Source organism: Malus sylvestris, chromosome 15 (assembly GCF_916048215.2).
Source record: "Malus sylvestris chromosome 15, drMalSylv7.2, whole genome shotgun sequence".
Classification (NCBI taxonomy): domain Eukaryota; kingdom Viridiplantae; phylum Streptophyta; class Magnoliopsida; order Rosales; family Rosaceae; genus Malus; species Malus sylvestris.
The window spans coordinates 16,442,431-16,513,814 of NC_062274.1; the positions used below are offsets into that span (position 1 = coordinate 16,442,431).

Consider the following 71,384-nt stretch of genomic DNA (forward strand, 5'->3'; position numbering starts at 1 on the left):
ACGACCTGCGACGATGCTACTTGTCTCACTCTCAATCAGTGTCGCCATCTCACTCTCAATCTCTCACCCCTGTGACTCGTGACGGCGTGACCTGTGACCTCCTCTGGCTTTGAGTCCTCTCGTCGTTTCCAGTCTCGAGTCTATCGACCCACGACTGCCTTTGCAAGGTTAGTCAGTCAGTCTTTCATGTTCTACAGATTTCCTTTGATAGTAATGCTCACTATTGTTGTCAATTAGAATGCTTACTATTGTTGTCAATTAGAAGAATCTAATGGGTGAGGAAGGGGTTGTCAATTAGAAAAAATGGGAGGTTTTGATTTAAGGGTTTGTAACTATTGGCTGTGCATCTAAAGTCTGAACATGCATACCCTTGTGGTGAAAACTAGGTTCGACTTCGATAATTCGTGTTCCTATACGAATATGAACCATCTTCTTCTTCAGCCATCAGTTTGATAGCCGATTCAATAAATTTCTTTTTCACTGATATGTTACATCATTGTTGTTTAATGGAAGCCGAATTATCAAAGCAATGGTGATAAAATCGATTGATGAAAATTCACAAATTGTGATGTAGGCCCTGCAGATTATGGTGTCTCTGTCAATTCATAACTCGATTTCAAAAATTGTGTGTATTTGGAATGAAATTATTAAATACATGTATTTCAAGTGATTAATTGTAACTAGTCATTTCTGAGAGTGTTTTATAGAATAGTGATTTTGTATATGCTAGTTTTGGAAAGGATGGAAGGTACCAAAAATGGTGATGTTTGCACAAAACCATACCGACCGAGTTTCGGAAAGCTTAGTCGGCCTATATCTCCATTGGAGTTAGCTGACAAAAACCATACCCTTATCTGCATTAATAAGATATGCATTTACACTAGTAAATATATAGTTTCTTATTCCTTATTATAATTTTGTTTCATACTAAAATAAAGGCTAGCTTTTGTATATATATATATATATATATATATAGATAACCCAAGTTGCAACAAAGATCAGTTGTTTTGTAGACAATCTAATTCTCACGTTCTGACATGTTATCCATTCATTGACCCATTGGATGTTATGTTTAGTTCTTTACAGCTATATGTTATGTAATTGGTGTATGGGAAAGCTTTATGAATCATGATTTAGGGTTGTTCCCTAATTGAATCTTATTATATGTTTTGTATTTTAATTAGATGAGCTTGAGCTTGAAGATAAGGTGTGTGCTTGAGGACATGAAGAGAAGAAGTGTGTGCTTGAGGACTATAAAGTTTGGATGTTAGGTTTATTTTAGGTTTGGAATACTTGAAGTATGATTGTGTTGGAGATGTTAAAATTTCAGATTTCAATTTTTTTTTTTTCATTTTATTGAAAAAAAAACCAAAAAAAAACCGAAACCGAACCAAAAAAGCAAAACCAAAAAAAAATGGGCCGAACCGAAATTTCGGTTTGGTTTCAGTTTTGGCAAAAAAACCGAACCGATTTGAATCGAACCCAGCCCTACCACCAACAACATCCAACCCACTGAAACAAACAACACAAAATTATTCAAGTTTTTCAATCACCTTTCGGCCGGGTAACTACTAACTACTAACAAATTTTAGCAAGTTTAAATTCGCACCCACAGTTCCCCATATGAGAGACACATAGAGAGAGAGAAAGAGAGAGAGAGAGAGAGAGAGAGAGAGAGAGAGCGAGAGCGAGAGTGTTGCCTTCTTCTTGTCCGACAACGGTAAGAATTGGAGTCATCGGAGCGCTACGCCATATTCGAGATAGCTAAAGCTAGGGTTTCTGAACTTTGGTTCCAAGTGTTGAACTGGAAGTAAATGAGGAGAGAAGAGAAGGAGAAGGAAATGAGGAGAGGAGAAAAGGGCAAAGGGAGAAGGCACCGGCGCAAGGAAGAGATGGAGGGGTTTTATTCTGGAAAATTTCATTACCGTCGGTTTAAACAGACAGAAACATTTTTTAATATATAAAATTGATAGAAACATTTTCATTACTGTCGGTTATAACCGACAGCATAAAAAGGCCGCAAAAATCCCCCAAACATTCCTTCCCAAAATTTTAATTCCCCCCCCCCCAAATTTTTGTTACGATTTAAAAAAAATAAAATAATAATTGTTTGGTTTAATAAATAAATAAATAATATGTATTTAAATAGAATACATTTTTAAAAATTAAATAAATAATTGTTTGGTTTAATAGATAATAACCCATGTAAAATATGCAATAAAGAAACAAAAAGATAATTGTACAATGAAAATGTCATCACACAAACTAAATATTATCTATTCAATACGTGAAAAACATAAATAAAAATTTAGCACAAATTACTTTTCCCACTTAAAAATTTAGGCAAATTTAACGGAGATATGCATTCTATGAAACTAGTTTTAATGATCAAACCGTCAAACTTGTTTGTAGAGTCAAACTTGTTTGTAGATACTACAAGATCGCATACGTAAAAAATCGTAAAAAACAAACATTCAGAGATTACGTAACGGAACAAAAGTTTTTTACGGTTATAAACGAAAAATCACAATTTAACAGTTATTTTAGCTCCAATTTTAATGATTTTTTACAGCTACACACCTCAACCCTATAAGAATGCAATGAATAAATTTGATCTTCAATTTAAAATATTTACACTAGTGGATACCACAAAATCTTATTTTATACTTAATGGAAGTATAACATTAACTCTTAAGTGTTTATTTAATCTACTGTTTTGACGTGATACACATTCTACGAAACTTTTTTTCAATGATCTAACCGCCAAACTTGTTTGTACACACTCCGAGATCGCATACGTAAAAAATCACAAGAAACAAACATTCAGATATTACGTAATGGAACAAAAGTTTTCGACTGTTATAAACAAAAAATCACAATTTAACGGTTATTTTTTAATGATTTTTTTTACTGTTACACTCCTCGACCCTATAAGAATGCAATGAATAAATTTGATCTTCAATTTAAAATATTTACACTAGTGGACACCACAAATCTTACTTTTCACTTGATGGAAGTATAATATTAACTTAAAAACCGTTACACTCCTTGACCCTGTCGATTATAACCGCCATTATTAACTTAAAAACCGCCAGAATCTTCAAAAATATTTAAAAAAAGATTAAAAAATACTATCGGTTATAACCGACATGATTTTTTTGATATCCGCCATTAAATATCCTCCAAGACTTTATGTCGGATATAACCGACATGATTTTTCTAATATCCGCCACCATCATCTGCCACCTAAAGCTAATATTGTAGTAATGTATGACTATGTATTTAAAGTTAAATTTCTATTTTTTCTAACAAAGATGGTGGAAGTGATGAAGATGCGTTATGTAAAACTTGATTTATTTATGCTATTTGTTCTTCAACTTGATCTAATTTTCAGCTAAATTTAAAACTAATTGAATAATTAAATTATTTTGCCTAATAGGAATATTACTACTAGCTACTTGTGTTGAAAAATCTGTTAAACCTACAGGTTCTTTATCTAACTTACTAATTTATTTCAAAGCTTGGATATATTTTCTACTTATTATAGAATCGGTCATTAAACTAATAATCTATCTATTTTATTATGCAACTTATCTACTTGTTCACTCAACTTTTTTTGCACTAATTGAATTTTTTGAACTTCTAATTTTAACTGCTCAACTATTTCTAATTATCTGAGTTCTACTTGCTTAGACTTACAATTTATGAGCTCAACAAACTCTTTTATCTCTCTTTTGCAAGAAATCATTAGAATATTTTTATTATTATCTCCTAACTGAAATGTAATATAATCTAAATTTTGTCTAATTTTTTGTATGGATTTTTTCTGAAAATGCTCTAACAACTGGTTTAACAAATGATTATGCTTATTATTTTCTAATTTTATATTTCTGCTTGACTAATAATAAGATCTACAATACTATTGGCTTGTGGATTTTCTTTACCATGCAAAATAATTATGCTTTCTCAATGGAAAATAACAAACTAAACTATTTTGGTCTAAGGTTATTTTTCTTTTTTGAGGTTCATTAATTTCTAAATTAAGGTAATCTATCATAAATTGCAGTCTACATTTTTCTAAAGTTACGGCTAACTAGTTTCTTATAAACTCTCTTTCTTCTCTCAGGGTATCTAAAGTTTGATCTGTTGCTCTTTTTGCTTCTAAAACTTTATGTTGCACTTCTATGTTATTATATTTACTAATAAATGAAGGATGTACAAGATAACCAAGATAAAACTTCTGTTTCTTCCAAGTCTTGCTAATTCTTTTGGATATATATGCTAATCTTCTCTTTATGCTAGTTATATTTGGTTGTCGAGGACAATAAGTACCTGGTGGTTGTGGTTAACAAGGTTTACAAGAACAATAATATCTATTATTCATACAAAATTAAACAAGTGTGATATCAATTGTGTTATTGAATTCTGTCCTCAAGGTACTTTACTATTATAAGTATATTATTAAAATGTTAAACTTGGCTCTGATACTAAATTCGCATAGCAAGCCCGGTTAAATAGTCGGATGACCATTATAACAACTAGATATAAAACTTTGCACATGGAACACAACATGTTCCATGACAACCACTCACAATGCAGGTATAAGGCCTCAACTGCTGAACTCAGAGGTACCCTGGTTAATGTCCAGTTATTTGTATGGCAAGCATTCAACTATAACAGAGTGCTCGAACAAAGTATAATCGTCAGTTTAGCAGATTAGTAATATAACTACAATAGTGTTTTCCTGTTTTGGACTAGAAGTCTATTTAAACAAATACACTAAAGAAAGAAAAGAAAAGAAAACTTAGTTAAGACTTGGAGATTGCTTGAATATGTACACTTAAACTTTTATTGATATATAGAATGTTTACAAATAGAAGTGTTTACAAAGAAGTGTTTATGAATGATGCTAGGAAAGTTTCAGATGCTTGAGTGTATGAAGATTGAAATACGGTGTGTATCTGGTGTGTTTACAATGAGTGGAACTCCTCTTATATACACTGAGTGAGAATACTATGATATATAAAAAAATTAAAATTCTTTACAAATGAATGGTGTAGACGGATCCTTGGTACTAGTCATTAGTCACTTTACTTCTACTATTGCTGAAATTGTCAGCACTGTTTCTGAAACGTGGTCTGACTTATTTGTCTTCTTTTGCCTTGTTTTGATGAATGCATGTGAACTTGCTTGTTTCCTTTTGCTTTGTCTTGATAAATGCATGTCAACTTGTTGCATGGCTTGTCTCATGAAACCCATTTTTTGCTTTTGTTTTGAACATGCATGTGATCTTTCTGAAATGGTTTGTCTCCCTTGTCTTCTTTCCCATGTCCAATTTGGGTATTATCAAATTGTTTTGTCCTGATGATTAAAAGGAAACTTTTTTGGGTGTTTTCATTAGTTTTCCACCAGAAGTTTGGATAGAATGGGATCAGCCCAACCCAAACTCATTTGCCGACCCGTTTAGCACTCGGCGCCGAGTAAAAAGTCAAAAATACCACACTGAAAGTACCCACTTTATTGACACTATCGACCCGGCTTCGGATTTGATGTCCCGAAAGTGGTGTCTCCTTCATATCTCCTTCTTTATTTGTTTGACAAGTGTACCACCACTTAACTATAACATAACACTATTAACTTTTAATGAGTTAAAAAAATAAATAATAAAAAGTAAATTAAAACCAGGGGTAGAGTCCCCTCGGTTCTTGCAAAACACAAAACAATTGACCCCAAATCATAATGAAAGATCAAATTCCAAATTTCCATCCCAATTTTCCCTAGAAACAAACTGAAAATTCTCTTTCCAGGAAGTCGAAGAAGCCGAAAAGAAAAGCATCGCCGCTTTGTCGGAGGTGGGTGAGGTGGTGTCTCTGCTTGATTTCAACGCCAGTCTGGGTCTTTCTTCATAGAGCTTCGAGCCACCATTTCCATGGCCAGTGACAAAATCCATCGCATATGGATTTTTTCTTGTCCATCAATGGCGAACCCGCCTGTAAGCAGATGACGTCTTCAATTTTTTTTCTTCGAACCCAGGTGCGCCCAGATCCCACCCCAGATCCGTCAATGTCCATCTCAAAAACCAACATATTAAGGGAGGGGGTGGGAGTGGGCATCGGCGGTGACTGGAAACTGGGGAATTGTTTTGTGTTTTGCAAGAACCGAGTGGACTCTAGCCTTGGTTTTAATTTACTTTTTATTATTTATTTTTTTAACTTATTAAAAGTTAACAGAGTTATGTTATAATTAAGTGGTAGGACACGTGTCAAACAAATAAAGAAGAAGACGAGGGAGTACACTTTCGGGACAGCAGATCCGGAGCCCTATCGACCCCCCGCTATCTACAAACAGAGTTTCAACTTTCAGCTTCACTCATTTCTCACTGGCAGACACTTCTCCTCTCCCGCCCTGAGCCTGAGGTACTCCTCTCTTATCTCCTCCTTCTCTCTCCATCCTCTCTTCCAAACTTATTTAATCTGCTTTATCACAATTTAATTTAATTTAATGCAGTTTTTTTTTTTCTGTGTTAGATTTGATCATTTTCTTACATTTTTTTTTTCTTTCTTTAATTCAGTTTTGCTTGTAGTGGCAAATTTGTATGCCAATTGGATTTCCCAATTGATTACGTTTTATTGGGTCGAATTAGATAGAGAAATTATATGGGTTTTTACTGCTTGATTCAGTAGTTACAATTTTTATTTTATTCATGTGCAAATTATATAGTAACAGAAGTTCAAGTGTTTTATGTCTACTTTCTGTTTGTGGAATTGCCTTAGAGAAGGAAACATATCTCAGTAGAATATAGGATGGCAGTGATGGGTTTGCTTCCAAATAGCTATCTTTGTTGCTTTTGGATTCGGGTTTATTTACATTCCGGTTTTTCTTTGTCTGTTTTGTAATTCTTTGCCTTTGCTGTTTACAACCTTCCTATTGTCAGTAGCAGCAGTTAAGAAGGAAAATGCATCGTGTTTGGCTTTAGGCGATTGCTGCAATTTGGTTTGTCACCTAGCTTAGCTATCCTGGGGTTATCTTATCAAGTTATACAGACTAGTTGCATTGTCAGGAAACTATCATGTTATGCCTTCCATAATATGTAGCTAGAACACTAAAGATATTGGGACATCCAGTACCATGGCGCTGCTGCTGGTCTCAGTGAATCCGTCTACTACTAGTTCCTGTGCTTGCAGTTTCCATGCATCTCAATCTAGCTACTTTCTTCTTCAACCGTATCAAACAATTCAAACCCATTATTCCAAAAGTTGCAGAACTCTCAGGTTCAGAGTTTCGTGTAAGACTGGCCAAATTGACACCCAGGAGCAACCCCAAAGAATCAAAGTAGCTTTTGAGCCCACAAAGAAGAACAGGAAGCCCAAGCCAAGCTTCTTTGAGCAAATACAGGACAAATGGTCTATGAAAGTCAATTCCCCAAGAGAAAATTTTCCATGGCAAAAACAAAATGTAGAACTGGAAGAAGAAGAAGAGGAGGAGGAGGAGGAGGAAGAGGAAGAGGAAGGTCAGAAATCTTCTGGAGTTTCTGCGTCTGAACCAGTGAAACAGACAGTGAGTGTTTCTTTGCCAAACCGTGTAGTTTATGCTCCTTGGTCTCATGGAAGCAAACCCATTAAGCCCCAGGTTGATTACGAGCCTGCAACCTCACAACACAGTGTTGCACAAGGGAAAAATCTAGGTGGGTTTGTTAGGCACTCTGAGATTGATACTACAAGTGGTAGTGTTGAAAAAGAGAAGAGACTTGAGCAACAGTTTGATAGTAATAGGAAACTGGGGAGAGAAAGTGTTGGGGCAAATGGTGGAATTTCAAATGGGATTTCAAAAAAAGAGGAGAAAATGATTTCAAAAGGCTCAAATGGAATTTCTTTCAATGAAACTCTATCTGTGGATGGTGGAAACGATGAAAAGATTGAAAAAGAGAAGAGCTTTGAGCAACGATTTGATAGTAAAAGGAAGCTGGAGAGTAAAAGTGTTGGGGAAAATGGTGGAACTTCAATTGGGTTTTCGAAAAAAGAGGATAAAATGATTTCAAAAGGCTTAAATGGCATTTATTTCGATGAAACTATATCTGGAGATGGTGCTAATAATGAAAGGGTTGAAAATTTTGTGCATACTCTTAGTGGTTCTTGTGATTCTATCCGGTTGCCTTGGGAGAGAGAAAGTGAGTTGGGTTCTGAGGAAGGTGATAAGGCAAGGAAAAGGAGGAGCAACACAGATTTGGCGGAGCAAATGCTTCCGGATCACGAGTTGAAGAGGCTGAGAAATGTTTCTTTGAGGATGTTGGAGAGGATAAAAGTCGGAGTTTCTGGCATCACACAGGCATTGGTGGATACTATACATGAGAAGTGGAAGGTCGATGAAGTGGTCAAGTTGAAGTTTGAAGAGCCATTTTCCCTTAACATGAAAAGGACCCATGAGATATTAGAGGTTGGTGTTGGTACATCCTCTACTTTCTTTGTTATCCCTTTCCTATATATCTAGGGAATTATTGAATCATTCTTTAGCTGTTTGATGATTAATTTCTGCTCAGCTATTTTAAATTGGAGATTGATTCATGTATCATGTCGATCATAGCAGGCATCTGCTCTCTTTTTATATTGTTAAGTTTTTGCAAGAATTGGTTGCCGCTAGCACCTTATTTAGTTGATCATTTGTTCTCTGCCAGAGTAAAACCGGAGGTTTGATTATATGGAGATCAGGCAGTTCGGTAGTGCTTTTCAGGGGAATGACGTATAACATTCCTTGTGTACAATCATATGCTAAACAGAGTCAGAGTAATTCACTTATGCTCCACCAAACAGAAGATGCTACAAGGGATGGGATGCACAAAGTAGGAATGAAGGATGTGTCTAGGACTACAGATTTTCCAAGTCTTGAGTCTGCAGAGTATTTGAAGGATTTATCTCAACGTGAACTCATGGACTTGAATGTCCTAAACCATTTATTAGATGAGTTGGGTCCACGATTTAAGGATTGGATAGGCCGTGAGCCTTTGCCTGTTGATGCTGACTTGCTTCCTCCCATGATTCCCGGATATAAAACTCCTTTCAGACTTCTCCCTTATGGGGTAAGACCTGGTCTAAGAAACAAGGACATGACAAAATTCCGTAGGCTTGCTAGAACTGTACCTCCGCACTTTGCTTTAGGTATGTAACACTTATTGCTTATGATTGTATTAGATAACCAAATCTTTTTTCTCCATATTTTTCGTGTATGATTATTTGTTATAGGAAGGAATAGAGAATTACAAGGTCTGGCTAATGCAATGGTGAAGCTTTGGGAGAAGAGTGCTATTGCAAAGATAGCCATCAAACGTGGAGTACAGAATACTTGTAATGAGAGGATGGCGGAAGAACTAAAGGTGAGACATAGTGACCATTGCATGCCACATCTTTTTATCCTTTCTATTTCTAACGAGTGTTGCATGTTATATATGTAGAGGTTGACAGGGGGTACACTTCTCTCTAGAAACAAAGATTTCATCGTCTTTTACAGGGGTAATGACTACTTGCCGCCTGTTGTCACTGGGGTTTTAAAAGAGAGGAGAAAATTAAGAGATCTCCAACAAGATGAGGAAGAACAAGCACGACAGATGGCCTCAGACTTTGTTGAGTCAAAACCTGAAGCTTCTAAAGGCCAATTGGTTGCTGGAACCCTTGCTGAAACCTTGGCAGCAACCACTCGCTGGAGAAACCAACTGACCATTGATAAAGTTGAAAAAATGACAAGAGATTCAACTTTGGCTAGACATGCATCTTTAGTCAGACACCTCGAGAAGAAGTTGGCTCTTGTACGTCCAAAATGCATTATGTCAAGTATTTTATGTACCCCACAAGTCTAGGATGCCAGAACAAGTGTCATTTAGGAATTTCAATATTGCGACTTATTTCTAACCCTGGATGATTCTAGGCAAAAGGAAAGCTCAGAAAGGCTGAGAAGGCTTTAGCAAGAGTGCAGGAAAGTTTGGAACCATCAGATCTCCCAGATGATTTGGAAACCTTAACCGATGAGGATAGGTTCTTGTTTCGTAAGATTGGTCTCTGTATGAAACCCTTTCTGCTTCTAGGTAAGAACTACTACCTCTTTGGATTAAATCAACTTTTTGGGGAGAATCAAATGCTTGAGTGATTTATATTTCAGGGAGGCGAGAGGTTTACTCTGGTACCATAGAGAATATGCACTTGCACTGGAAGCATAGAGAGTTGGTGAAGATAATCGTTAGGGGAAAAAGTTTTGAGCAAGTCAAGCATATTGCAATTTCTTTGGAAGCGGAGAGTGGAGGGGTGCTAGTGTCTCTAGATAAAACTACCAAAGGTTATGCAGTCATTGTTTATCGCGGGAAGAACTATCAATGCCCTCTTCCATTGAGGCCTAGGAATTTATTGACAAGAAGACAGGCATTGGCTCGGTCAATTGAACTACAGAGACGCGAGGTAACTTATAAACCAATCGTGTTTGTTATTCTTCAAAAATGATGGCTATTATATCAGTTCTAATATATTTCCCATCTTTCCCAGGCATTGAAGCATCATATCTCAGACTTACTGGAGAGAGTTAAGCTCTTGAAGTCCGAACTAGTATGATATCCTTTGCATTGTAGTAGCTTTGACGAAGGTGATGTAGTTTGCGTTTCCATAATATATATATTCTTCTGGTGTTAATTTCAGAAGGAAACGGGAAAGGGGGAAATGGTCGATGGTGGAAGAACCTTGCCTTCAACAGTAGATGATTATTCTATCCCCAGTGATGATAGTGACGAGGTAACTGACCCATTTATCTCACTCTCAGTTAGTACAACGTGCCGCTTTTGTCAAAGTGGCACTTTTGGTTTCCGATAACTGAGATGCTTCCCTATTTTCTTGAACCAGGAGGAAGGGGAGGAGGCATATCTTGAAGTATATGATTGTGGCAATGTGGATGACGATAACGAAAATGAGACTGTTGATCAGTTTAGTAGTTAGTCCGCAAGCTGATTGTTACTTCAGAGTTGAAGATAGGTTATGTCGGAAAAGGAGATGTATAGTTTCTTATTGCTGAGTGAATGAATGAGTCGGCACAAAGGAATGGTTTTTGATACTCAGAAGTCAGAACTCCAAAAACCTAACTGCATGAATCTAAGCATTTATCTTCTGGCAATGAGGTAGACCGGCTGCTATGTTGGGAGAACTTTGGAGGGTACGACAGGATCTGAATGTCGCCCAGGTTAAACCGCAAACCTCCTATATACCGGTAAGGGGTGGTTTCGGAGTGAGGTGCTTAAAAAAAAAGCACCCATGAAAAAAAGCTGTGAGGGTTTTAGGTGTTTGGTAAACTAAAAAAAAAGGCTTATTTTGGAAGCTGCTGTGAGAATAAGCTGAAATCAAAGGAAAAAGCTGAAGCTGCTATTTGCAGCTTTGGAAAACTGGTTTTTTTTCAAAGCACATAGAACTACAGTGCTCCTTTAATGAAAAGATCCATTATCAGACTGCTTTTTTTCCAAAAGCACTTTTACAAAAAAGTTTATCAAACGTTCTGCTGATTTATTTCATAGCCGCTTATTCTCACAGCATAGCCGTTTATTCTCACAGTAGTTTTTTTCAAAGCACAGCAATACCAAACCAACCCTAAGTGCAAGGTAATGAAGCTGTTCGAACCAGTTCAGCAAATTCAGTGAGCTGATTGATACTTCAGAGGTGAAGATTGCAGATGTCCAGAAAGATGTAAATAGCTCCCATCAGCATCATTAAAGTTATAGTTGTAGTTTTAACAGCGTATGAATGTGTAAATTGTAATGAAGCCATCCGTGTGGCAACATCCGGTTACATTCAATCAAGTTCTTGCATACATCGTCGTCATTAAATGCTTCACAATTCAAGTTTTAAAACCCATTCGAGACCAACTAGCTATTCATCTAGCAATATTTTTCTTTCGTTCACAATGTCACGAGAGGCCTTTAGTTCAGACTCCCACCCAATAGCAAACAAAAAGCACACTCTGAGCTTGCTTTATGGATGATTTTTTATGTGGGTCAGGATCATTGTCACGTGGCATTCAGTTTTCTGCTTTGTAATATGGCTAAACGACAAAATTGATATATTGAGCTTGTCACTGACGTTAAATGGGCTAACGTTTTCCATTTTCTTCTCGAAAAAAAGGGAAAGAAAAAAAAAGTAGAAATAAACTTCGATGGCTTTTTAGTCAAAATGGTCCTAATATTTGCTTAATTCTTCACTTTGGTCCCTAAGATTTGAAATCAATAGAAGTGGTTGTCCACCATCAATCATTTTGGTCATTCAATAAAAAAATTATGTTAAATAAGGATCAAAATGACAAAATTACCCTAAATATAATAAACAATAAGCCAAAATAATTTGACAAAAGTTTAGGGTATTTTTGTCATTTTATCCTTACTTTATGAAGATTTTTCATAAAATGATTGACTGTGGACAAAAAAGTTAGGGTCAAGACCAAGGAACAAAATGCAGATAATATCGGCGATATTATCGGTTTTTCACAGTACCGATATTTTAATAGGTATCCAACGAGTTTTCGTCAAAATATCGCGATATTATCGATAATATCGCAATATTTCCAAAACTATTGCGATATTTTGGAAAGTTCCTCGATAACTGAAAAGTCTCATTGAAATGGAGCTTGAGGTGGTCGCCGGAGAGCACGACGGCGGAGGCCAGTGCCTACAGAGCGCCCTGGGAGACTCTGAAGTTGTTGTCCTTGAGAAGATCCAAGCAGTAGTCGACGAGCGACCTCACCTCCGACAAACTCAGGCTCTTTCTGGACGCTTCCAGAAGCTGATGCAGGCGCTCCACTCCTGCCTTGTGCTCCTTGGTGTCCTTGGCACGTGCGAGCTCCAACGCTTCCTCCATCGGAGCAACTTTAGGGTTCTCTAGGGGCATGATCTGGTGCGGTCGGGCACAGATCTGGTGAATTAGGTACCCAATAAGGGCATAAGATAGAGAGAGAGAGGGGAGTGGCGTTTGGAGTTGGTAGAGTGAGAGAGTGAGTGACTGAAAGCGAAATGTAGAGAGAGAAAGTGCGGAGAGAGATGCGAAGGAGGATGATTGTGGCTGAGTTTACAGGGTCTTCCCTCTCTTTTTCGAGTCTAAAGGTTGAAGACGATGTTTGGTTCGGATTGGTGCGTTGGCACCATCTGAAAAGAAGAAGAAAAAGAAGTGGTGCGTTGGCGCACCATCTGAAAAGAAGAAGAAAAAGAAGTGGTGCCAAGTGGTGCGTTGGCACCATCTGAAAAGAAGAAGAAGAAAAAAAAGAAGTGGTGCGTTGGCGCACCATCTGAAAAGAAGAAGAAAAAGAAGTGGTGCCAAGTGGTGCGTTGGCACCATCTGAAAACAAGAAGAAAAAATGTTTGCCAAAAAGAACAAAAGAAGAAGAAGAAGAAGAAATAATAATAAAAAACATAAAGGTTTTGGAATGGTGTGCTGCACCATGTGAAAAGAAAAAATAAAAATAATTTTTTAATAGAAAATTGTACAACTAGATTGAATAAAAATTATATGTAAATGATTATGGTGTGTTTAAATATCTTTCATTGATTACTACATATTTTCTACACTCACAATGTTTGCCAGCTCGCTATATAATCAACTTAAATCAGTTAAATCCATCATGCAATGCATTTCCTTCCAATTTTTTGTGATAAACTAATAGATAATTGACTAAATAAACATCCTGCAAAGTTTCAATAAAAATTTCCAAGTTTTTCTTACAATTTCCGTGGTTTCCATATTATTTTTATCGATATCGATAATATCCCGATATTTTCATCGATATTTCCGTATTTTTGAACTACCGATATTTCCGATATCATCGATATTTAATACCTTGGTCAAGACAATGAAGACTTGTACCAACCGCTTGAAGTCGGAGAATGTGCTCAGATCAATCTTGGTTACTCAACAAAGTCTGACGCCCTTTGCAAAGGCCTGTATCAGTGAGATATCCGGAAAGTTCCACTTGGAGGTTTTTCTGGTGAGGTTCATTACTTAAATCTATTGTTAGTATGAAGCTTAGACCAATGGCGAATTTGAACCACATTAGTATGATTCGTTCATTGTCAGGCTTAGCCCACTCCCCACCCTCTTAGTGTAGATAATATCGCTTGTTAAAAGAAAATATCTTTTGTTAGTATGAAGCTGTGTTTCTTGAAATTTCATGAATATCAGGACAATCTATTAAGCCTTACATAAGAAATGTAAGGTACCACCGTACCAGAAATATCAGATTTTTGAAGGCTATACATACAGATCACCGATGCAATAACTTGATTCATTTGTTTATATTCTAAGCTCTAATGCCTTCTAAAGAGTGAATATTAATCTGATGATCTGATCAAGGCTCTTACTAGTATTGTTCGTCTGATGAATGGGTATGGCCCTACACTTTAGAGGGTTGGGTTGGGAGGAGAAATTTTGTTTACCCCACATACAAAATATTGGCTCCACCTATAGTTGCATCAGGTGCTTCAAACTTAAAGAGCACGTTCTAGTTCCTGAACATGGGGTGCTTACGAATGAGGAAAAGAAGACTTTGCTGGAGAGATACACTGTTAAGGAAACGCAGGTCAGTTCTGCACTTTATTGTTAATCTTGCGTTACGAAATTTATATGCTATGTGAGACATGCCATGACTTTAAATCTAGATTTATAACACTAACATGACTACAAATCTACCACTTCATTCATTGAACTGTTTGGGTTGAACATTTCAACTCAACTACAGAGTCATGCTTAATGCGTCTTAACACCATCCAAACTATTGTGACAAAGTGACAACGCTTGCTTTTTCTCCCCTTTGTGGATGTTTTATGTTATTGGTTGAATCGGGTCATGCCCAACGCATCGTAATACCATCCAAACTACTATGACAAAGTAACAAAGCTTTGTTTCTCTCATCCTAATGGCTTTTTAACGTTTGTTGTCCAAACACATCTTAGCCTGCATATCCGTGGCAAATTCGGGAAATTTGCTTGCTAATTGTTTCGCTTGTATTTGTAATTTTTTTTGTCCAGCTCCCTCGGATTCAGGCGACTGATCCAATTGCAAAATACTATGGGCTTAAGCGTGCACAAGTTGTGAAGATAATTCGACCAAGTGAGACTGCAGGGCGATATGTCACCTACCGTTGCTTCATATAAAGCGAGCAGTCGCTGCAATCGGGATTTTAGGGAAATGTAATGATTTTTTTTAACTCATTTTGTGGATTCCTCAGTAGTTCATGCGATTTGTGTATGCTCGTATTGAGCTGAAATCCAATTCTAGGTAATATAATTAGTCATTGCGACTTGCTAACATTGTTTGAGGTATAAATTCAATGGTTATACCAAATTCTGAGGTAACAACTCAAATCGTGACGCAATGGGTTGCATCGTGTTCATCTAGTTCTGTATTTAATGTAACAGAACGTAGCGAAAACACAAACTTGCGGCAAAGCATGAGAATGTATGCGTCAAACTACATCGAGATAAGGAAACCACCCAGCCCCGACTAGTTGAAAAATTTATATGCCTATTGGCATAGAGTGTCTAGTTGGAAGTAGCCTTGTCCTGCTGCAGAGCTGCCTTAATGAAGTCCAAGACAACCGATGCTAACTCGGCTTGATGCGAGGTGTACGAATGATTAGCGCCTTCTATAAGATGTAATTTGTGGTTAGGTATTATCTTGGCAAACTCTAATGCATCTTCAACGGGGATGATCTCGTCGGCAGTTCCATGGATTGTCAACACCCTGTATATACAGAATCGCCGATAAACTAGGTCAGGTGGAAAATGAAGGGAAACATAAAAGAATGAGAACCAAGTTAAATAAAGTTTGCTTACCGGCATTCTTTGTCAATCTGAAGGCATGATTCGTGCATATCAGTGCTTAGACGATCCATTAAACTGTCCTCGGTCACACAATAACTAACAGCTCCTACAAACGTTGGCATACCATAACCGTGTTAAACGCCGGCATGCACCTTACTCAGTTTCGTGTATATATCAATATATGTAAGGGTGTGTGTGTGTTACTGAAAGTAAATGGATACAAGCTGAAAACACTCAGATTATCAGTTTATTTATGCATGCCATCTTCTGGTCTCACAAACAAATTTCGCAAATTCACTACGCGATACGAATTAGCAAATTACCTGACTTATTCTTTACATCAATGAATCCTTCCTTCTTGATTACTTCCATATAGTCTTTCCCCAAGCGTTCTTCAATGCCTTTCTTCAGATCATAACGTCCAGAAACATTGACAACTGTACAAATGTCATGATACGTAGAAGCATACAGGAGCACATCATCACCTCCTGTAGTAGCAATTTTCAGCAATACCTTTGGTACACAATACGAAATTACTCTTTCGAAACATTCATCAATAGCATTTTGTCGTCTATTTAAAATCTCACACAACGATCGTGCAAAACAATCCAACGTACCTTTACTGTGTCCAAGAATTGCACTGGGTGCACGTTTTTCTCTAGACAAGTATTCGACCACAGAGTGCAAGTCATCAGCCTCTCGCCGATAGTTACCATACTGAAAGGTGCCTTCACTTTCCCTGAAAACCAAAAATACCACAACTAATCAGCATCAACGTAATCTTAGATCTCAAATTGAAAAAAAAATGCAAACTTTGCAAGTACGAACAGTATGATAAGGAAAGAGCCAGCCTTACAACTATGAAACTAACGAGGTGCACACAACGAAACTCTACACAGAACCTGTTATATTTCAGGAATTCAAAACCCTGTAATTCGACAGCCTTACCCATTTCCGGCAAAGTCAAAACGGAAGGAACCAATCCCTTCATTTTCCAGTGCAACAGCAAGGTTCACCATAACAGAGCTTTCCTGGAAATCAAGACACACAAGCTGTGAAACTTTGCCCACAATGCTGCCAACTAAACATTACAATTTTCCACGGACAAAGTACTACTCTACTCATTAGTTATTAAAACACAGTTGTATTCAAGTTACAAACCAAATCATTAACAAACAAAGTTCGACGATAGATTGTCAATGAAATATTAGAAAATATAACTTAAATTAGAAGCATCCTAATCAGGGTGGAACCAAACGAGAACTCATTTCCTCTTTGAGCTAAAGCTAGAATGCAAAGACATTGTTGCGAATATATCAAAAATCGAACCTTGGTGGATCGAAAACCATGGCATAAGATTACAAGGTCCGGGGAACTGGTTTCGTGTAACAATCCCACAAGTTTTTCACCGTGTTTGTTGGGCACAATGATTTTCTGCTGCTGACCCACTGAAACATTGCAATTCAAAAAAACAAAATCCACTAAAATTCTGATAAAGTCGGCAACTTGATGGCAATAAGCACATGAATATTTCAAATCAAACATATACAGCGTGAGACGATGAGATTTCTGACCTGGGTTTTTTGCAGCTTCTGCCATTTTCAAGATTCGTTTTGGGCTGCGATTGCGGGGAAGATTAAAGTTTGGTGAAGGGAAGCTTATGGAAGTGAAAGAACTTGAGAGCAGCATTTTAATTGAGATTACAAATTAATTAACGATTAATTAATCCTCAAGGCAGTGGAAGTTTACCTAGAAACTTTTGCTTGCTGCGCTGCAATCTACACAGCTCCGGTGAGTTTGGAACTGGGAGAGTATCGGACCAATCCAGTCAGTTCCCAACCAAATAATGTTTTGGGTTTTTTAGGTTTTGGTCCACAACAGTCTCCTTTTTAACTGTTGGACCCTGATTATTTACGGGCCTAATCGGATAAATAGTCCTCGTGGTCATAACGTATTCGGAAGGTAGCCCATGTGGTAAAAAAATTCGGATTTAATCTAAATCTGTTAGAATTTATACCTAAAATTGAAACTTCCGTCATTCCTCATCATGCACGTGAGTGTCACATGTGAGGAAAAGATGGTCATTTTCCCTCAAACTCTCCCTTCTCTCCCAACGCTCACCATCTATTCTTCTCTGTGTTCACAAAGACGCCAAGCCCCAAAGAACTGCCATCACCAAACCACCACAACAACCGTGTCACTCTCTCTTCTTTTCTCCCTCAACGCTCAACTCCCCAGTTTCTCTAACCTCTCATCTTCTCTGTACAACAACATAGATGGACTAAACCCTAAACCACCTCGCAGTTTTTAGATGAAAATCCGTCAATTCTTGGTCAGATTGGACAAGACTTGGACCACGGATCACTTCCCCTTCATCTTGAGGTTCAGATTCGAGCATGGGAGACTTGAATCTGCCTTGATTTCACGAGAAACCAAAAGCCCAGTTTCGGGCTGACAACCTCAGACCGTTCTCAGACCATTATCCGGCCACGACTTGGTGTAAAAAGGGTATATTTCTACTCTTTGATCTGTGATCTTCGTTTTGAGATAGATTTCGTGTGTTTTGGTAGAGATTTTAGGGTGAATAGAGCAGAAAATTTTTCGGCTGGCCGGTGCCCGTTTTCTGGAGCGCATTGGGAGAGAAGGGAGAGTTTGAAGGAGAGAGATTAGGATGAGGGGCCCAAAAATTATTTGTTTATAATGAAACGAGATGAAACGAGGGATGAAATGACCATCTTATCCTCACATGTGACACTCATGTGCATAATACTAACAGGGGAATGACTGAAGTTTCAATTTTGGGTATAAATCCTAATAGACTTAGACCACAAGGGTTTAAATCCGAATTTTTTTTACCACATGGGCTACATTCCGAATACCTTATGACCACGGGGACTATTTATTCGATTAGGCCTTATTTATGGGATTCTTAAAACTGCCATGTTTCTATCTTTTCTTTTGAAAATGATAAATACTTATCATTTTTAGTTTCTCACACACCCATGTTTCATCATGTCCGTTTTTTTCTAACTTACTATTTTTGGTTATTCAAGAAATATACTAATATAATCTAAGAGAGGCCACAAGAACTACAAGTTAGTGATATTCCATTTTTTTTTTTTTGGTTAATGGTTCATCTTCATCAATATAATCATCAGATCAATAGTAGAGCAACATCAGCACCAACCCTTGAACCCAAGACCAATATTTTCATGCAAGTGCACTCAACCATGAGGTTGGGAGGAGGGTAGATAATATTCATTTTTACTCGTAATTGGGAGGTCTCATACTATCGGTTCACATGGATAACGAGTAAAATACCCAATTATAGTTGACCCACTTTGCGATTTAGACAATCATCATTAAATTAAAAAATTATTGGATAAATAAAAAGACTATAAAGAGGCAGCCGGGATTAGAACTTGAGTGCATAGGAAAAACACATCACACATAACTAGCTAGGTTCATATCAACTATGGCTTAATTGTTGTTATGCTACAATGAATTCTCATTGTGCCCCTAATGTCTCACTTAACCTCCCGTACTTTCCCCCATGTCTCACATTATCCATTTCGTCAACTCTCATCAAAACCCTGATGCTTCAAATTTGAGTTGAATAGAACCTTGGTTCCATGAGGCAATGGTTTACATCATGAACTTCTTCACTATTTCATGCAACAGATCATATCAAAGTGCAAAACGACTGTCTCTAACTCAGATGATGTGAGGTGTAACAATGGTTAGCTCCTTCTATAACATGTAATTTGTGGTTTGCTATTATCTTTGAAAACTCGAATGCATCTTCGACAGGGACGGCCTCATCAGCAGATCCATGGACTGTCACAGAATGGCCAATAAGCTTGGTCATGCGTACAATGCAAGAAAAAGGAAAAGGAAACATAAAACAGTGAAAACAAAATTAAGTAGAGTTTGCTCAGTTACCACATGATTCAGGTATATCAGTACTCAGGCGATCCATTAGACCTTCCTCTGTCACACGGTAAATCACACTTCCTGCAAGCACGGCATCCCTTAACTGTGTGAAAGGCCAGAATATGTACATATTGCTTGTTTTTGTGTGTTTATTTATGTGCCCTACCTCAATGTGGATTGGCGAATGGCCACCACACATGATGAGAATACACACAACTTGTATGCATGATTTTTTTCATCAAAATTTGGTGATTCATACTGCGGAAATGGCGATGAAATTTTTTGTAAATGTTTTAGGCTAAGCATGATCCAACACTGACTATCTCAACTTAACCACCTATTGCAAAGTGTTTGGATTTATCATAAAAGGCATCTCGGTGATATTAAGGGTCGAACTTTCACTTATAACATTGTGTATTATTTTTGAACTTGTAACAAGCATGAACTATAAAGCCACAATCCCAATTCACACAGATAAGACATGATCATGTATTTGGTAACTTCATATACACATCGAAGAAAGCAAAATTGAAATTGAGGCCTAATTTGCTAGTAGTAAGACAGCATGAAATATAATTAAGGTTTGCATGAAGGTTAAAACTAGGATCATAAAGCTTCGTCTGTTACATTTCAGCCCAGGGCGAGCATTGCTTCACCAATCATAACCCCGATAAGATGGGCTTCTGCATATATATCTAATTTATTACGAAAGAGTTCAATAATAAAGCAACCATCCACTACTAACATTTCCACAGATTTTTCTCTACCCGTATCAAATTTTCACCATAGCAACTGCGACAATGTTGTTCCATGCTTCTAAAGGCTTCGACAAAGCACTCCAGTAGGCAATGTAGATACCACAATTTAATTTCTTGCATGAGTTGCATGTTCTCTTTTCCATGGTGAAATGGCCCTATTGAAACTAAAGTTGGAACAAAAGCGTTTTTATTATGTCTCCGTAATACGCTAGGGACTCTCAATATGCAACTACAAGCCGGGAACAGAGGCTGCTGGTAAAGCTTTCCTCGAATCGGGGATGCTATCAACTCAACTTCGCTTCTGTTTTCACTCAAGGAACGCACATTCACATTATTTTCTGCCACCTTGAACTCCTTTCTGACTCCTATTTAGTAAAATCTGCTTTTGATACAGGAAACTAAAAATGGAAACTGTTACATAGCTAGTCAGCAGGATTTTTTTTCTCTCCAAAGTATTCGGTTTGCTATATTTTTTATAAAAAGTGTAATGTTAGCAAGGGCTTGTACGTGAAAAAGACCATAATAAATGTATAGTTGACAACATCTTAGGATTAAATACCTCTGAATACTCTACGCACTATGTTTAGGAGAACAAATAAATGAAAGTTATATACATTAATGCATCTTAACATGTCGCTGTGTTACGTTAGAATCGAAACATCTCATATCGACACATCTATTCCACAACCAAACTAGCCCACATATAATCAGTGGCGGAGCCAGAATTCTGAATGAGGAGGGGCCTTTCACAAATATGTATATATATATACGAGTGTGTGTAAAAAGTTGAATTCATAACATGTTGACATATGCAATTTGTGTAATCCTCACAAAACTGAAAAAATTCTCTTAAATTCAATACTAAGAAGAAAAAAATGTAAAAACCCAGACAACCAAGTAAGAGGTAGGTTGTGGAAGGCTAAAGAAAATACAAAGAAGTAGAAAAAGAAGGACAAGGGGGAGAGGTCTGCAAATAAAGAAGGTGGGTTGCTTTAGAAAATTATAGGATGTATATTACTGTTCGGTGAGAGAATTGAACCAGAAGTGGTGTTGTTTTTTCCATTTAAAATTGCACATCTCTTTTAAAACTTCCCTGCCAAACTTATTGTTTCATTAGACAGCTGAAAAGATTTAAAATCAAAACAGCTTAACAATGTCGTTTGCTTCATCTTCTTCCATGAGGTTCACACCTCATATGAAGTCAGGATGGACTGAGGACTACCCTAATTCCTTGGTGGCTCCGCCCCTGCATATAATCGACAAAGGTAAAGACTAAAGCAAAACTTGTTATTTAATTTCCTACATTAATTTGAGGATTTGTAGAAGAAACTTACGAGGATGATCGAGTTTGATGCAGTTCTCCATTGCAGGCTCTCTCTCTAGCTTGGAGGGAACTTTGAGAAGGAGAAATTGCTCGCCCTTATTATATAGTTATAGCTAGCTACTGTTGGAACCTTGTCACGGATCATAGATATGCCAATAAATCACCAATACTACCAACAAACAATGTGAACAACAGAACCATAAACCTCAGTATAAAACCAGTCAAAACATACCTGCAGAACTTGAACTCGAAGAAGCCATAGCAGCTTCACCACTAGACAATCTTCTCCTCTTTAGCAAAACTAGAGAGCTCTTTGAACAATAGGTATTCAATACAAGATGAGCCGTATCTTTGCAAGAGCAGTGATTGTGGTTATATACAGCATTAATCCAACACATTCTCCTATTAGAATTAGTGTTAGACACTAAAACAAAAACCATTTTACACAATGAGTGTACAAGATCAATCCGAGAAGGATCCAAAACCTTTTCCCAAAGTAACACTAAAAACACTCATAATCCTACAAGAAATAGGATTTACACAAATACTTTATCAAGACTTTTCCATTCAAAATTCATCCAATATAACAGCTAATCCACAATCATGTTTTTATACTCATATTCTAACAGCTACTTCTTGTCTCCTTGATACTTTACGTCAAATTTTAGCTTTGTGTTGGGTCCACAATTGATAGAGAGCGATGGGACCTAAATCATACGAGTATATACGTTGTTAATTAGAAGTAAGCTTGGCTTAATTAGCCAAAAATAAGAATTTTAACCGTCTAAAGTACACAGATATACGTTATACAAGTATATACATTACTATTATTACACTAAATTTATCTAAACTACAGTCTAACTTGGGTGCGATGGGTGGAGCACACTGCTGCAAATCAAGAACGTTATTGAACCGTTAAATCTTTCCAGAATTTCAGTTAGCAAACAAATCAGTTTTTTCTCTGAAATCACATACTTCTGTTCAAAACACGGCTCATTTGTCCACCGGGCTTCAGCTAATTCTGCAGGATCGTAAGCCTTCCGCATCAAATGAGTTTGGCATGAGGTTACAAGTAGACGAAGAGATTTTCACAACTTTTGGTGATATTAGTGATGGATTTCATGCTTTACTACAAACACTAGCCGTGCGTGGATATAAGTGCAAGTAACTAGAGGTTTTGGACGATTAACCACGCGGATGGAGAATACTTGCCCGAAGAGTAAAGCTCACTCTGATAGATTTTCTCGAAATCCTTGGTGACGAAACAAATTAAACTTTCGCAGAATATTACGGCAAAGCATGAATGTATCTGACTACTAAGGGAAAGGACCCAAAACTATATGCCGATTGGCATGACGGTAGCTAATTAGATGTGGCCTTATAGTCCTCCTGCCAATAAAAGCTGGTGCTAACTGGGAAAATGAATACATTAGCACCAAAACAACTGTCAGATATATGTCAATACATTTTATCCCTGCCATCTAAAACCTCACGTATGAATTTTGGATTTTATAAGAAATAGAAAATTACCTGTCTTATTTGGTAGCGCAATTGAATCTTTCGTCCTTGATTATTTGCATGAAGTTAAGAAGGATCTCAAACAATATAAGTAAGTGTTCCTGGAAATTTCCGTAACCAAACAAATCAAATTTTCTCAGAAGTGACCGTGGCAAGATGAGGGCTCAACAAATATGCACATGTTATGAGAAACAACAACAACAAAGCCTTTTCCCACTAAGTGGGGTCGGCTATGAATTTATTCAACTAGGGGAATAAGGGCCTACGCACCTGGCGCTACTGTATTTCGAAACATGTACAGCTTCAGAAATTCGCATGTTGATCGGTGACTTACTATGTGAAGCACACTAATCATGTGTAGGTATTGATGCAATAAGAAAAAAAAATGGATTTCGTGATTTGCAGTAAAGTTGTAGCCACAAATGAATTTAGTGAAAATAGTTAGAAGTTTATGAATCAAGTATGAATAGTACATTTGCCAGAAAAGGGTCATGCAAGCTATTTCTAGCTACAAAATTCGTATATAGATACATACACATGTAAGCAATTACAGCCTTGGCTTTATTTTGAACATACAACAGATTACAGCCTTGGATTTTACAGCATGAGCTAAATCCACAATTCCAATTCACGATCATGTATATTTAGCAACGTTACAAAGATATTGACAAAGGCACAATTGCACAGTGCATACCGGAACCCTAGTAGTAAGCCAGAACAGTATATATGGTTTGAATGAAGGTCATGCCTAGGATCATAAGAGCAGCAGCAAATGACAAGATTGACCACGGATTGTTAAAATAATCACGCCTGAGAATTGTTTGCCATCTGTTCCACCGGTCCTGATAGAATGCATTCACATTCTTGGTGAGTTCTGCGTAAGAGAAATAGCCGGGAATAGTGTCATTGTAAAGCCTAGTGAAGAAACAGGCAATGTCCTCCTTGCTCAGTACTGTAGTTATAATTCCTTTCTGAATGAGAAAGTCTACATCTTTGCTAGAATTGATAAGGTTATCCAACACCACAGCGTAAGAGGTAATATTAGAAATCGAGATGCTTGGATTACACTGCTCGTAAGCGATGAGGTTTCTGAAGAGAGACTCTCCATTTTCTCGGATGTTTACTGGTGGAATTTCCATCACTCCGTTCTCGAAGGTTATATCAAGCATGTTGTCACCGGTGTTTCTGATTTTGAATTGGACTCCAGCTTGTAGAAGTTCTGTTACAGAAGGAATTGGTTCCCAATAACTTTTAAACGTTAATTGTAATTGCGTATATGAGCCAAGTAAAGAGTGTCGTATGATGTGAAGTAAATGTTTACTTCCTGATTTTCCGTAAAGCTGTGTAGACTGTAAGAATGTGGAATTCCTGAAGAAGTTGAGAGCAAGATGAGACAGAGAATAGGCCGGTGGTTTGTCATTATTTTCCCTTGTGTGGTGGAATAAACAGTCAAGAACCTTCCAAGGAAGCTGGTTTTCGAGTAGAAACAAGTCATTTATAAGTGCCGAGTGCATCCATAACGTATAGAACACAGGATCATCTTTGTCACTAGGCACCACTCTCGCATACTTGCGAAAGAGTTCTATAATAAAGCAACCATCAACCACCATCATTTCTACAAACTTTTCACTACTCATATCAATTTTTTCACCATAGCAATCACGACAATGTTGTTCTATACTTCTAATTAGTTCCACAAGGTACTCCAACCTGGTCTCTGAAGTTGGTTTTCGATCAAGGAGGCAATAAAGATACCATAGTTTAATTTCTTCCATGACTTGCAGGTTCTTTTGTCCATGGTGAAATGGCCCTATTGAAACTAAATTTGGAAGAAAAGCTTTTTCATTATGCCTGCGTAGTACACTGGGGATTCTAAATATGCAAGTACAAGCTGGTAAAGGAGGTTGCTTATGAAGCTTTCCTCGAATCGAGGATGCTATTAACTCCACTTCATGTCCATTTCCACTCGAGGTTTGCGCATTCGCATTATTTTCTGCAACCACATTTCCACCACGATGACTAATTAGCATCGTGTAGAGATCATTAACGTTCTCTACCACCATGAACTCCCTTCTAACTCCTAGTTAGATGGATTCTGCGTTTAATATAGGAAATATGGAAATTGTTACCACCGAATGTCAGGAGAAGTACAAAAATTGGAACAATATAAGATCAAACAGCTTTAAATATATATAATCTTTGTAGCAGGAAAAAAAAAACTAATCTGATTAATGTCTGCATGTAACACTAGTTTGTTTCATACTACTCGCTAACAAATCATGCGTATAACTATTAAGATAAATCAGGTTTCTAATATATAATTAACTCATCAAGAGTATCCCACTATGAAAAAACAAATATTTATCTTTCTCTTGTAATTTTTACTTATGATATCTAATGAACAATCTTTATTCTTGCAAACCCTACATGGAAAACCAAAATCTAATTATCACATTAATCCCCGAAAATTTTAGCATGAGATGATTGAATCACTACATGAGATTGATACATATGAAGAACAGTGGAGGATATTAATTTGGATTGAAATTCGTTTAACAATCTAATAATTTACAGTGATTTTCAATACACATGGTAAAGAGAAAACACTTGTTTGCACGTTTATATATATATATAAAGGTCAAGATAATAATGTTTTCTTACCTGGTTGTATAATTTGTTGGAGAACCTTATGAGATGATCAAATTTGATGCAACTCTCCAATTGCAGGCTCGCTCTTTTGCCTTGAAAAAAAATCACAGAAACAAGGAAATGTTGATCCCTTTTTTTAGGCCTATGAAAGACAATTAATTGAACAAAAACCAAAAAATCCGAAAGAAAACGAAAGTGAAAGAAGCCCTGTGGGAAAGGCTTGGATAAAAATAGGCCAACGAGTACAAGCTAAACCACAATTATTGGGTCTACAAAACACAACACAAAAAATAACAGATTGGGCCAACAACAAAGAAACAGATCAGTAGACATTGGAGATTCGGATCTTCTACAATGCGAATTTGTATTTCATGGGGACGCGCTTGTAGCCGTTAGGTCAACGGACATTCTTCTCAGAAAATTGATTAAATGAGAATTCACACCGAAAATGCACATGTCGATTCATAAGTATAACAAGAAAGCATAAACAATCACAAGTTAAATGGATTCAACATTCTGCATGCAAGGCTCAAACTGTAATAAATCTTCTCAGAGTTCTTGTGGTAACTAAACAAATCAATTTTCTCAAAACTGACCATGTTAATTAAGAGGAGAACTCAAAATAAACACAATGGTATATATTAAAAATTAGCATGATGTATCAACAGGTACAATATTAACTTAAGAAATTTATAACTTAAAAGCTAAAGAGTGCTTAATTAGAAATTAGAAGTAGACGGGGATAATTTTATGGGCATTCTTTATCAATCTGAACACTAGCGGAGCCAAGGTGGGGGCAATGGGATTCCTTGACCCCAATAACCTTGTGGCCAAATTGTAGGCTCTTTTCGGCTAACAATAAAAGGCGAAGGAAAATTGAAAGGCCTAGGGCCTTTTCGGTGCCGACAGCCCCAAACAAGAAGAAGAAGGAGCTGCTGCTCTATTTGTTAGCCATCACTCCATCAAAGTTGTCGTTGTTGTCAGAGCTTTAGAGTACATTGACTGTGGAGAATATACCGCCGTGAATCTATTGCCTGGCAACTTCCAGATCATTAGACTCGCGTTTTCAGCCTGCCTTGTCTAGGGCGTCGAATTGGCGGACACTCCATCGTCATCGCTCAAAGTACCTAGCGCCGATTAGTTTGTGGTTACAATTGAAGGAGTTGAAGTTGGTTCCAGATTCGCACATGCCATTCTAAGAGGTGGGCACGGGTCCGAATCCGGTGTCATCGAAGCTCTTGCTCTCGGGCCAGACATCGGTGTCCAGTACTCCGATGATGACATCATCAGTCGAGTCTGATTAGGGCATTGTCTCGATGGTTTGGCCGAGTTTGAGGAACTCTGAGGTCCAAGTTGTATGGAGCTCGTACTTGAGTTCAGGAAGCATGGAGAGTACTCCAGGTTGTGAGCGACGCCGCTTGCTTTGGCGTTAGCCTGGTGGAGAAGTCATGGATGGCACTTACTGGACACGAATTCTAGAGCGCAAGCCATGACAGTATACTCCTGACCCTATCGTTGTAAATTTCTGACTCCGCCAATGCTGAAGGCATGCTTCATGCATATTCGTATTTAGGCGATCCATTAAACTTTCCTCGGTTACACGAAACACGTCCTACAAGGACAACATCCATTAGATGTGCTTATAATACTACCCCTCATGCAATCATCTATAACGTTTTGCAGGGTAGGGCAGTGCTTGTGGCAGCGAGGTTTACTGTAGTTTGTTTGACTACTCAAATCTACTCCATATTAGTTTCTTGATCATTGGAGCTATGTACCTGATTGGCAAACCTCTGTAATTGTTTGTGAAGTTCAATGAAATACCACTCTATTGCTTCTGTAAAAAAGAATAAATAAATAACAAACTGTACAATGTTAATAATGTATAACATTTGCATTCAAGGTCTAGTCAGTTGACCAAGATAATGTGTCCGGCCCATCCCCATTGTAGCTAAGTTTGAATCTCCTTGTAAATTAGGGCATTTTAGAATATTTTGCCAAAAAAAAAAAAGCATGGAAACATTTATTTTGGTGTTAAAAGTCTTCTACCACTACAACCAAGATAGGATCCAATTTACTCTGCAAATGTTTATGTTGTTACTGAATAGAATAATCGAGTTGATAGAACAATTCTTGCAAAGTCACATGATTGTATTCCGACAAACAAGGAGGACAATCAGAGCCATGTTGAATTTCAGGATTTCTGCGGCACATTTGAAGTGAATAGGCAATACCCTATTACTTGAAGAGTCTTTTTATGGTGGTACTGGATGAATTTGGAAGTAAATAGCGCATTGTGTATGATCAAACAAAGCGAAATAAAATTTCGGTTTTAGATCTTGGCTCTTGAAGTGGATCAAAACTGTGACGCAGGAGACTATGTCTGATTCAAAATGATTAGTTGAAAATGGGCTTTTTGATAAGTTAACTTTATGGGTGTGTTTGTTGCATTGGACTGTCTCGGACTGGACCAGCTTCAGGGACTAAGTTGGACTGTCTTAGACTAGACTAAGCTGGACTAACTTAATGAAGCACTTGATGCAGTGTCAGATTAAGAAGCTGGATTAACAATAAATTATTATTATTATTATTATGTTTTAATTTATTCTCTATTAAAAATATCAAATGAATAGGCATAGCCCTCTTCTTCTTCTTCTTCTTCTTCACGAATTGCAGGTGCTTTTGCAACTTGGAGAATTATCAAACTTTCAACGACTCAAATTGATAGGCAACCAAATGCCTAGTTAGAGAACCCGAATGTAGAAAACCAGAAAAAAAAAAAAAAAGCCAGTGCACAAGCAAATCAACCACAAACAACACAACCAAGAACAACCCAGAAGTTGAAAATTAGAGAAAAATTACCAGAAAAGCAGTACTCGATTCAACTTCCCAACTGAAAACAGACACAAATTTTCAGCTGAAAATAGTTCTAATGCATAAAAATCTTTCTTCACAAATTTTCCCACAAGATACCAATTAACCCATCCATTAATTTCAGTCAATAAAACATCATAAATGACCACAATAACACCAAGATAATACGCCAGAATAAACTGCAAAAGCCAATGCCATTTGGCCTTCCCGATTGACAAATTGAAAATCAAGGATTCCTATACCTCATGGCGACTTTCTGTGGTCTTCGTATTTGTTTCCTTGTCTGCCAGTTGAGAGAGACCTGCAAATTTAGTGGCTCTTGCAGTTCTGAGATGAACACCCAAACCCTGCACACTTGCTGCAATGGGCATGGCTTTCTCAAGATCTCGTAGTGGAACTGTAAGAAAATGGGGAGGTTTTGGATAAAGATTAAACCAAAATATGATATCAAATTTCTAGCAAAACGAAAGCAGGGAATGAAGAAAAAAATCACTTCAACTTACAAAAACTTATCAATCAATTCATAAAAGGAAAAATAGCAGATAAATGGAAAACAAATGGGTAGTAATCAAAACCCAAAAATAAAAACCCAGAAACCAATCAAATATGAGAAATCAATCAAACCCACAAATCAATCAAAAACAACAATCTATCAAAACCCAGTAATAATTTCACGAATCTTCAAAACAAAATTGAAAAAAAAAACTAAGAAGAGAAAGTGGCAGAGGAAACCGTGATTTACGAGGAAGTGGCAGTGGTCCTGGGATGGTCCGGCGAGGTTGTCAAGCAGGATGAGGAGTCGAGCAGAGCGATGAGTCGAGTGGAACAACGTGAGAGAAAAGAATGGTCTTAGCAATCCGGTGGTATTTGGGGGGTCTCGCTATAACTATCTAGCGAGCCCCGTAGTCGAGGCGAGTGAGGTTTAATCCCACTAAAGCTAGTCCCTTCCTCTAACAAACATGGGACTACACTAACACCTAATCTAGTTTAGTACAGTCCCATTTAATGAGGGCAAACAAACGCCCTCTATAGAGACTCACAAACCCACTGCAAGTCCGTGGAAAACATTAGGAAGGCAACAAAATTTTCTTGATATATTCGAGGATAATGAATTTCCATGATTGAATGTTCCTCAATGTAACACCACTTTTCGACGTGAAGCAGTTTCCAATGCAAAAGTTTAAAACAAAATTCCAATCCGCTATCTTGATGTAGGACTCAGGAGTATACAACAACAACAACAACAAAGCCTTTTCCCACTAAGTGGGGTCGGCTATATGAATCATAGAACGCCATTGCGCTCGGTTTTGTGTCATGTCCTCCGTTATCCAAGTACTCTAAGTCTTTTCTTAGGGTCTCTTCCAAAGTTTTCCTAGGTCTTCCTCCACCCCTTCGGCCCTGAACCTTTGTCCCGTAGTCATATCTTCGAACCGGAGCGTTAGTAGGCCTTCTTTGCACATGTCCAAACCACCGTAACCGATTTTCTCTCATCTTTCCTTCAATTTCGGCTACTCCTACTTTGCCTCGGATATCCTCATTCCTAATCTTATCCTTTCTCGTGTGCCCACACATCCAACGAAGCATCATCATCTCCACTACACCTACGTGTTGATGCTTCACCGCCCAACATTCTGTGCCATATAGCATCGTCGGCCTTATTGCCGTCCTATAAAATTTTCCCTTGAGCTTCAGTGGCCTACGACGGTCACACAACACACCGGATGCACTCTTCCACTTCATCCATCCAGCTTGTATTTTATGGTTGAGATCTCCATCAAATTCTCCGTTCTTTTGCAAGATAAATCCTAGGTAGCGAAAACGGTCGCTCTTTGGCATTTCCTGATCTCCGATCCTCACCCTAACTCATTTTGGCATCCGTTTGCACTGAACTTGCACTCCATATATTTTGTCTTTGATCGGCTTAGGCGAAGACCTTTAGATTCCAACACTTCTCTCCAAAGGTTAAGCTTCACATTTACCCCTTCCTGTGTTTCATCTATCAACATTATATCGTTTGCGAAAAGCATACACCAAGGAATATCATCTTAAATATGTCCTGTTAACTCATCCATTACCAACGCAAAAAGGTAAGGACTTACAGATTGTTGATGCACAAAAGCAGTGAAGACTTTGGTACAACAGAAAGTATTAAGTTTGTGATCTTCGCTAGATTGCTCCGGTGATTAGTGTAGATAAGTATGTAAATGGATAGAGACAGAAAGCAAACACAAGATGTACGTGGTTCACCCAGATTGGCTACGTTCACGGAGTAGAGGAGTTCTCATTAATTGTGAACGGTTTACACAGTACATAGGTTCAAGCTCTCCTTTAGTGAGTACAAGTGAATGATTTAGTACAAATGACATTAGGAAATATTGTGTGAGAATGATCTCGTAATCACGAAACTTCTAAGTACCGAAGTGTGGTATCGTCTTCACTTGCCTTATCTGTCTCATAGGTAGATGTGGCATCTTCTTCGGAAGTACTCTTCCTCCCTCCAGGGTGGTATCTTTAACTGGTAGAGATGCATAAGGTAATGTATCAATTTCACTTGATGCTTACTTGTAGTTTCATGCTTGGTCAAGCGCGATACAAACCATGTAGTAGAAGTCCCCTAAGTCGCCGAGCTAGGGGATCTGCTGAAAGAGGTGACAGAAAAGGTAAGCAATCAGAGCTCCAAGCAATCAGTCCCAGATCAGAAGTTTGATTTCGAGTTTCGGCTGATTGTTCTCATTCTCCCTATCTTGCAGGCAGCATGAAGGATAAAGAGAAGAAAATGAGAAAAGGTGATATGAGATACTTTTGCTTTTGAAAAAGTAACTTTCCACAGGCTTATTCTTGAACTGGGCTGGAGGGTTTTCTGGTTTCCTCCAGAGTATAAGGCCGTCTGAAGAATTTAAGGGTCAAAACAAGTCCATCAAATCTAGAGTACTTTCGACCCTGCTGATATGGGATACTTTTGCTGTTGACAAAGTAGTGGATGTATCGACACGTGTTCTGTTACGCTTGTCTCCACATGCTTCCTTGTATCCTTCTCACTTGCCCTATCTGTTCCTCAGGCAGATGTGGTATCTTCTCTGGAAGCATAAGATGTTGAAGATGAGTACTCGAGAGCAATGCCAGGTAAGTAATCAGGTAAGGGGTTCCAGGCAGTCAGTTCCGGACTGGAAGCTTGATTCCAAGTGCTAACTGATTACTCTCTTTCTCCTTGTCTTGTAGGTAAGAACAAGGCCAAAGGAAAAGACAGGGAAAAAGCATGATATGTGATATTCTTGCTTTTAACCCTGATGATATGAGATATTCTTGCTCTGGTATAGCTTGTTTGCAGAGGTATTCTCGGGGGAAAAGAAAGCTGAGTATTTCGAGAGGCTTTGTTGGGAGTGCCCTCTCAGATATGGGGAAGGGTTGAGCATTTTTGCAGGTTTGCCTGTCCGTTGAGGATGAAGGTCGACATATATAGGAGTCTCCCTAACAAGTAGTAATGTTATTCCTTTACCCTGCTTGGTCATAGCACGGTAGTGGGAGCTGCCAGCTTCACGTATTTTAACTCTGTCAGAGCACTTTGAAAAAGTGGTCTGTGGTAACTGGAAAGCTGATGTTGCGTGTGAAGATTACAGACAAGCTTTATCCAAGGAGATCTGGCTCTCGAAGTTGAGAAAACGGTGTGAAGATTACAGACAAGCTTTATCTAAGGGGTTCTCGAAGTTGAGAAAGCAATGCCTCTTCGGTTTTCGACCAAGTAATCCTGTCGGGGATCTGTCTCTCGAGATTCGAAGAACAGTGCCTCTTCGATTTTTGAGAAAGCAATCCTGCTAGGAGTCTGGCTCTGGAGATTCGGATAGCGGTGTCTATTCGATTTTTGAGAAAGTAATCATGTTGGGAGTCTGGCTCTCGAGATTTGGAGGGCGGTGCCTCTTCGATCTTGAAGCAAGCAATTTTGTTGGGAGTTTTTTCTTGAATGTGAGTAAAGGTTAGGCCTGTTTGCTAGTCTACCTTGCCACGGAGCACAGAGGTTGATACACAGGGACTTTCCAATTATCCAGCAGTGGTCCTGTTCCTTTACCCTTGTGGGTAATAATATGGTAGCTAGACCTTCAAAATTTATGTGTCTAAACTTTGTTAGCGCTGTTTCTTTGCTATTCTTTTACCCTTCTTGGTCATAGCGATGTAATGGGAGCTGCAAGCTTCACGTGTCTAAACTTTGTCAGAGATCTTTGGCAAAGTTATCTGTGGTACCCGTGAGCTGATGTTGCGTGTGGAAAGTGGATGATTGAATAGTAACATTCACGTGCTTTCTACTTCACCATAAATCTTCAACAGAATGCCCGTAATTTCCGCAAAGTTGAGTGTGCATGTGACAGGTGCTGACAAGGCTGAAAAAGTAGGTGCCTCTTCGATTTCTGAGATCGGCCCTCGTAGTCTCTAAGCAGCCCAGCTTTTGAGAAAGCAAGCGCCTCTTCGATTTCTGCGATCGGCCTTTGTGGTCTTTGAGCAACCCAGCATTTAAGAAAGCAAACGCCTCTTCGATTCCTGAGATCAGCCCTCGTGGTCTCTTAGCAGCCCAGCTTTTGAGAAAGCAAACGCCTTTTCGATTTCTGAGCAGGCGCCTCTTCGATTTCTGAAGCTTCGTCGAGTGCAGATTTTTATAGAGGCTGGTATTAAGTTCCAAAGCACACCTGAATCTCCACCAGTAGAAGCTCCCTTCTTGCATTTCTAAGATCTTGATTTGTCCGACCTCTTCTCTCTTCAACACCTTTGAAAATGTCTGGCCCTTCCGACCGTCGTTTTAACTTGAACCTTGTTGAAGAGGTAGCCACGCCTTCTCTAGACAATATATGGCGCCCATCATTCTTATCCTCTACTGGTCCTCTTACCGTTGGGGATTCCGTGATGACGAATGATATGACCGCTGCGGTGGTGGCCAGGAACCTTCTCACTTTTTCCAAACGGTCTGATGAGTTAGCTGTTAAGGATTCTCTGGTTCTCAGTGTTCAGTGTGCAGGTTCTGTGTCTAATATGGCCCAACGCCTATTTGCTCGAACCCGCCAAGTTGAATCATTGGCAGCTAAAGTGATGAGTCTCAAATAGGAGATTAGAGGGCTCAAGCATGAGAATAAACAGTTGCACCGGCTCGTACATGACTATACTACAAACATGAAGAGGAAGCTTGACCAGATGAAGGAATCTGATGGTCAGATTTTACATGATCATCAGAGGTTTATGGGTTTGTTCCAAAGGCATTTATTGCCTTCGCCTTCTGGGGCTGTACCGCGTAATGAAGCTCCAAATGATCAACCTCCGATGCCTCATCCTTCTAGGGTTCTGTCCAGTACTGAGGCTTCGAATGATCCCTTTCCGGTGCCTTCTTTTTCTGGGGCTCTACCGACTGCTGAGACTTCTCCTAAGCAACCTTTGTGAAGGCTCCCTCTTGTTTGTTTATTTTGACTCATGTATATGTACATATTTGTAACTTATTGGAGATATCAATAAATAAGCTTTGTTTCATTTCAACGTATTGTGTTAAATACACCAAATCCTTCTTCACTAAGTTCTTTGAATTTTTCTTTTGTTGAAGCTTGTATGTTGAAGCTTTGTGAGTGGAGCATGTAGGTTGAGGTAGTGTTCCCTTAATTTCCCGAGTGAGGAAAACTTCTCGATTGGAGACTTGAAAAATCCAAGTCACTGAGTGGGGTCGACTACATGAATCTTAGAACGCCATTGTGCTCGGTCCTGTGTCATGTCCTTCGTTAGATCCAAGTACTCTAAGTCTTTTCTTAGAGTCTCTTCCAAAGTTTTCCTAGGTCTTCCTCTACCCCTTCGGCCCTGAATCTCTGTCCCGTAGTCGCATCTTCTAACCGGAGTGTCGGTAGGCATTCTTTGCACATGTCCAAACCACCGTAACCGATTTTCTCTCAGCTTTCCTTCAATTTCGGCTACTCCTACTTTACCTCGGATATCCTCATTCCTAATCTTATCCTTTCTCGTGTGCCCACACATCCAACGAAGCATCCTCATCTTCGCTACACCCATTTTGTGTACGTGTTGATGCTTCACCGCCCAACATTCTGTGCCATACAGCATCGCCGGCCTTATTGCCGTCCTATAAATTTTTCCCTTATGCTTCAGTGACATACAACCATCACACAACACGCCGGATGCACTCTTCCACTTCATCCATCCAGCTTGTATAGGACTCAGGAGTATGCATATGATAATATAAGATTGCATCGAACTCCTGTCACTAGCCACCAACTGCAAGTAGAATGGTGTCACCGCCCTTGGACTTGAGTCTAACGTAGAAGTACTTGAACTCATTTGTTTAGATTTAACTTCTTTAGTTTTGGGTTTATGTTTTCGAGCGTTTAAACTTGCATTGCAAGAGAATTTGCACCACAAGGTACGTTTTATAGAATAGAAAGATGAGAATTTGGTGTTATGTGAAGAATAAAAATCACACACCAAAAAAAAAAAATTAAAAAAATAAATAAATAAAAGAAGAAGGTGGTAATCGGTATAAAGCTACCAAGTACCAACTGATCACATGAGGATTAGCAGTAAAGTACCGGCTCTCTAGGGTGGGTTGTCTAGATCGGCATCAAGCAATCTTCAATGCAAAATTCAAAACAGAATTACAATTTCATGATAAATTCAAATCCGTTATCTTGGCAGAGGACCTAGGGAGGACTTAGGAGTAGGCCCTTGAGTAATTTTTTTCAACGATCCAAACTATTCATATTTCAATACATCATTTATAGACTTTGTAGAAAGCTACATAAATCATAACCATGAAGACATTAAAATAATAAACCATCATTTAATCCAACGGGCATATATTTCAAAAAGGCTTAAATGTCAAAATGATCCATTTGTTATAGTCATATGGCCAATTTAGTCCCCGTGTTTTCGATTTGGCTAATTTAATCCTTGTGTTTGTCTATGTGAGCCAATTACAGACATTTCATTCAATCTCTTTTAAAAAAAACAAAATCCATAAGAAAATTCATGTGAGATATACTTACCCTTTCTCTTTACCAAAAAAATGAAAATCAATGAGAAATAACGCATATAAGATATAAAACTTCCAATCTAAAAAATAATTAAGGTTGTGACATTGAAAAAAGATGGGATAACGTTAGGGAGGAGGTCGGGGGTTGGGAGGAGAATAATTTTTCTTTTAATTTTTTATTTTATTTTATTTTTAAATATTTTAAATCAAATAAATAATTTTATAATAGTTTATAAATGTTTTTTTTTACATAAATTAGATGGACATGTCCTTAATTGGCTAACAGAGATAAACACAATGACTAAATTGGCCAAATTGAAAACATAGGGACTAAATTGACCCAATGACTAAAACACATGGACTATTTTAACATTTAAGAGTAGGGGTGGGTTCAAATAACCGAAAACCGAAAAAAACCGAAAACCAAACCGAACCGAGGCCGAAAAAAATCGAACCGAAAAAAAACCGAACCGAAACTGCCAAACCGAACCGAACCGAATCTGGTTGGTTCGGTTTCGGTTTTTAAGGTTCGGAAACCGAACCAAACCGAACCGAACCGAATAGATATATATATTTAATTTTTTTTCAATATTATAAATACTTTAGTGATACAATCATAACAAGACATAAACTGTTACCAAGTTGGTTTGCTTGAAACTTTTCAAGCCCCTGCGCATGGGTTCGAATCCTCATGCCTCCAGGGTTTCAGAAATTTTTTTTAGTTTTTTTGAGCAATCAACAAACCTTTTAAACTTAAAATTAAATTTACTTAAAACCTGCTGCTGTGAGGAATCGAACCCCTTCCGTCCAGGGGGGATAATTCCTTCAAGCCAACTTGACTGTAGGCTTGTTGTTGCTATATCTGTACCAGTATATGATTTATAGGTATTCTAATCGCTAATGCTTTATAAAATTTGTTAAGTTTACAAACCCTAGCAGCCGTCACTCAAACACTCTCGCTCCTTCCTCAGTCTCTCTCTTCCTCATCCGCTGCTCTCTCTCCCTCATTCCTCAGTCTCTCTCTCCCTCCTTCCTCTCTTCCTCTCTTCAACTCTCCTTCCTCTCTTCCTCTTTCTAACGTGCCAAGTCCTCGTCGTCTCAGGTCTTATCTGCAATGCTTCCTTTCGTCGTTGCTGCTACCGCCATTGCTGCTCTGGCTCAGCCGTCAACGTTCACTTGGTCAGTTCTGGTTTTCTTGAATTTTATTGGATTTTGAATGGTCGCATGTCGAGTTCTTGTGGAATTAGCAACTGGGATTCTGTTTTTTTTTTTTTTTTTAGTTTATAGCAAGTCCAGTCCAAGTTAGCTTATTTTATATATGGATACTTTGTTTTTGCTGGGATAATTAAGGATTAAATTTATAAATTAATACTATTTGTGGATACCCTTTCGTATAGATTAATCTAAAGTCATTATCTTTAATCCTGGCTCATTTTAGTCAACTCTTAATTTCAGAGATTTTGGTTTAGGAAAATTTTAAAGCTCATGAGCTGGGACTGCTTGCATGTGTTTGCTTATAGGCACATGAGATGAGAGTCTAATTTTTTGTTAATTTAGTTTAGCAATGTATTAACTTAAAATTAATACAGGGTATCCAAGGATTTATATGCCCCTGCTCTTGGTGGGATCATGCTGTCAATTGGAATCAAACTTTCGATTGATGATTTTGCTCTTGCATTCAAAAGGTAATATCTTTGTTCAGTGTTGTGTATATATTCTTCTTACTGTCATTTATTTATCCTAATCTGTCAGTGAGGTTTTGAGTGTGCTTCCAATACTCTTTACTTCTCATCTGTTGCAGACCTTTACCACTCTCTGTTGGGTTTATCGCGCAGTATGTGCTGAAACCGCTACTTGGGGTACTAATTGCAAACGCATCTGGCGTGCCGAGGATGTTCTACGCTGGCTTTGTTCTCACCGCTTGTGTCTCATGAATATTGAAAAACCGTCCTAGAGAGATGGAAACATGTCATATTTTCTATTTCTATCTTATGTTGTGGTTGTTTTGCATTTTTTGGAGGAAAAAAAAAAAAAAAAAAAACCGAAAAAAAACCGAACCCGAACCGAAAAAACCGAACCGAAAAAAAAACCGAACCGAAAAAAACCGAAAAAAATATGGGCCGAACCGAACCGAACCGAAATTTCGGTTTGGTTTCGGTTTTGGCAAAAAACCGAACCGAAAAGAACCGAACCCAGCCCTATTTAAGAGCATCTCCAAATGAGACGTCAAATTCAAAACATCAAATTTAAATTTGATGGCTGACTTGGCAATTTGATATATTGTTAATATTTTCCTTCCACCCGGTATGCCAAAATTTATTGCTTCATTTATGTTTTTTTAAATAAAAATAATAAAAGTTGGGTTGATGTTGGTTTAAAAATAATACTTAAATGCTAGCATTTAAGGTAAGGCAAGTGGAATGCCTTTGAAAATAGTAAAAATCAAATTTGACATCTCCTTGTCCATGTAAGCTTAGCCTTCTTTTCCATGTCATTTTTTACATCTCAATTGGAGTAAATGGTACGTCATCTGTTACCGTTATAAGTCTATGTGGCATTTTTGACATCTCCTTGGGAAATAGTCTAAGCCTTTCAAAATTGCATGAATTTTGGTGGAAATGATATTTGAGAAAAAACCTAAAATATGGATGGATGGGTTGTCGAAATACATTGTGGAGTGAGTCCTACAAGAGATCCTTCAAGTAAGTTAATTTTTTTTGGATACCTTAAAGGGACTATTCCGTAATCCTTTCCAATAGTTTAGACCGTTGGTAATTCAATGGATCACTCTATTTTTGCTCTTCTATAATTCGACTAATGAATGAAATAGACTGTCTCCTAACTTCTCTAACGAATAAAATGGACAATTGCTATCCTAGCATGCAACGCATTTTGTTAAGCAATGTGACAATAATAGTGAATGTAGGTAAAATATTTTACTAACTTCGTAACTAATGAGCACCAGTTACCTTTATATTTTTAGAGATTTACTGAAAAGTTCGTGATAAGGCACCCCTGTTGAAGCACATAAATTTTGTTCCAACTAAAAGACCAATCTCGACGCAACACATGTCAACACCACAAAAAATCCCTAGAGTCCCACATAAACCACACACAACAACCGAGAACTCTCCTTAACTATAAAAGGAGATTATATTCCCACAAAGCTTTGTATGATCTAAGATTCCTTTATCTATATTTAGATCTAATTAATGATGAATATGCTTAAACCCATGTATCATGTAAACTCTACATTGTTAATAAGAACTCATTGATCTTCGTGGAAGTAGCGCAACTTAAGGTGAACCACGTACACCTTGTGTTTGTTTCCCTATCTTTACCTCTCTACACACTACCTTCACTTGATGACTGAAATAACCAATGGCAAAACAAGGAATTGTCAGGGAGAGTGGCAAAATGTGAGGAAGCCAGACTTGTGCCAGGGGGAGGCTGAAATGCCTTTGTGAGTCTTCCCGACCTTTGGAATTGGTGGATAACCGTGGCTTGCCATCAGTTATCACTCTTTCAAAAAAAAAAAAAAAGAAGAAAAAAAGAGAGTATATAATATCAATTAATTAATTATATTAATCTATATCAATTACACATATAAATTAATTTAAATTAAACTAACAAAAATTCATATAAATCGTCAATTACTTTATATTATGCAAATGAAATAGAAAACTTTAACGAAAAGCTTCCGATACTGTTCACTTTAACGAAAAACATCTTTTTCACTAAAAAGTCAATCCTGGTATTATTCAATTTACCCTTTATTTTGTCTTTATCGTTAAAACTTAAAGGTTTCAAGCTCTTTTCATTAGTTTTCTTAATGAAATAATGTAAATTTAATTATCAATTCAATAAATTTTACATTAACTTATCAATCAAACAAAATTTAATATGGGCTTGTTAATTGCTGTACTATTTGGAGGACAACTGAGTCGATTATGATAAAGAACACAACACAAGGCCTACAAGTAAGGTTCTAAAATACGCTACACGTTAGCCGGGCGGTGGGTTCGAGCCTAGCACCTAGAGGCCTAGGTGGATTTAAGTAAATTTATTATAGGGTGAAGTGTTGATTTAGTCCCTAAATTATCACTTGTGACAACCCGTCCCTACTTTTCACTGTAATTTCTTTTCCGTTGGTGTGAGTTGACGATTTTACCCATTTTTGGACAAAAGTGGAATCTGACGAGGACATGGTTTTCGGCTTTCAGTTTCATTTTCCTGGTTTCGTACTGAATTAGTACTCGTCGTTACGAACTCGTGAGCATGTGTTAGACTCGAATCGGATATGTAACGAAGAAGTTACGCTTAGTTAAAGTACGTTAATTACGGGTATTTTTGTACACGAGCGTACAAATTTATCAATGCTTGAAACACTGTAGGGAGGCATATTTTATACATAAAAAATTGTACAAAATCCACCAATCCCTTCCTTAATTGGTGGATCTGGTTCCCTTCACCAATCAAATCCTTCCAATCCTTCTCCACCATTCACATATCTTCCCTCTTTTACCTCACTAATCAGAAAGCAACTCTTACTCTCTCTCTCCCCGAACTCTCTTTCTCTATGCAACAAGGATGAATCACCCTCAAACCTCATCAACGTGACCTTAAAACCATACATTCAAACTCGTCTCACCACCACGAACACAACCATACCCTTGGATCGTGGTTTGACCGAGTTTTGGATGTCGAACTCAGAAGGTCCGACTCGGCTCAATTTTTCCCGATGAGTTACGAGCGAGGTACAAGTTTTTAGAAAGTCTAAAGGCATCCACTCAACTCCCTGAGGTCTCTAGTAAAGGTTTGAAGGAGAAACAACCTCAAAACACAAGGTTTCTAGAAGTTGGAGTTTCGACCATGTCTTTCGAGCCATTTTCAGGCCACCTCCATCCACTTTTTGGACCTCGAAAAGGTACAATCATGTTATTCTCTTCATAAGCTTCATTTCCATATAAATTTTAAGAGAAATGGTTGAGAAATGAAGAAGATATGAAGGTTTGAAATTTTACCCAGAAACTGATGACTTTTTCCAGATTCCAGCAAACCAGACGGCGATGACCGGTAAGGATGAGAGGAGAAGACGAAGGAATATTTCGTCAACTCTGACAGAATATTCTAACGACGTCAGGTAATGCTGTTAGCTTTTGTTAAGGTTTTAACAGAATATTCCTAACGATGTTAGTCACACGGACCGCACTTGCTGTGCATGGCCAGCGCGTAAGGGGGCGTCCGATGTCCAAAAATTATTCTGAAAATTTATGTAGGTCCGTGACGTCGAGTAGATTTTTCTTATATTCAAACCCTATGTTTGAGCAATCTACAGAGGTTTTATTTAAGTTTCCGTATATATGTTAGTAAACTAATTAAATTAGTAAATTCGCATATAGAGGAAACGTATTTTGAGGGTGTATGGGGTCAAGTAAGGCTCGGAGGCTTCGTTTCGACTGCGTATCAGTGAGTGGGCAGTTTATTTATATATATATATGGCTTATAGTTTCCACAAATGCATTTAAATGGATTTAGGCCTATTATGCCACAATTTTAAATTAGTTTTGTAAATATTGCCTTGTGTTTGGAATTATAAAATGGCTATGGAATGTTCATACGCATATTTACCTGCTTATAAATATAGTACTGTGGTATAATACTAAAATGATTCTACAGGACGCGCAGGTAAATTCAAGTGAGTTTAGTATATTGATTGAATTATATGGCATACATATATTCATATAGTTAGCCCATCATTACTACACCCCGGTGTTAGTGCTCCTGCCTGGGGCTAGGGTCAGCCTTCACGTGTATGTTCACCTCCCGCACCGCATGCTCGTCTTGGATCCAAGTAGGTGCTAGCATGTCGTATAGGTCATGTTAGGTGACTCCGACTTGTAAGTGACTGCGCTTAGCGTAAGCTTCACGTGATCGTAGCACTAGAGTGTATATTATTATTACACCTAACCTGTCTTACATGTCACATTAGGTGACTCCGACTTGTGTGATAGTATAGATTGATGAGCCATAGGTGCAGTTGTACATGTCACGTTAGGTGACTCCGACTTGCGTGCTAGTATATTGTCATGCACATGCCTATATTTTTATTGTTGTTGAATTATTCTTGTTATGGCATATTTCTGATATATATTGTTGGCATACATTATGTTTGTACCATACTTGATCAATCCCGAAACTACTAAGTACCGATCAACGTTATACCGTCAAGGACCCAGAAGAGTTTCCCTCCAACCAGAAGGCCAATCACAGCGTGACACGTGTCGACATCAGAAGCCAATCATAGCGTGACATGTGTCAACATCAGAAGCCAATCACAACACGACACGTGTCAATGTCAAAACAAAGCTAGAAACTATCTTCTATAAAAGGAGATCATTCTCCCACAATATTTCCTAATGTGATTTGTACTAAATCATTCACTAGTACTCACTAAAGGAGAGCTTAAACCTATGTACTTGTGTAAACCCTTCACAATTAATGAGAACTTCTTTACTCCGTGGACGTAGCCAATCTGGGTGAACCACATACATCTTGTGTTTGCTTCCCTGTCCCTATCCATTTACATACTTATCCACACTAGTGACCAGAGCAATCTAGCGAATGTCACAAACTTCACACTTTCTGTTGTACCAAAGTCCTAACTGATTTTGTGCATCAACATTTGGCACCGCCTGTGGGAACGACATTTATTCCCACTCGCTTCAGCTTTGTTAAGCTGGTTTCCACTATTCGTACACTTTCTTTTGACCAAGCATCCTTTTCCAACATGGGGAGTGAAGGAAGCCACAGCACACAGAATGACACCCCTCTTGCATATGGTGCAAAACAAGAAGTTTGCTTTCCAGGCAAAAGTCGATGACCTGGAGGCTCAGAACAACAAGATAGCGATGAAGAATAAGATCCTCCAAGAGCAGTATGAGAAGGTCTTCGAGATGCTCCATGAGACTAGATATACTAAAACACACGAGCTCATCACCTCTGTGGAAGTCAACCATCAACTGGGTGCCCCCCAACACGGAGGGTCATTTGCCCTCGACGTGGGTATTCATGTTGAAGAGCGAGCTACTCATCGAAATGGTGACCAACATGAGACTTCTCTCAACCCAGCTGCTTTGACCCGAAGCAGGAGTAGTGGGGGAAGGCACCCCTTTACAGAAGGAGTGGAAGGATCGAAAGCCGTTTTCTGCGACTATCGAGACAATCCCATCTATGTAAGCTCGAAGATCAATGACCCAAGGGTCTCTAAAAGACTCGGTCCCTTCCCATGTCCTAGACCAACTACCAATTTGGGGATGGGGGCAATAAGTCCTAGAGAAACACGAAGGTATAAGGGACTCATAGATGTTCCGACAGACATACCTTGTAAGTTAGTACGGCGAGTCCAAGGAAAAATCACATGCTCTTGATCAAACATTCCTACTTCCAAGAGGAGATGGAGATTTACGAAAGAAAGCTCTAGTGGTACATGACTCCACTCAGGACCCTCTTGTCTTACAACTCCTTAAGGAAGTAAACAAGTTGAAGGCTGAACGACAAGCTGAGATACCTGATTGGAACCAACCTAGGCCTAGCCCTCTTACAAGGAGGATCCTCGACACCTTTCTCAAAGCAAAGACAAAGTAGAAGCTTGGCTTGCAACTCTATACTGGAAATGAAGACCCGATTGAACACCTTAACCTTTTTGAGTCCACCATGGCATACCAGATGCACATCGACGAAGAACGATGTCTTCTCTTCCCCTCTACCCTCTCTGGTAGAGCTCTAAACTGGTATTGCCGTCTTCTACCTAAGATGGTAAACTCATTTGAGAAATTGAGGAAACTGTTTGTTTCTCAACACATTTTTCAAACCGATCGCTTGCACTCTGCAGATGACTTGTACAATATTCGCCAGAAGTCAGACGAGTCATTACATATGTATGTTAGCCGCTTCAGCCATAAGTATTCCTGTTATGCCTAGTCAGACGACAAGACTGCCCTCAAAGCCTTCATGGCAGGCCTACGTGACTATTTCTTTAAGTACATGATCAATGCCAACACTTGGAAGACTTACTCTGAGGTGATGGCCCAGGCTTATAACCATGCCTCCGTCGAGGCAAGGACATACCAAGGGAAACCCCCCACAACCACCCTTTATCAGCAAGTAGGGAGTGAAAGCCAGATCCAACCAAATGAGAAGACCTCGACCTTCCAAACGGCAGCGATGCCTCCTCCTGTCTTACTTAATACTTCGCCAAGTCAACAGACATATCAATCTCAGGGCAAAAGGAAAAATTTCCATCCTCGCCAGTCTCATTTTAGTAAAAGGAGTAAAGGACACTATCGCAATAACCAAGGGTATCGCCACGATAATGCCCATCCACAAGCAGTCAACACAGTGGGACAAACACGTGTCAGGACATGCCCTACCTCGAGGTATGAGACATACACACCTTTGAATGCCACATGCGTGGCCATTTACCCCAGCATAGCACACATGATACTGAAGCCAATGTCGAGGTAGTCAGGTTACAAGCCCACGAAGAACACGAGCATGTTTTGCTGCTACCACGAGCATAACGGCCATGACGGCCAGAAGTGTATCACCCTTCGTGATCATATTGAAGCTTTGGCACGTGAAGGAAAAATTGATCAATTCCTTCTTCACCCTCCAAGGGGTAATCATAACCAACGCCAGGTGAATGTGATATATTCCATAAGTTGTGGCACACCCATATCTAAATCTTCCAACAGGGCCATGAAAAATAGTGAACGAGCTTTAAGGTCTAGCCACCAAGTGTTTCACGTGGAAGACATCAAGGGAGGCAAGTATCAATAGCCTAACTAGGATCTAATATGTTTCTACCCTGAGGAAGAAAGAGGTATCATCTACCCTCACAACGACCCACTGATCGTGGAAGCTCACATAGCCAACTTTGAAGTACGACGAATCCTGGTAGACATGGGGGCTTCAGTCAATATCATGTTTGCTGAAGCTTTCAAGGCACTTAATGTAGCTGAACACTTGCTCGATCGCTCGATTTCTCCTCTGATAAGCTTCTCCGGTGATATCATGCAACCTTTGGGGAGCATACATTTACCTTTCACCATTGGTACATACCCTTACACAGCTACCATTACCACAAACTTCCTGGTGGTTGATTGCCCAACGGCATATAATGTCATTTTAGGACGCACAGGCATCAATGATTTCAAGGCCATGGTATCCACACATATGTTGTTGATGAAATTTCCAACCCCTTATGGCAATGGTTACATCAGAGGAGATCAACTTAGTGCACGGTCATGTTACAACACTTTGGTCAAGCAACAACACCTGTTTGTGCCCAAGGAAACCTTTTTCTATACATGACCAAGGTTCTAAAAAACGCTAGGCGCTAGTCGGGCGGTGGGCTAGCGCCTAGCGCCTAGGCGGCTAGGCGGCGCCTAGGCGGATTTAGGTAAATTTTTTGTATTTCCTGTGAATAAGTGTATATTGACACTTACAAAACATGTAGAAAATGTACAAAAGAAATATTTCTTTCAACAAATGAAGTAATAATCATATGGTATACTTGAGAACAAGGCAGTGCTTGCAACCACTTAAATGAAATGTGATTTCCAATCTTATGTCCAATGAATGAGCATTCTCAAAATTAAACACTGCTTGTAACTTGTAAGTATGGAAGACTAGAACTATTGAAACATTCAAGTCCAACACTACTAAGTCAAATGTACAAATGTTGCACAAACATTTCACATAATAGAATTAACATCAGTGAGTACGAATGATGGGCATACATTTCATAGAATTAACAACGAGTCAACTGTTCGAATGCTACACATGCAGACACTGACATAAAAGAAAATTGAGCTACGAAAGTTACTAGGCATCAAACTCTTCTTCACCATATCCCTCCAAGACTCTCTCCGTGTCGGACTCGAACTCAATTTCTTCATCATCTCCTTCTTCTTCCGTGTCCTCATTCGATATAAAATCTTCTTCATGAAGTTCTCTTACTTCAATATTTTTAGAACTCCCCCTAGGCTCTAGGGAACTACCTACCTCCAATGTCTCTCCAATTCCCAAGCCAAGCTCAAGCTCTTCATCACCACCTTCCACAATCCATCCTTAAGCCATACTAGCTTCACTTGCAAGCAATATGTCCACCTTCTTCTCTTTCTCTCTTTTCTTCTTGTTCATAATCCTTGCATTAAATTGGACATAGACTAAATTATTTAACCTTGTTGTATCTAGTCTATTCCTTTTCTTTGTATGTATACCTTCAAAAGAACTCCAATTTCTTTCACAACCGGATGAACTTGTAGTTAATGAAAGTATCTTTATAGCCATCCTTTGCAAATTAGGCACACCATTTCCATAATTATACCACCATGCAACTAATGAAGAAAAAAAACACACAATTAGTAATGAAAAATAAGTAGTAAACTCAAATTTAATAAATAAAATATAAGCATATGTGAATATTCATACCCGGATTATAGTTTTCATCATTCTCAGCGCATCCAAGTTCGGCCAAATGTCTTCCAAATCCACCTTCTTTTACTCTATACTTATGCATCTCAACATTTATCACTTGGTTTTGAACCTCATAGTTATCGGGGAAGAACTTCTCAACACAAGTAAAGATCCCCTCCATGACAATTGGATCATGTTGTATGCTTTGATTTTTGAAGAAATAATAAGGGTTCAAGAGGTAGCCTGCCAAATGCAATGGACTATCAAGCCGCTCACGAGCTTTTTCATCAATAATTTGAAGAATTGGTTGATAGTTGGCCTCATTGTTCTTGAATGTCTCTTTAATCTCCATCTTTGCTTTTTGTAGCTCTCCATACAAAAACCCCATTGATGGCTTCTTATCCCCATCAACAATTCGAAGTACCTTGAATAAAGGTTCAAACATTTTCAAGCAAAGTAAGACCCCACTCCAAAAATGTGAACTCAATACAGTAGCATATGCCACTTTCCCCTTTGTAGTCTTGACATGTTTGCATTGTTCCCATTCTTCACTAGCAACCATAACCTTCAAGTCTTTTTTCTTATCCATCAAACTTTGCAATGTGAGGAAAGAAGTTGCAAATCTAGTGACTCCGGGCCTTATTATGTCTCTTTTCTTGGTATGCTTCCTCATCAATGCCAAAGTTTTATGATGTGCATAAATGAAGATAGTGAAAGCCTTTGTCTTGTCAATAACTCCTTTGAACCTAGGGAGATTACCAATCCCTTGAAGCATGAGATTCAAAGTATGAGTGGCACATGATGTCCAAAACATATTCGGCCTCTTTTTTTTCATCATGTTTTCCGCCGCCATATTGTTAGAAGCATTATCGGTTACCACTTGAATCACATTTGGAGGCCCAATTTCTTCAACACACTTGTCAACATATTCGAAGATATATTCCCCGGTGTGTGCTTCACTAGAGCATTCCTTAGAAGAAAGAAATATGGTGCCTTCCTTGCAATTGACACATAAATTCATTATGCTTCTTCTTTTTCGGTCACTCCAAGCATCGGTCATGATTGAGCAACCATTCAAAGCCCACTCTTCTTCATGTTTCTTGAGTGACTTTTTTACTCTTTCTACCTCTTCTTTCAATAATGGCTCCCTTAATTCATATTGGCTTGGAGGTAGGTAACCCGGGCCAAATTGACCAACCGCTTCCATCACACGCTTGAAGCTATCATTATCAATAGCATGGAAAGGAATATCGGCTTCATACACCCATCGAGCCACATATTGATCCACTTGATGTGTTCTTTCTTTCCAAATTGCATCATGGATGTTTTGTTGTCGAGTCTTCTTACTTCCCTCATTTGAAGAATCGAGATTGATGGAGGATGCAAACTTATCCATAGGTCCAAGAGTGCGAGGCCTTTTCCTTGACCCAATCACTTCAATGTCTTCTTCTTCTTGAATTTGTTGAAGTTGCACCTCTTCCCTCACTTCCACAATGTGCTTATCCTTTTGTTTCTTCTTATTTTTTGCTTCTTCTAATGCAGCTCGACATTTGGCTTTATCTTCATCCGAAGACTTTGTGCATGCCGCTACATTTCCCCTTATGTTGGCTACATGTTGTTTTAATCTATGTACTCCACCACTAATGATTTTGTCACACAACTTACATTTCACCTTATCTGAGTTTGTAGGATTTGCCAAGATCCCATATTCCCATCCCACATCTTCCGAGCTACGTTTCAACACATTTTCAGATTGGGAGGAGGATGACATTGTAGTAAATGCTCCAGAAGATAAAGTACCAGTCATCATCACACACGAGAAGAAACAATCCTAAAATTCATATAAAATAAACATTACAAACTTTTAGGTATTAATCTCCCACAAAAAATTATCACAGTATATTAACTTATAAGCCAAGTTAGCCAACTCAGATTGATGATTAGAACTCAGAAGTATAACTAAATGAAATGGAAAAACAGTTCAAGAATCTGCCACCTCAAGAAGCTGAAATGGATATGATGAAACTTTTGGCCAAAAGGAAATCCGCCAAGGTGAGATCAAATCTTATACCTCCCATAAATTTTTTTCATACATAGGTTTGGTCATAGATGAGCATGCTTACCATACATGCATGAATCCAGGTGGGAGACACCTGTGAAAATTTAAAAAAGGGTACAATGTCCCAGTAGTGATAGACAAACGCATGCGTAATCAACTTATACACACATACAGACAACTTCTTTACATTTATCTATAAGTAATGAAATTGTAATATTTCATAAAGATACTTTCTTCTCAGTGTCTTTATATATTTAGGTTTTTCCTTTGTTTTTAACCAAACCAAATTGCTGACGCAGAATTCCACTTAACTGATGCATATTGTTGTCATAGCTCTGAGAATAGCTAACTAAACCAATCTAACTCTAAAGGCAGCCATCATAAATTGGAAAGCTCATTCGACAAAAGGCTATATTCAAAAAAGGTTCATGTATATGCCCAATTATACAAACAATTGTGACAGACATGTTCTTGTGTTTATAAATATATGTATATTGGCTCCTCGCATGCATCTATATATAATTATTAATTGATACAAAATTAGGCTAAGAATCTAAGATAGTAAGATGTGCACCTGGATCTAGCAAACAACCAGCACGAAAATAATACTATCAGAATTTCTTTCAATTATCATTGTATCAGTAGACAAATAAGTTAACGGATTGTCAGATTCCCCTCAATACAATTGGTTTCAAATCCAAAACTTTGTAATTTTTTTTTCCAATACCTTAACAAATTCAACATTTACAAATCTGAAATCTGTAAAACAAAAACTCACTTTTTGGGGGCTTCGCAGCCTTCGTTGTTGACTGTAGCTACAAAGTGTAGTGCAGCAGAGTGCAGTGCAGCAGATGAGGAAGAAGAAGAAGACACGAAGTCAGCAGGTGAGTGCAGTGCAGCAGATGAGGAAGAAGAAGAAGACACGAAGTCGTGCAGCGGTGCAGCAAGCTAGTGCAGTGTAGATGAGGAAGAACCAAGGAAAAGATGAAGTCGTACAGCGGTGCAAGTTGCAGTGTAGATGAGGAAGAACGAAGAAGAAACGAAATGGGCGAACGGCGAAGAAGAGACGCAGCGGTGCAGAAGAGTTCAATTAGGTCACGGGAATATAGAATTAGAATTCAATTTAGAAGTTGAAACTTAGAATAGAAAAAAAAAATAATAAATAAAATGGTCCAGTTCCGCCCAGCCGCCTAGCACCGCCTAGAGCTCGGCCTATTTTTCAATCCGTTTTGCCAGAAATCACCTCGGTTGGTGCCCGCCCAGCGCCTAGGCGGCCGCCTAGGGCGTTTTTTAGAACACTGTACATGACCAAGTCATAAAGACTAGCCCGGACGAAGCCAACTTGAATCTTCACGGTGGCAACAGTCAACCCGACGATCCTCGAGATGACTCTTTCACCCAGCAAGCACAACCCGTTGAAGAGCTTGAGAAGGTTTCTATCTCAAAAGATTATCCAGATCGCATGGTGAAGATTGGCACCACCTTGTCACCACATATTCGGTTGACATTGATCTCTTTTTTGCAAAAGAACACTGAGCTTTTTGCCTGGTCATACAAGGACATGCCAGGCATCTCGCCCGATATCATCTGTCATCGCTTAAGTATTGACCCCAAGACTAAGCTAATGAGACAGAAGCGAAGATCTTATGATGCTGAGCGGTACGAAGCAATGAAGGCAAAAGTTGAAAAACTCAAAGGCATAGGTTTCTTCTGCGAAGTCAATTATCCAACATGGGTAGCAAATGTTGTCCTTGTTAAGAAGAATCCGACCAAGGAGTCTCCTGCTCCAAAAGGTCTTGTGGAGAATGTGTGTCGATTACACCGACCTAAACAAAGAATGTCCGAATGATAGCTTTCCTCTTCTTCTCATAAACAGACTTATAGACTCTACGGTAGGGTGTGAACTCATGAGCTTCATGGATGCTTACTCAGGATACTACCAAATCCTCATGAACCCTCCGGACCAAGAACACACAGTCTTCACAACTGATAGGGGACTATATTGCTATAAAGTCATGCCATTTGGCCTAAAGAATGCATGAGCGACTTACCAAAGACTGGTCAATTCAATGTTCGCCGAACAGATTGGGAAGAGCATGGAAGTTTACGTTGATGATACGCTAGTCAAGAGCAAACATGTTGACCAACACATCACCAACCTATCTGAAACTTTCACCATTCTGAAGAGGTATCAAATGAGGTTGAACCCCAACAAATGTGCCTTCGGCGTAGGCTCTGGCAAATTCTTAGGTTTCATGATAAGCCAACGAGGCATTGAGGCTAATTCCGAGAAGATCAAAGCAATCCTTAACATGAAGGAACCGGTAACTTCAAAAGACATCTAAAGCCTTACTGGCAAGGTGGCAGCCTTAACTAGGTTCATCTCTAAGGCCACAGACAGATGTACTCTTTTCTTCAAAGCACTTAAGAGAAGTAAGAAGTACATTACATAGACTGATGAATGTGCCGAGGCATTTAAGAACCTCAAAGACTACATGAGTAAAGCCCTTTTGCTCTCTAAACCTAAGGTTGGTGAAACTCTCATTATCTATCTGTCGGTATTGGCTTCAGCAGTAAGTTCCATTCTCATTCGAAATGATGGTAATGTTGAACGGCCTGTCTACTACGCTAGCAAGGCCTTACAAGATGCGGAGAGACGATACTCTAACATTGAGAAATTGGCTCTAGCATTGGTTATGTCTGCTCAAAAACTTCGCCCTTACTTCCAAGCACACTCCATCATCGTGCTTACCAATCATCCTCTTGGACAGATACTCCAAAGTCCTGACACTTCCAGGCGAATGATTAAATGGGTGATAACATTGGGTGAGTTTGACATCTCTCACCAACCAAAGCCAGCTGAGAAGGGCCAAGCAGTGGTAGACTATATCACCGATTTCACATATCCTGTTGACATTGTTTCTACGCCTAAAGAAGTTGTTTCTACGTCTATATGTTGATGGCTCGTCCAACTAATAGGGTTGTGGAGCAGGACTCGTCCAACCAATATGAAGCCCTCCTAGCATGCTTACATTTGGCCAAACACCTTGGGGTTAAACGAATTGATATCTTCAGTGACTCATAATTGGTGGTTAACCAGGTCACCAACAACTTTGATGTTAAAGATAGCTTCATGGCAGCATATCTAGCACAAACACAATTGTTGCTCAAGCACTTCCACTACCAGATCACCCAAATTCCTCGAGCGGTAAATAGTCATACAAATGCTTTGGCTCGCCTTGCCTCAGGGGTGTAAGACAAGATTGGGAGAAAAATTCAGGTCGAATTGTTGGCAGCACCAAGCACCATGGCTGCGGAAGTGTGCAACTTACAACAAGGGGATAGTTGGATTACCTCGATTTATAGATTCCTTGCTCATGGCACCATTCCAAATGACAAAGTCCAAGCTAAGCAGATTCGATACAAAGCTACCCGTTACTTGATCATTAATGACCAACTCTACAAGTGGGGTTTTAACCTACCATACCTAAGATGCCTTACGCCCGCAGAGGCGAAAATTATCTTTCGGGAAATACATGAAGGAGTCTGCGGAGATCATGCTGGATCTTGATCCCTAGCACACAAGGCTTTTCGCCAAGGATATTACTGGCTAACACTCCACCAAGATGCCATCAGAATATCTCCATTATGTGATAAGTGTCAACGATACGCAATTATTCTTCACTCCCCTCCCGAGCCGCTCACTCCTATGATCAGGCCTTGGCCCTTCGCCCAATGGGGACTTGATTTGATTAGCCCAATGTCTGTAGGGAAGGGTAAGGTCTGCTATGCAATCGTTGCAGTTGACTACTTCACAAAGTGGGTTGAAGTAAAACCTTTGGCAACAATTACTGAGGCAAAAATAGAAGACTTCGTATGGAAGAACATCCTTTGTCGATTCGGCATCCCCAATGTGATAGTCGCTGACAATGGGCGACAGTTCGACAACAATAAGTTCAGGATGTTCTGCTCGAAGTTCAACATCAACTTATGTTTTGCCTCCCTAGCTCATCCCAGTCTAATGGACAAGTCGAAGCCATCAACAAAATAATCAAGCGAACTTTGAAAACCAGCTTGGACAAGGCTAAAGGTTGTTGGCCAGAATTTGTACCCCAAGTTCTTTTGTCATACCGCACTTCGTATCGGACATCAATAAGAGAAACTCCATTCTCACTTGCCTTTGGTACAGAGGCAGTTATCCCAGTTGAGCTTGAGCAAGCAACGTTCTGAGTTCAGAACTACGTGCAAAGCGAAAATGACAAACAACTTACCCTCAACTTAGATCTAGTCGAGGAACACAGAAACCAGGCTCATTTGAGGAATATCGTCTACAAGCAGCGCATCTCCAACTACTATGACTCAAAGGTCAAACCTCGTTTTTTCAAAGTGGGGGACTGGGTATTGAAGAAAAGATTACTCTGCGACAGAGTCTCGAGTGAATGAACACTTAGTCTAAACTGGGATGGACCGTTTGAAGTTGTTGGCATCAGTCGCCCTGGCTCCTACAAGGTTAGAAGCTCTGATGGCAAGACCTTTGGCCATCCATGGAACGCTAATCACTTGAAGTACTATTACAAGTAAACTCACATTGTACAAGTGTTAAGCTTCAGCTGTTCGGCATCCTATGCAACGAAGACTATTTGGCATGAATTCAATAAAGAGGTGATTTAGACAACTCGGTCTTAATCCTCTTACATTCCTAGAAATGAAACACTCGGGTTTAAAGCTTCAACATGAATGCTTCCTATATGAAACAAAGTTTAAGTATATGTCAACAAGACTATACAAATAAACGAACAGCTTCACAGTATATTCGTTCAATCATACATTCTAACACATTCATACATAAGCCAACTGTGCTTCGAAAGGGTTCAACATTATTTTGTCATTCGACACTTGCTACAATGTGCCTCGACACCTTGCCCTTATTCTCACCAACCAGGTGATGAAATGTGAAGAAGGAACTCATCTTCATGCCACCAACCAGATGATGAAATGTACAACCCGTATTCTCCTTCATGCCACCAACCAAGTGATGAAATGTATAACCCGTATTCTCCTTCATGCCACCAACCAAGTGATGAAATGTATAACCCGTACTCTAATATCATTTGGCAACTTGTCATTCATGCCACCAACCAAGTGAATAAGGAACTCATCTTCATGCCACCAACTAGGTGATGAAATGTACAACTCATACTCTAATATCATTTGGCAACTTGCCATTCATGCCACCAACCAGGTGAAGAAGGAACTCATCCTCGTGCCACCAACCAGGTGATGAAATGTGATGAAAGGTGATGAAGGAACTCACCTTCGTACGACCAACCAAGTGATGAAAGCAACTCACCATTCATTCCACCTACTAGAAGACGAGTGGAACAACTTATACATGTGAACTCATAACATTCACAAATAATAAAAAGCCCTCAAGCTTGACAACTCAACTAGGGGATCACTTATGCCCAACAAGAGTTATAGTCACCAACAAAGTCTTATTGCAAGTCAACAACAACTTCAGTGCATGGCATACGAAGATCAAGCTATTCAGCCCTTTTGCATCTGCTTCAGACATTTCTTCTCTGTAACAATGCAAACACTACAACTCGTAGAAAGCTTCACACACTCTTGATCAAGACAGTGTGAAGCAAAACCAATTTACGGTGCCAACAAGAGCTTCATCAAAGGAGTTCAACCATAATTCTCAAAAGCTTCATACACTCTTGATCAAGACAGTATGAAGCAAAACCAATTTATGGTGCCAACAAGAGCTTCATTAATGGAGGGCAACCACAATTCTCAAAAGCTTCACACACTCTTGATCAAGACAGTGTAAAGCAAAACCAATTTATGGTACCAACAAAAGCTTCATGAATGAAGGGCAACTACAACTTGTAGAAAGCTTCACACACTCTTGATCCAAACCTTCGACTACTACATGGTGTGGCTTGCATCACAATCTCTTACTCAACAGTCTGGAAGCAAAATTTGTATATGTTGTCTCTCCCACATTTTCAAATTTCTAGTTTCCCAAAAAAAAAAAGAAAAAAAAAAAGGGAAATTCAACAACGCTTCATCAATGGAGGACAACTACAAATTCTCAAAAGCTTCACACTATCTTGATCAAGATAGTGTGAGGCAAAATCAATTCGTGGTACCCAACATAGCTTCACCAACAAAAGCTTCATCAATAGAGGACAACCACAAATTCTCAAAAGCTTCACATTATCTTGATCAAGATAGTGTGAAGCAAAATCAATTCATGGTACCCAACAAAAGCTTCAACTCCAAAGCTTCACCTACAAAGCTTCAACTCCAAAGCTTCACCTACAAAGCTTTAACATAAAAGCTTCACCCACAAAAGCTTCACCTACAAGAGCTTCACCCATAAAAGCTTCACCCATAAAAGCTTCACCCACCACAAAAGCTTCACCCACAAAAGCTTCACCCACCACAAAAGCTTCACCCACAAAAGTTTCACCCACCACAAAAGCTTCACCTACAAAGTTTCAACACAAAAGCTTCACCTACAAAAGCTTCACACTATCTTGATCAAGATAGTGTGAAGCAAAATCAATTCATGGTACCCAACAAAGCTTTAACCTTAAAGCTTCACCTACAAAGCTTCACCTACAAAGCTTTATATATATATATATATATATATATATATATATATATATATATATATATATATATTCGAAAATTCAAAAATTTGAAGAAAAAAAATTCAAAAAAGAAAAATTGCCTAGGCCTTCTCTTCTTTGAGCCTAACAACTTTCATAACAAATATATATGAAGGAGGAGTTTTGGGCTACCACTTAGAAACGAAATGCCTCATTCGTCAACTCCCTCGACCGGAGACTTGGGGGACTCCTACCATATGTTACTGCACCTTGATACTCGGAAGTCTCACGATCACTCAGTGACTTAGATTTTTCAAGTCTCCAACCGAGAAATTTTCATCACTCGGGAAATTAAGGGAGCACTACCTCAACATACATGCTTCACTCTTAAAGCTTCAACATACAAGCTTCAACAAAAGAAAAAAAATTCAAAGAACTTAGTGAATAAGGCATTGGTGTATTTAACATAATATGTTGAAATGAAGCAAAACTTGTTTATTGATATCTCCGATAAGTTACAAATATGTACATATACATGAATCAAAATAAACAAACAAGAGGGAGCCTTCACAAAGGTTGCTTAGGAGAAGTATCAGCAGTCGGTAAAGCCCCAAAAAGAGGATGCACCGAAAGGTGATTATTCGGAGCCTCAATACTAGGCAAAACCCCAGAAGGAAGAGGCACCGAAGGTTGATCATTTCGAGCTTCATTACGCGATACAACCCCAGAAGACGAAGGCAATAAATGCCTTTGGAACAAACCCACGAATCTCTGATGATCAAGTAAAATCTGACCATCAGATTCCTGCAGTTGGTCGAGCTTCCTCTTCATGTTTGTAGCATAGTCATGTGCGAGCCTGTGCAACTGTTTATTTTCATGCTTGAGCCCTCTGATCTCCTGTTTGAAACTTATCACTTCAACCGCCAATGATTCAACTTGGCAGGTTCGAGCAAATAGGCGTTGGGCCATATTAGACACAGAACTTACACACTGAACACTGAGAGCCAGAGAATCCTTAACAGCTAACTCATCAGACCGTTTGGAAAGTAGTCTATTATCTTTGGGAGTGAGAAGGTTCCTGGCCACCACCGTAGCAGTCATATCATTCTTCATCACAGAGTCCCCAACGGTAAGAGGACCAGTAGGGGATAAGAAGGATGAGCGCCAAATGTTGTCTTGAGAAAGCATGGCTGCCTCTTCACCAAAGTTCAAGTCAAAACAACGGTCGGATGGGCCAGACATTCTCAGAAATGATGAAGGAGAAATGAGGTGCAATAAATCTCTAAAGTATAAAAATAAGGGAAAATTTCTTGCAAGTAATAACTCTTTGAACGTACTTTTTGCACACAATTGGTGCCCCTATAAAAGAAAGGGCAACAGGGCCGTTTGTTCAAAAATCGAAGAGGCACCACTCTATGGATTTCGAGAAGCAGATTTTCCTGAGTAAAATATGTTGACAATCCCCACATGCAACATCAGTTCATCGAGTACTATAAATAACTTTGCCAAAGATCTCTGATAAAGTTTAGACACATAAATTTTGAAGGTCCAGCTACCCTACTATTACCCACAAAGGTAAAGGAATAGCACCACTGCTTGATAACTGGAAAGTCCTTATGTGTGTCAACCTCCGTGCTCTGTGGCAAGGCAGACTGGCAAAAAATGCCCAACATTTACTCACATTCAAGAAAACACTCCCAACAAGATTGCTTGCTCAAAAATTAAAGAGGCACCGCTCTCTGAATCTCGAGAGCCAAACTCCCAACATGATTACTTTCTTAAAAATCGAAGAGGCACCGCTCTCCGAATCTCAAGAGCTAGACTCCCAACAAGATTGCCTTCTTAAAAATCGAAGAGGCACCGTTCTCTAAATCTTGAGAGCCAGATCCTCGACAAGATTGCTTGTTCGAAAACTGAAGAGGCACCGCTTTCTGAACTTCGAGAGCCAGATTTCCTTGGATAAAGCTTATCTGCAATCTTCACGTGTAACATCAGCTTTCCAGATACCATAGACCACTTTTTCAAAGTGCTCTAACAAAGTTAAAACACGTGAAGCTTGCAGCTCTCACTACATTGCTACGACCAAGAAGGATAAAGGAATAGTATTACTACTTATTGTTAGGGAGACTCCTATATATGTCGACCTCCATCCTTCACGGACAGGCAGACCTGCAAAAATGTTTAACCCTTCCTTATATCTGAAAGGGCACTCCCAATGAAGCCTCTCAAAATACTCAGCTTTCTTCCCCTTAATAATACCTATGCAAACCAGTCATACCAGAGCAAGAGTGTCTCATATCATCAGGGTCAAAAGCAAGAGTATCCCATATCATGCTCTTTCCGTGTTTTTTCCTTTTCCCTTGTTCTTACCTGCAAGACAAGGAGAAAGAGAGCAATCAGTCAGCACTTGGAATCAAGCTTCTAGTTAGGAACTGATTGCCTGGAACCCTTTGCCTGATTACTTACCTGGCATTGCTCTCGAGTACCCATCTTCAACATCTTATGCTTCCAGAAAAGATACCACATTTGCCTGAGGAACAGATATGGCAAGTGAGAAAGATACAAGGAATCATGTGGAGAGAAACGCAACAAAACACGTGCCGATTCATCTATTACTTCGTCAATAGTAAAAGTATCCCATATCATCAACGTCGAACGCACTCTTGATTTGATGGACTTGTTTTGACCCTCAAATTCTTGAGTCGGCCTTATACTCTGAAGGAAACCAGAAAACCCTCCAGCCCAGTTCAAGAATAAGCATGTGGAAAGTTACTTCTTCAAAAGTAAAAGTATCTCATATCATCTCTTTTCATTTTTCTTCTCTTTATCCTTCCTGCTGCCTGCAAGATAGGGAGAATGAGAACAATCATCTTAAACTCGAAATCAAACTTCTGATCTGGGACTGATTGCTGGGAGCTCTGATTGCTTACCTTGTATGTCACCTCTTTCGGTAGATCTCCTAGCTCGGCGACTTGGGAGACTCCTACTACATGGTTTGTATCGCGCTTGACCAAGCCTGAAACTACAAGTAAGCTTCAAGTGAAATTGATACAATACCTTGTGCATTTCCACCGTTAAAGATACCACCCCTGAATAGAGGAAAAGTACTTCCAAAGAAGATGCCACATCTACCTATGAGACAGATAAGGCAAGTGAAAACGATACCACACTTCAGTACTTAGAAGTTTCGTGATTAGTCAGCGGCTTGGATCTTGCAAGTCCCCAACCGAGGAGCTTCCTTCACTCGGGAACTTAGGGGAGCACTGTTTGTACCATACTTGACCAATCCTGAAACTACTGAGCACCGATCAACGTTACCGTCAAGGACCCAGAAGAGTTTCCCTCCAACTAGGAGGCCAATCACAGCGCGACACATGTCTACATCAGAAGCCAATCATAGTGCGACACATGTCAACATCAAAAGAAGCCAATCACAACACGACACATGTCAATGTCAAAACAAAGCTAGAAACTCTCTTCTATAAAAGGAGATCATTCTCCCACAATATTTCCTAATGTGATCTGTACTAAATCATTCACTAGTACTCACTAAAGGAGAGCTTGAACCTATGTACTTGTGTAAACCCTTCACAATTAATGAGAACTCCTCTACTCTATGGACATAACCAATATGGGTGAACCATATACATCTTGTGTTTGCTTCCCTCTCCCTATCCATTTACATACTTATCCACACTAGTGACCAGAGCAATCGAGTGAAAGTCACAAACTTCACACTTTCTGTTGTACCAAAGTCCTCACTGATTTTGTGCATCAACACATTAAATCTTCATACTTATATGTAGTATGATCTTAAGGAAACTATACTTGTTACTTGTTTTATAGTGAGGGGTTAGTATGTTCGAAAGTAAAGGTTTTCTTACAAGTGTTGTTTTGCTGACCCACTCAACTTTGTTTTTCGACCCTCTAGGTTTAGTAGTAGTGTTTAAGTATAAACGAGGACTCTGGCAAATCTCAGGAGATGATTATCTTTAGCGGTATAACTCTCATCCTATTTACTATACTGTCTTATGCTCTAACATCACGTGTGAAATAGGTTCAATCCCGCTCACCCACGCACTCTTTTGATTAGGCACTTTTAGGTTTAAATTTATTTATATTTTCCATATCATTACACTTTATGGCTTCGTCACCTTCCAGGTGTCGGCCAGCACAGCTCGATTCAGAGTTCTAGTGGACATTTCGGGTCGGGGTGTGTCAGTTTGGTATCAAAGCATAAGTTTGGTCAGTTTTGCATTCATCACACGCATGATGTAAGCATTCTTGGTTCTTGAACCTAATTTCCGAATCTTGCCACCTTGTTGAGCACGAAAAACGTGTTAACTTTCCCTAAGTTTGGGTACTTTAAACGACTTATCGTCATTTTAGAAAATCGTTTTGGCAATAGCCCCTAGACTTAAAACAATGAGCCCCCTACCAAGGAATTACCATTTTAGGAAACAAGTTACTAACCTCGTAGCCAGGCTAATGCATCAAGAGTTGAGTTTCATCGAGGACTTACCAATCAATCATATTGCTTTTCCCACCGTTTTTACCAACCCTTCGAGATAGGAAACCATAAATGGTTTTGTTTCTTTGGTAGCACCTATTAGTTTACCCTCTCTTAGAATCCCTGCGAAGGTTACTTCATCAAGATTCTAGAAATGTCTGAAGCGACAACTTGGTGCTAAAGTGGTATACAGAAGATCGTATGAAGGGCAATCACTTTTGGTCCCTATTAACACTAATATCTTCAAATGTATTGGTGTTCATGCTGGATCTTCAGGAGGAAGATCGACTCTCAATAAAGTCCTTTTCGAAGTAGATCTTTTGCAAGATCTTTTCCAGCCATAGGACTTTCCAACCAACGCTAATTCCCAGATTTTCCTTTCGATGTGTACTCTTCTTTTAGGTGAGTATAGGCTTTCGAGTATGAGTTATCATACCCTAGGAGTAGCAGAAATCTTAAAAGTACCAAATCCTCATAGAATCAACAAACTACTTCACTTAACCAGTTCTTTTCCAGTCACCTGAAGCTTTCTACCCGAACGGGCTCTAACCCATAATCAGCCTACGGTGACGCTACTAATTGACGATGCTGTATGATATCCAGAAATCGTTGACCAACATTTGGTGGTATGATTTTTGATACCGGACACATGTTTTAGTATCTGGGAATGATACCTTTATGCCAGAATGCTGATTCACAGTTTCATGGTAACGAACAATATTAAAATATCTTAAGCCCGTTAATTAGCGGCGCTACTGATAGACTGATTTACGGTGACTACTTGAGCCGAATAAACTAGGATCGTGAAAGCTTAGGAACAAGCTTTGTATTAGGATAGTAAACTCATGATTGTTTTTATCTTATCACCTACCTAGGTAAACAAAACCTCTTCGACTAGCCACATCTCGATCACTTCCACAAGTAGACGGTAGAATCGAGGTACGAGATAATATCTCGTTGTTAAAGTGATTTGAGTTTCAAGAAAATTGTGAAAACCTTTTAGTTCGTGTCGTAGAGTTGGTTAGTAGTATAGTACGTTTCGAGGACGTATACCTTTGGCGTCATATTCCAAAATTTTACTTGAGATATCACCAAATTGTGAAATGAAGTACATCATCGACCCACTTCCTAGTATTACACCAATTTTCCTTGCTTCATATTGAACGTTTCTTACGTCGTTGAGAAACTCGGTTACAAAGTTTACCAATTAGGAATTTACCCAACTAGGGACTAAACACTTTATCTTGGGAACCTCAAACCTATTTGCAAAGGCGAAAGGTTGAACCTTAGGATCGTACCTAGATTGTAACGACTTAATCGGGTGACGATTGAAAACAGTTTAAACCCTATTTCGAGTTGATGGTCAAGTTGACTAACCTTTGTAACTCAAGTTTTCTTCCGTAGCCTGACGAATTCATAGTAGTCTTTTCGACGACTTTCTCATCTACTTCGGCAGTGAGACCAAATTCTCTAAGCACTGTTAGTCAACCTTATACCATTTTCTCAAATAATCATTGTTAAGTTGGTACTTTCTTGGGAACGACATTTTTCCTTTTATCCAAGAAGGGTTTAGCGAAAGAATGTTGAAATTCTTGCAAAGCGTTGTGAAACTAAGATATCTTTAATCTTGTTGATTATCGACAAACTATTAGCGATCTTTTCGGCTGCAGTGTCTTTCCTCACTTACGACTGAGGAAAGTTAATTTAGTTTGGGTTTTTGAATATGAGTAAAGTTTTTGACAACTGAAGCATTGTCTCACCTTACCTCTGTTTTACACCTCTTGGTGACTCTAATCATTTCGAAATCCAGTGTGACGTGTTCTTTGGATGTTTTCAGCTGTGCAGAGACATCATGACGAAGTATCGCTTTTATTTTTCAACGGTCAAAACCGCTCGAAACGAACCACCTCATTCATGACCTAAAGTCAACAGTCATCTTTGAAAGCTGGATGACACTTCTTTGTGGAGAAACGTGTTCAAAATCTTCACCAACCTCACAAATTTCTCGAGTACACTTTTGTTGAGAAATAGCTAAATTTCTGCCAGCAATGTTGGAAGAACTAAACCAACGTCTACGATTGCACTATCATGTATTACCTCGGTTATGCAAACGTATTTACTGCTACAACAACAAAAGACATCTCTACCCTTAAACGTCTTTAGCTTGTCTTATCCCATTTTAGTCGGGATTCACGAATATCGAGTTGACGATACTTACAAATAATTAAGAATCATTCGAGTAGTTATAATCATTTCCTGTATCTGAGTAGATATAGGAAAATATCATTATACGCTCATAGTACGAGTTTCTTGTGCATGTGGAGATTTTGGTGATGTACGATGATCATCAATTGACTTGATGAGTCAATTCGCGTTCTGTTGGTCCAAATGGACAACATTTTACACCTCTTGGTAAAATTGCCCAATCTTGAACCTATTGGGTCTTCTGACATTTCAATCAATACCAACTTTGACAGTAATTCCATTTTTACCTCTTTGTAGTGAAAGGCATTCTAGTCAACCTTGGGTACGTGTCTACCCTACTACACTTCGTATTGCCTTGAAGCGGATACACTGTCAGGAGAACTTCACTATGAATTTGCTTACTAAGGCATTGCGAACTACATGGGTTGTTTACGTGGCAGGTACGTCACTGTGGTATCTCATCGAGATGCGTGTTTTGCTTTCAAATTTTTAGGAAGCCTTCTTAAAGGCCATGTGTAGTAAGATTTGTCACCGACTATATTTCTCCCTCAGACTAACTGCTAGTCTAAACGTTTTACTCAGACCTTCATGGCGTGTTACGTTTATCTGCTCTGTAGTGGTAGCATGATCGTATTAGACATTTATTTATGTTAAAACTGCTTTAACTACAGTTACAATTTTTGGTCTTGGTTATGCCACTGTTGAGACATATTTTGGAGATTCTTTGCTTAGCACTTGTTTGACAGAGGAGTTTTACGAACAAGTGTTCAATTGTGAGAGTTCACAATAAAGAATTATTTTATTGCTATTGTTGCCTAAGGGGGTAGTGCGTGAGCACGGTAGAGGCTTAACTAGACATTGTTTATGTATTTCCCAATAAGGGCATGACGGTAATAGTGCACCCTCAGGAATTATTTACTGACTTATCATGACAACAGTGAGTTGTCGATATCGCGGACTACAAACCGTAATATCAAGGACTTATTCGTTGGATTTGTTAAGCAAGTAAATAGGTAGGTCCTTTTACATTAGTACTTACTTATGTGTTTGTTGTATTTTACCTATTTATTACTTGGGTTCAACCCAAGGATATTACGTACTTACTTTCGAAGTACGCGACTCAGGAGCGTAGTAGAAAAATCCTGTGTTTGGTTTTACTATTAGTACAACTACTCTAAACCTTATGTTGTTATATATATGTATTCTCAACGGGACATTAGTACATATAAATATTTTGACATTCTATTTTTGGGAAAACTATTATATTATATTATTGTACTGAAGAAGAAGGAAAGTATGAGTTTGAGGCATTAAAAAGGAATTATTGCACTCCGAATTGCGACGGAGCAGCATTTTCCCTTTTTGTACAACCACTCCGACTTGATTTCTTCATTATGTACATATATTTTATTTTCCCTATTATCGAATTTTGTGTAACAAATGATTTTAAATTTTGGGGATGAAATTTTCTTAAGGGGGGTAGATTGTGACGACCCGTCCCTACTTTTCACTGTAATTTCTTTTCCGTTGGTGTAAGTTGATGATTTTACCCCTTTTTGGACAAAAATGGAATCTGACGTGGACGTGGTTTTCGGCTTTCAGTTCCATTTTCCTGGTTTTGTACTAAATTAGTACTTGTTGTTACGAACTCATGAGTGCGTGTTAGAATCGAATCGGATCTGTAACGAAGAAGTTATGCTCCGTTAAAGTACGTTAATTACGGGTATTTTTGTACACCCGCGTGCAAATTTATTAGTGCTTGAAACACTGTAGGGAGGCAGATTTTGTACATTAAAAATTGTACAAAATTCACCAATCCCTTCCTAAATTGGTGGATCCAGTTCCCTTCACCAATCAAATCCCTTCAATCGCTCTCCACCACTCACATCTCTTCCCTCTCTTACCTCACCAATCAGAAAGCAACTCTCACTCTCTTTTTTCTCTCTTTGTCTCTACAACAAGGATGAACCACCCTCAAACCTCATTAACGTGACCTTAAAACCATACCTTCGAATTCGTCTCACCACCACGAACACAACCATACCCTTGGATCGTGGTTTGACCGAGTTTTGGACGTCAAACTCAGAAGGTCTAACCCGACTCAGTTTTTCCCGATGAGGTACGAGCGAGTTACAAGTTTATAGAAAGTCTAAAAGCCTCCACTCAACTCCCCGAGGTCTCTGGTGAAGGTTTGAAGGAGAAACAACCTTGAAACACAAGGTTTCGAGAAGTCGGAGTTTCGACCATGTCTTTCAAGCCATTTTCAATCGTGTTCTTCTCTTCATAAGCTTCATTTCCATATAAAATTTGTGAAAAATGGTTGAGAAATAAAGAAGATATGAAGGTTTGAAATTTTACCCAGAAATCGGAGACTTTTTCCAGATTCTGGTGAACCAGACGGCGGCAACCGGCGAAGATGACTGAAGAAGATGACAGAATATTTTGTCAACTCTGACGGAATATTCTAATGGCTTTTGGTAATGCCGTTAATTTCTGTTAAGGTTTTAACGGAATATTCCTCATGTCGTTAGTCACACGGACCGCACATGCTGCGAGTGTGGCCATGCCTTGGCCGGCGCATGAGGGTTCGTCCGATGTCTAAAAATTATTCTAAAAATTTGTGTAGGTTAGTGACGTCGAGTAGATTGATTTCATATATTCAAACCCTATGTTTGACCAATCTACGAAGGTTTTATTTAAGTTTTCGTCTATGTGGTATTAAACTAATTAAATTAGTAAATTCGCGTATAGGGGAAACGTATTCCAAGGGTGTACGAGGTCAAGCAAGGCTCGGAGGCTTCGTTTTGACTGCGTATCAGTGAGTGGGTAGTTTATATATATATATATATATATGGCTTATAGTTTCCACAAATGCATTTAAATGGATTTAGGCCTATTATGCCACAATTTTAAATTAGTTTGGTAAATATTGCCTTGTGTTTGGAATTATAAAATGGCTATGAAATGTTCATACGCATATTTACCTGCTTATAAATATAGTACTGTGGTAGAATACTAAAATGATTCTACAGGACGCGCAAGTAAATTCAAGTGAGTTTAGTATACTGATTGAATTGTATGGCATACATATATTCATATAGTTAGCTCATCATTACTACACCCCGATGTTAGTGCTCCCACCCGGGGCCAGGGCCATCTTTCACATGTATGTTTACCTCTCGCACCGCATGCTCATCTTAGATCCAAGTAGGTGCTAGCCTATCGTACAGGTCGTATTAGGTGACTCCGACTTGTAAGTGACTGTGCTTAGCATGAGTTCACGTGGTCGTAGCACTAGAGCGTATATTATTATTACACCTAGCCTGTCGTACATGTCACATTAGGTGACTCCGACTTGTGTGATAGTATAGATTGATGAGCCATAGATGCAGTTGTACAGGTCACGTTAGGTGACTCTGATTTGCGTGCTAGTATATTGTCAAGCACATGCCTATATTTTTATTGTTGTTGAATTATTCTTGTTGTGGCATATTTCTGATATATATTGTTGGCATACATTAAATCTTCATACTTATATGTAGTATGATCTTAAGAAAACTATACTTGTTTTACAGCGAGGGGTTAGTATGTTTAAAAGTAAAGATTTTCTTACAAGCGTTGTTTTGCTGACCCACTGAACTTTGTTTTTTGCCCCTCCAGGTTTAGTAGCTGTGCTTAAGTATAAATGAGGACTCTGGCAAATCTCAGGAGATGGTTATCTTCAGTGGTATATGTCACGCCCCGATCCCCGACATATGTCCAGGATCAACACGTGACATCACCAAATACATGTATCCCAACGTACCCCACTTCCGGGATATGGCAAATCACAGCTAGAGAATCGAATCGCATAGTAAATTTTTTGTTTACTTTATGGCTACATCTAACCTCCTCGTTAGACTGCCTACGTACCTTCAATAGGGATCAAGTCATTTGTAGTTCACCATTCACCAAATCAGACATTTATCCCACTGAGTTCAAGCAGAAAAACATAATATTCCTCAATCATTTAATATAACATGATAGCATGAAATTCTTGGGCTCAGGCTACATAACAAACCCTCATGAAATCATGATTTCTCTTCCATCCTACATATAAATCATTATGTCTCATCATGATATCACAATTCACAACATACATCATATTTAATAACCGACAAAACACAAAACCATTTTCTAGCCACATTAATTAATTAATTTGATCAAAGTAATAACAATCATTCTCATATCTTCTAAATTCATTCCTTATGAAATCATAATCGAATCGTAGAAAATCCCGAAGGAGTCACCTAGACGTCCAACATTTTTTCTAACTCAATTCACAAGATTCTCGAAACCATTGACACAAATATATATAAAACTAAGGCTAGAGTGACACAGTTAGGCCAAACCTACTTCTCCAAATAATGGGATTTCAGACCACTCTACGAAATCCAACAACCTCGGGTTCCGAACCACTCAACGGAACCAAACTAAATATGATCGCCTATCAAATGTACCAAGTACAACTAATCATCATCATCTCTAGAATGTGTATGGTCCCCCATCGCGGATATACCAATCAGAACCATAGGTATAATCTCATCGTGCAGACAGTGATCACCTATCGCGGATATACCAAGTATGATCACCCCTAACAGTCCCTCATCGCAAAAATACCAAGCAGGATTGTATCATATAACTCTAGGTAGTGATCACCCATTGTAGATATACTAAGCATGATCACTCCTAGCATACGTATGGTCCCCCACCGCGGATATAGCAAGCAGGACCATCTATGTACCACTACTACATGGTACGGTCTCATCATCACACATTATACCCAATTATACGTATACACGCTATCAATTCCATATATCAACCAGCATCTAGTCATATGGAGCACAACACAAGGAATTCCCCTAATTACTATTTCTACTAAAAATCTAATAAAGTACCTAACTCATCTCCTGACTTTCATCCCAATCACATACTAGGTAGTAATGCCAAGTTCAAATAGGTATTTAGTTGGCAATCATATCCAAATAATTATTAAACAATAATTAGATCCCATAATTGTCATAACATTCATCATAATTATCATTCACATTATTAAAAAGATAATTAAACACATATATATCACAAACATCATCAGTACACAAGCCAAATCATATGTAATAAGCATATGTCGATGGCTAAATATATAAAAATCACATTTCAATAGAAATCATATTTATAAGACCAAATCATATTCACAAACGATACCAATATAAAAAATTAAGATAATAATCATATCTCATATATTCAAGTCACTATCTAACCAATATAGGTCCACTAGACTTCAATTAGTCTCGTAGTACTAATTTTATTATTTAGAACGTTTCGAGACATGTTGACCACAAATCAACTCTCGGTTAACGATAGGATCCACAACTCTATGTAATTCGATCCTGAATATCCGCACATTGGATTTTTGATCCATAACTTCTCAAAGTCCACATTATGCTTCTAGAATAACATACTAAAATTTAATTATGATCCAACAGTCGGATTGTCGTCAATTACACAAACAAGTGGCAATCCAATTTGATCACCACACCAAACAATTGAATTTCGGAAAATCGAGCTAGACATAGGTTCACAGGGTTACTAGAAGGTATTTGGTACTTAGACAACACTCGTAGACGGTCCCACGCACTGTCACACGCGGTGGTAGCCAAGATGGAGGGTTTAGAAACCCTGAATTTTCAACATTAACTAGATGAGCTCAAATTTTCATGGTAGCTAGAGCTCAACAAGGGAAACACTTTTCACAACTAGGCCAACGATAAATTCTAACCGGAAACCGTCCAAATTCATCGGAGAAAACCGGATTACTAGGGTTCTAAACACCCAACTCTAAAATGAATACGAGAGCACGAAACAAGCATATCAACTTGAAGATTATGAGGAATAGATGAAGATTCATACCTCACTCGAAGGAAATGGTTGCCGGAATCACCAGAAAAATGACAAAATCGTCGGAAACCCAAGGAACTTTGCTGCCTCGAACTGGGAAAATGGATAAGAAAATGAAAAATCTAACACTACAGAGATGTAGAGCTCGTCAAGAGCTTTCCATGGACACCAAGATCACCCAAAACGGAGCTCAAATGAAGGAGATACAAGCGGATCAAGTTTGTGAGTTAACGGGTCCAATTTACCCCCAAAACGGGTTAGTAGCAGCCCTTTTTTTTCTTTTTTTTTCCAGAATCCTTCCCCTTATTAATTTGATTGGTCCTCCGTTCAACCTTTACTTCTCATTGGCCACCAAAGCACATACCTCCTTGGCTTTTTCCCTTAAAGTGAGAGTTTAAATAATTTCTAAAATCTATAGTTTAGTAACACAACTTCAAAGGTCTGTAACTATACCGTTATAATCCGGACTCGCAAACGGCTTTCGCCTATGCGTTCGTGGTTTTGAGATCTATTCGAAAATATAAATTATGACCTCCAAAGGTCTACTAATTTTAAATAATTAATTTCTAAACTTCAAACTTCTTAACTAGTTTAATTGAAATCTTTCAAATAAATTGATATAAATTCTCGAAAAATAATATAAAATCTCAATAATACAAATACATAGATTATAACAGTAAAATCCAGGAACGGAATTTCACAGTATAACCCTTATCCTATTTACTATATTGTCTTATGCTCTGACATCACGTGTGAAATAGATTCAATCCCGCTCACCCGCGCACTCTTTTGATTAAGTATTTTTAGGTTTAAATTTATTCACATTTCCACATCACTAAACTTTACGGCTTCGTCACCTTCTAGGTGTCGACCAACACAGCTCGATTTGGAGTCCTAGTGAACATTCCGGGTCAGGGTGTGTCATCACCTCAGTGAAAATTAAGTTCCTGAATTATTTTTTCGGTAAAATAAGTTTTTAAATTCATTAAAAATTGCTAATTTCATCCCTACTATTATATTCAAATCTATTTTATCCAATTTTTCGTCAACTTAAGTTACTTGACACACTTTAGAGTGTAATATCGTCACTTTCTCACCTATAAGCCCTTAAAATTTCATATGGGGTGCGAGCCTATCATCGAATTTATCCTCCAAAGTTAACTCCATACACTATTTCTTTATGGAAAATTACCAATCTACCATCCAATGTGTACCACATGCAAGTAATGTGACTTAAATTGACATAAAATTGAGTAAAGTAGCTTCGAATCTAATATTAGGGATGTAATTGGTAAATTTTTATAATTCAATGATTGATTTTTTTGAAAAAAAAAATTTAGGAACCTAATTTTCACTCAGGTGATAATTCAGGGATTAAATTGACAATTCATCCCTTATTATATAGTATAATTTGAGTGCCTATTTATATTTACAAAAATACATAATTGTATTAAGATATATAAATTGCATAATAAAATGACATAGATTACAATATTATAACATACAAAAAATATGGAGAACAAGTGTATAATGAGTGTTCATCCAAGTATTCAACAAGTCTCCTACAATTTCTTGAACAAATAAAATCCAAAATGAAAGTTATTGATTTGATGTCTAAATGAGAGTTGCGACCTAGGCAGGCTGTGCGGACGCTTAGTTGAATATCAGAGTGCGCAACGAACAAGACTACAAAATAATAAGAATATTATTAAACAAAAGAGAATGACGGAACGGCTACAAAACCCTAAAAGGCTACATTGTGAATGACTTACTCTCAAACTAAATTACAAGCTCTATTTATAGAGAAATAAACCTAAGAAACCCTAATGCGTAAATGCCAAAAATACCCTACTACAAAATCAAATCAAATCTCTAATTAATTTCCTAAATAAACCTAATAAATTCTAACAAGGCGGACTAGCCAGACGATTAAGAAGGTTTAGACGTCATTTCTTAATTTTGAAAGTCTAGAGATTAATCTGCAGGACAGTGAATAGCTTCCTAGCACTAGTGGGGATTTTTGTAGCAGTGCATACAAGCATTCACAATTCGGTCGATAAGTGATGCAGGCATCTTGGACATTGCTGGAGCCACAATTCTCTCCCCGCCATTCATTACAACGATGGACAACGGTGATAGGCAAGGTCGAGGCCGAGAATGCAGTTTCAGGGCATTTTTGTGCTGGTTAAGAGAAATCAAAAGGCGGATTCTCGCTCTTAAGGTTGAATTCCAACGATCTGGGGTGCGGCCGCAACTCCTTGCACCTCTGTGGCTTCACCAGTGGAAATAACTTTGCGAAGTTGCTCCTTGACACTTATGTTATTTCGGAATGAACCCAATTTTAGGCATTAACAGTGGACGCATCCGAGTTGAAGCTTAATTGTTTAACGGTTTCAGTGTGAAGCCAATGTTCTATTTATTGGATAGTTTATAGGAAGATGTTCTTTTTATTTTTGTTATTCATGTTGTCTATCAGTTTTTCACACCCAAAGGTTAGAGTTTGTATCATCCTCCCCGACGTCCCCGTTTGACCTTCATTTAAAAATAAAATAAATAAAGAAACAAATGTGAAAGGGCAGGAATAAATTATAGCTTGTTCAAAATAAGAATAAATAATAACAAATTTTTTATTTGTCATCTTGGGGAGTAAAACCAACAAGTAATAGAAAACAATGATTGACGTGAAGCTATTCTTTGGCTCATGCTTGTTGGATTTACCTAAGAGAATTTTAACGAAAAACTTCCGGTATTGTTCACTTTAATGAAAAATCACATTTTTATACTAAAAGGTCAATCCTAGTACTATTCACTTTACCCTTTATTTTGTCCTTATCGTTAAAACTCAAAGTTTTCAAGTCATTTTCATTAGTTTTCCTTTTAACTAATCCAATAGAGGTTTGGGACAAGAAATATATTAAACCCTAAAACTATAGACTAAGAAGATGAGAAGACTTTGGCACCTAATACTTTTATCTTCGGAGGGGAGCCAAAACTTCAGGTTCGAAGGACCAAATATAAGATACAAGTAATAATATTTTACTTAAAAGAGCACTAGTTAGGTGTAAAAGATAGACGAGCGATTATCTTATTTCTATTTTTGCTTATACTTATTATATATGAATTACAAGATATAAAAAGAAGAGGAAAGGATCAGGCCCATCAGGGTCAATCGCGGTCAATGAACTGGTGGCTACGATTCTCTCAACATTTGCCATTTGACGATTTCTCACCAAAGAATATATGCCCCGGTCAAGCATTTGGCTTAAGAAATTAAAGATGACAAGGGGAAGTGGAGCCACTACGTTTTTTTCCTCTTGGCCTAATTAGGTAAATAATTCATGTGGTCATAAGGTATTCGGAAAATAGCTCATGTTGTAACAAAAATTCAAATTTAAACTCCTATAGCGAAGTCATTTGTATCATCTCTTTAATAGAGATAAGACCCACATGTGTTGGTGGCCTTACTACCTCTATTGAAGAGATGATACAAATATGTGATAAATGTAGCATTACTCTTTAAACCCATGCTAATAAAGAAAGTTCGTTTAAGGGTAGTGTTATCCACACACTCACTTTTACCTCTCACACATTCCTCTCAATTTCCGGCCGTTTGATCAAATTATTAAAGAAGATTAATGGACAAAAATTAACAAGAGTGTGTGGGAGGTAAAAGAGAGTGTAAA

At 38.5% G+C, this 71,384-nt stretch overlaps 5 protein-coding genes and 1 long non-coding RNA gene across 12 annotated transcripts; 3 read left to right on the plus strand and 3 right to left on the minus strand.

Annotated features, from left to right (window-relative positions):
* The first annotated feature begins 5,531 nt into the window (after positions 1-5,531).
* On the plus strand, positions 5,532-11,829 carry LOC126605106 (CRM-domain containing factor CFM3, chloroplastic/mitochondrial). Of its 5 annotated transcripts, none has more exons than XM_050272460.1 (11): positions 5,532-6,033; positions 6,249-6,416; positions 6,935-8,433; positions 8,672-9,152; positions 9,237-9,367; positions 9,446-9,796; positions 9,916-10,072; positions 10,147-10,439; positions 10,524-10,583; positions 10,674-10,766; positions 10,875-11,829. In XM_050272460.1, exons 3-11 carry the CDS (start codon positions 7,129-7,131, stop codon positions 10,965-10,967), a joined length of 2,964 nt encoding a protein of 987 aa, XP_050128417.1. In that variant the 5' UTR covers positions 5,532-6,033; positions 6,249-6,416; positions 6,935-7,128; the 3' UTR covers positions 10,968-11,829. The 5 variants fall into 5 exon arrangements, with proteins under 5 accessions (XP_050128417.1, XP_050128418.1, XP_050128416.1 ...); XM_050272461.1 differs by having other exon boundaries at positions 5,532-5,992; XM_050272459.1 differs by having other exon boundaries at positions 5,532-6,416.
* A 1,957-nt stretch (positions 11,830-13,786) lies between these two features.
* LOC126605109 (DNA-directed RNA polymerases II and IV subunit 5A-like) lies at positions 13,787-15,308 on the plus strand. Its single transcript, XM_050272467.1, has 2 exons — positions 13,787-14,580; positions 15,029-15,308. Exons 1-2 carry the CDS (start codon positions 14,383-14,385, stop codon positions 15,152-15,154), a joined length of 324 nt encoding a protein of 107 aa, XP_050128424.1. The 5' UTR covers positions 13,787-14,382; the 3' UTR covers positions 15,155-15,308.
* Positions 15,241-17,708, minus strand: LOC126605107 (uncharacterized). Of its 2 annotated transcripts, XM_050272465.1 has the most exons (8): positions 17,573-17,708; positions 17,398-17,441; positions 17,153-17,271; positions 16,772-16,854; positions 16,441-16,562; positions 16,147-16,311; positions 15,836-15,929; positions 15,241-15,743 (listed from the first exon to the last, which is right to left on the minus strand). In XM_050272465.1, the coding sequence occupies exons 2-8, from the start codon at positions 17,420-17,422 to the stop codon at positions 15,542-15,544; spliced, it is 810 nt and encodes a 269-aa protein (XP_050128422.1). In that variant the 5' UTR covers positions 17,423-17,441; positions 17,573-17,708; the 3' UTR covers positions 15,241-15,541. The 2 variants fall into 2 exon arrangements, with proteins under 2 accessions (XP_050128422.1, XP_050128421.1); XM_050272464.1 differs by having other exon boundaries at positions 17,398-17,678.
* A 1,477-nt stretch (positions 17,709-19,185) lies between these two features.
* LOC126605110 (uncharacterized) lies at positions 19,186-20,118 on the minus strand. Its single transcript, XR_007616841.1, has 2 exons — positions 19,766-20,118; positions 19,186-19,660 (listed from the first exon to the last, which is right to left on the minus strand). It is a non-coding gene; the product is annotated as an uncharacterized LOC126605110 (long non-coding RNA).
* A 3,070-nt stretch (positions 20,119-23,188) lies between these two features.
* LOC126605111 (UPF0481 protein At3g47200-like) lies at positions 23,189-26,183 on the minus strand. Of its 2 annotated transcripts, XR_007616842.1 has the most exons (4): positions 26,018-26,183; positions 24,051-25,451; positions 23,369-23,457; positions 23,189-23,250 (listed from the first exon to the last, which is right to left on the minus strand). XR_007616842.1 is itself a non-coding variant. In XM_050272468.1 (2 exons), exon 2 carries the CDS (start codon positions 25,417-25,419, stop codon positions 24,058-24,060), a length of 1,362 nt encoding a protein of 453 aa, XP_050128425.1. In that variant the 5' UTR covers positions 25,420-25,451; positions 26,018-26,183; the 3' UTR covers positions 23,897-24,057. The 2 variants fall into 2 exon arrangements, 1 of the variants encoding a protein (XP_050128425.1); XM_050272468.1 differs by lacking the exons at positions 23,189-23,250; positions 23,369-23,457 and having other exon boundaries at positions 23,897-25,451.
* A 10,395-nt stretch (positions 26,184-36,578) lies between these two features.
* LOC126605118 (probable sodium/metabolite cotransporter BASS3, chloroplastic) lies at positions 36,579-37,895 on the plus strand. Its single transcript, XM_050272479.1, has 3 exons — positions 36,579-37,064; positions 37,475-37,570; positions 37,687-37,895. The coding sequence occupies exons 1-3, from the start codon at positions 37,000-37,002 to the stop codon at positions 37,817-37,819; spliced, it is 294 nt and encodes a 97-aa protein (XP_050128436.1). The 5' UTR covers positions 36,579-36,999; the 3' UTR covers positions 37,820-37,895.
* The last annotated feature ends 33,489 nt before the right edge of the window (positions 37,896-71,384 follow it).

Coding starts and splice junctions, on each gene's coding strand:
- LOC126605111 (XM_050272468.1), bottom strand. CDS start 25,419: ATGGTGGTAGAGAACGTTAATGATCTCTACACGATGCTAATTAGTCAT.
- LOC126605109 (XM_050272467.1), top strand. CDS start 14,383: ATGGGTATGGCCCTACACTTTAGAGGGTTGGGTTGGGAGGAGAAATTT. Junction 14,581..15,028: donor ACACTGTTAAGGAAACGCAG/GTCAGTTCTGCA, acceptor TTTTTTGTCCAG/CTCCCTCGGATTCAGGCGAC.
- LOC126605106 (XM_050272459.1), top strand. CDS start 7,129: ATGGCGCTGCTGCTGGTCTCAGTGAATCCGTCTACTACTAGTTCCTGT. Junction 9,153..9,236: donor ACCTCCGCACTTTGCTTTAG/GTATGTAACACT, acceptor TATTTGTTATAG/GAAGGAATAGAGAATTACAA. Junction 9,368..9,445: donor GGATGGCGGAAGAACTAAAG/GTGAGACATAGT, acceptor TTATATATGTAG/AGGTTGACAGGGGGTACACT.
- LOC126605107 (XM_050272464.1), bottom strand. CDS start 17,512: ATGCTGCTCTCAAGTTCTTTCACTTCCATAAGCTTCCCTTCACCAAAC. Junction 16,855..17,152: donor ATGGTTTTCGATCCACCAAG/GTTCGATTTTTG, acceptor CTTGATTTCCAG/GAAAGCTCTGTTATGGTGAA. Junction 16,563..16,771: donor TTTGACTTTGCCGGAAATGG/GTAAGGCTGTCG, acceptor TTTGGTTTTCAG/GGAAAGTGAAGGCACCTTTC.
- LOC126605118 (XM_050272479.1), top strand. CDS start 37,000: ATGCTTCCTTTCGTCGTTGCTGCTACCGCCATTGCTGCTCTGGCTCAG. Junction 37,065..37,474: donor CAGCCGTCAACGTTCACTTG/GTCAGTTCTGGT, acceptor AAATTAATACAG/GGTATCCAAGGATTTATATG. Junction 37,571..37,686: donor TTTGCTCTTGCATTCAAAAG/GTAATATCTTTG, acceptor CATCTGTTGCAG/ACCTTTACCACTCTCTGTTG.